General features: G+C 38.6%; 4 protein-coding genes, 3 long non-coding RNA genes and 1 pseudogene across 8 annotated transcripts in view; 2 read left to right on the top strand and 6 right to left on the bottom strand.

Annotated features, from left to right (window-relative positions):
• The window catches only part of LOC133735357 (uncharacterized), a 2,462-nt gene extending 886 nt beyond the window's left edge, over window positions 1-1,576 (top strand). Inside the window, exon 3 of the long non-coding RNA XR_009858965.1 lies at window positions 1-1,576. This exon is cut by the window's left edge and continues 77 nt beyond it. This is a non-coding gene — a long non-coding RNA (uncharacterized LOC133735357).
• A 459-nt stretch (window positions 1,577-2,035) lies between these two features.
• Window positions 2,036-3,477, bottom strand: LOC133735356 (uncharacterized). Its single transcript, XR_009858964.1, has 2 exons — window positions 3,265-3,477; window positions 2,036-2,399 (listed from the first exon to the last, which is right to left on the bottom strand). It is a non-coding gene; the product is annotated as an uncharacterized LOC133735356 (long non-coding RNA).
• Window positions 3,478-24,859: 21,382 nt separating this feature from the next.
• Window positions 24,860-26,047, bottom strand: LOC133736349 (uncharacterized). Its single transcript, XR_009859515.1, has 3 exons — window positions 25,899-26,047; window positions 25,492-25,815; window positions 24,860-24,938 (listed from the first exon to the last, which is right to left on the bottom strand). It is a non-coding gene; the product is annotated as an uncharacterized LOC133736349 (long non-coding RNA).
• Window positions 26,048-38,190: 12,143 nt separating this feature from the next.
• LOC133737682 (phytanoyl-CoA dioxygenase-like) lies at window positions 38,191-40,128 on the bottom strand (annotated as a pseudogene).
• A 1,269-nt stretch (window positions 40,129-41,397) lies between these two features.
• Window positions 41,398-45,774, top strand: LOC133741444 (uncharacterized). Its single transcript, XM_062169334.1, has 6 exons — window positions 41,398-41,768; window positions 41,931-42,091; window positions 42,304-42,334; window positions 44,619-44,718; window positions 45,200-45,460; window positions 45,647-45,774. The coding sequence occupies exons 1-5, from the start codon at window positions 41,463-41,465 to the stop codon at window positions 45,304-45,306; spliced, it is 705 nt and encodes a 234-aa protein (XP_062025318.1). The 5' UTR covers window positions 41,398-41,462; the 3' UTR covers window positions 45,307-45,460; window positions 45,647-45,774.
• A 581-nt stretch (window positions 45,775-46,355) lies between these two features.
• On the bottom strand, window positions 46,356-54,406 carry LOC133739987 (AUGMIN subunit 3). 2 transcript variants are annotated; one of them, XM_062167815.1, is made up of 18 exons: window positions 54,057-54,406; window positions 53,940-53,976; window positions 53,760-53,863; window positions 53,041-53,236; window positions 52,595-52,661; window positions 52,259-52,362; window positions 51,497-51,581; window positions 50,554-50,611; window positions 49,905-50,036; window positions 49,709-49,778; window positions 49,203-49,260; window positions 49,029-49,084; window positions 48,652-48,804; window positions 48,128-48,239; window positions 47,873-48,014; window positions 47,219-47,294; window positions 46,858-46,953; window positions 46,356-46,650 (listed from the first exon to the last, which is right to left on the bottom strand). In XM_062167815.1, the coding sequence occupies exons 1-18, from the start codon at window positions 54,230-54,232 to the stop codon at window positions 46,519-46,521; spliced, it is 1,854 nt and encodes a 617-aa protein (XP_062023799.1). In that variant the 5' UTR covers window positions 54,233-54,406; the 3' UTR covers window positions 46,356-46,518. The 2 variants fall into 2 exon arrangements, with proteins under 2 accessions (XP_062023799.1, XP_062023800.1); XM_062167816.1 differs by having other exon boundaries at window positions 50,554-50,608; window positions 54,057-54,403.
• Window positions 54,407-56,507: 2,101 nt separating this feature from the next.
• On the bottom strand, window positions 56,508-58,137 carry LOC133741035 (uncharacterized). The gene is made up of 2 exons (XM_062168968.1): window positions 57,839-58,137; window positions 56,508-56,946 (listed from the first exon to the last, which is right to left on the bottom strand). Exons 1-2 carry the CDS (start codon window positions 57,898-57,900, stop codon window positions 56,616-56,618), a joined length of 393 nt encoding a protein of 130 aa, XP_062024952.1. The 5' UTR covers window positions 57,901-58,137; the 3' UTR covers window positions 56,508-56,615.
• A 3,015-nt stretch (window positions 58,138-61,152) lies between these two features.
• Window positions 61,153-62,715, bottom strand: LOC133739376 (uncharacterized). The gene is made up of 4 exons (XM_062167158.1): window positions 62,333-62,715; window positions 62,020-62,241; window positions 61,614-61,781; window positions 61,153-61,458 (listed from the first exon to the last, which is right to left on the bottom strand). Exons 1-4 carry the CDS (start codon window positions 62,339-62,341, stop codon window positions 61,405-61,407), a joined length of 453 nt encoding a protein of 150 aa, XP_062023142.1. The 5' UTR covers window positions 62,342-62,715; the 3' UTR covers window positions 61,153-61,404.
• Between the last annotated feature and the right edge of the window lie 8,564 nt (window positions 62,716-71,279).

Raw genomic sequence — 71,279 nt, 5'->3', positions numbered from 1 at the left:
TTATAACTCTGCATTATCCCACATTTCACAATGTTTTTTTTTTTTTTTTTACCTACAAAATTATATTCTATAACCACACCTAACATCTTCTTGTATAATCTTCAATGGAATATAATGTTAAATTAAGTAGAAGCAATTTTAGTTCATTTGATTAGTCACCTGGTTGCTTATTAGCTCCTGCATTTCAATAGTATGTAATGGAAGGGAATAATCAAGTTACAAGTGATGCTGAAGTACACATTTCGATAGCTCAAATATATGTTTTTATACACGTGCATGTGGCATGTTTTTCTATATGTCAGAGATATTCTGGGTGTGAGGTTTGAGTGGCCACCTGGAGGAAACCCAAGAAATTCACTTTTTTTGGGGGTGGTGGGGAAGTTGGAGATTAGAAAGGATGGAGGGGAGGAACAGGGTATCAAGAGGGGGATGTTGACTCGTAGTTAATCAGTTTTTCCATGCTACCCAAAACTTATTAACTAAGAGTCAACATTCCCCTTAGTTAGGTTACTATCTTTCACTAATTCAAATATTTGACACTGGCTGATAGGACTGAAAGTGCAATCAGAAGTTTTCTCTGGGAAGACGGTAAGAAAGGGAAAAAAGATTTGTTGGTTAAGTGGGAGGGTTTTGAAAATTTTAATGTGAGAGATTTGGTATGCTGTCATTAATTGAAATTATGGGTTTGCAAGAGAAGGGTGGGATCGATTCTTGCATTTTGACAAGAGGTTCAAGTCGTTGTCCTTGGAAGGATATCTTTCAAGGCGTAAATATTTTTTTTATTCCCTTTGTCAATTCTGGGTGAGAGTGGGAAAAGAGCGAGTCTCCGTGTAGATCGTTGGGTGGGGAAAACAGAAGATTTTCCTCCATTATACAGACTCATTTTTAGAATGCTCCTATTGTAAGATTGTGTGCTAGTTCTGTTTCTCATCTTTTGTCTTGGGTTTTGAGTTTTGGAGGAATCTTAATGTTCAGGAGTTGGGGGAATAAACATATTTGTTGGCATGTTTAGAAATATTATTCTGCTTCTATCAAGATCGGATAGGAGAGTATGCAAGCTGGAGTCATCAGGATTCTTCTTAGATATGGACCTTTCTTGTCTTTTTCTGGACCTCGTTTAGGCTAAGGTACCCGGAAAGGTGCGAGCGCTATTCTGGAGTATTGCTGGTGGTAGATTGATTACTTGTGATATGGTTCAGAAGTTCTTGGTGTGTTTCACCTAATTTCTGTGAGATGTACAGAAATGATCCAGAAAGTTTGAATCATTTGCTGTCTCGCTGTCCCATAGCTTTGACTTTGCTTGGAAAGGTTTTTTTGGGAGGCTATTATGAGTGCGGATATTCACTATCATGTTATGCTCTATTGTCGTCTAAGCACTTTAAGTACTTTGGGGAAGAACGATGGGTAAGATGCATGGCATCTTGCTGCAGCTGTAGTTGTTAGCACCTGCAATAAGCTTCTCGAGTAGTTAATTATCAATGACTCAATGTATTAAGTCATGTATTTTATATTCAATCATTTGTAACCGAAAAAACTTTAGAAACAAAGAAGAAGAAAAAAATCATCTATAGCGCTGCATCGGGGATCTGCTCATTCCATAGTCCTAAATCATGGTTCTTTTGCCTCACATATTGGCATATTATTTGTAGATTCAAGAGAGAAGCAAGGGAATCTGTGGTCTCAGAATTAAGTGAGAACAATATAAAGTTGCATATAAGGTAGCTATGCAGCTACATAATGTGTTCATTTTTGTTCTTCATAATTAGTGTTTTCTTACATACGGAAGTGCAAAATCCTACCATTTTCAGTTACCATGGAACTATGGAAGGTAATTTAATTGATCATTCTTAAAGTTCCTTTGCAACATTGGCCAAACTAAAAGTGAATGGCCCCAAAATGAATTGCAAGCCCCTGAGAGAATGTCCCCAGAAATGGATCCGGCTTCCTTCCATATATATGTTCTAGTGTTACGGGCGTGATCATACCAACAATAAAGCACTGGATCCATCAAACTTCAAAGTAAGCTTACTAGATGGGTGAGGGTAACCTCTGGGAAGGTCCTTAATGAACACTGATTTAAAAAAGAGAAGAACAAACAGTGATAGGTTCCCTCAATCAAATCAAACTGGAGGGACCTGCTAAATTTATTATCCCGAGCAGAATGTGAGAATCAGTGAACAACATTGGACTAGGGGTGCAACAAATGCAGCTAACATGTGCTCTCTACGCTATTGCTTTCACGGGGCCAGAATGGATCCAAGATTTGAACATTTGAGTTGAAAATTACTCTCCCCGGCCAGATTCTCGGATTTGATCGAGGAGGAGAGTGACCGCAGCTCCAGAGAAGAAACTCAGATTTATTAAAGATGATTCGCTAAAACTAAACACGCAATTTAACCCTGCAAAATGTAGTTGTCAGTATAGAATAAGTATGGATCGTTCTAGTCGAGGATTGAGGGTACACTTGTAATTGCAAAAATAAATAAAGAATTAATAAAAGTACAAGGTATAATTCACAAAAATAAAACAAGAATATATACAAGTGAACGAAAAATGGGGTTTTAGGATTATTAAATCAAAAATCAAAATAAAGAAAATAAAGAAAATGTAAAAACACATATAAGGGTGGAACGCAAGGACCAAAGATCAAACCACAATCATATGAATGAAATCCAATTACAATTCCTATAGTTGATTTTCTATGTCATGAGAAAGAAGTTGACCATGTGAAACGTTAGTAAGCAAACGATTTCCCATTTTTTACTTTCCTTGAGTATTTAATCTAAGTGAAAGCACTTAAATTAAACATATTGAACATGCAATCATAGTCTAGAAAGCTAGCTACTCAAGAACACATTCAATGCATGAAGAACAAAGAAAGGATGTCAACCAAAGTGCACAACTTAGTATGAGAAAGCTCATCTACTTGCAATCATCCTTAATTGATTTCGACTTTTGTCCAAAGCCTTTACTACTTATGAAATAGGTTTACAAAACTATTAGGTGAATTGTTTACCTAAATCTAGCTCCAAGTACATGCATATATCCTAAGTTGGCCACCAAAGAACACATACATATAAAAGTTTTCTATAATCCAAAATCAATTAAGCAATCTCACATAGCAACATATAAATCAACATATAGAAATCACAAATTTATTTCAAAACATATAAACGGGCTTTAAACTTGGCCCTTAACTTCATGTTAACTAGAATTCATAACTCTACGAATCAAACAAAGGAAACAAAAGAAAGTATAAAATACACCGTGAAAGATGGATGACAAGCCTTGAGACGAAGAACTTGAAGATCCTTGAAAGCAAGCATTCTTCTAGGGACGACACAAGGGTGGATGGCGGCTAGGATCTTGATGTATTGCATGACTTCTTCTCCTCCTTGGTTGAGACGCAGAGCTTTTGAAGACTAGAGAATGGAGAGAATTTTTGGTGTGTAGAATTGTGGGAGAAGTGGTGTGTAAAACGTCTAGGAATAGGGGGTATATATAGGGGAACAGCCAAGCTTCATGAATCTTCTTTTAATTTCCCAAAGAATTATCTAGTCATGCCACACAGCTTCAACCAATCAATGAGCGCCATGTCAGCCCTGCTATGTCATCCAACCAATCAAAAAGCTCCAAAATAAAGTCCATAATCTTTTAAATATGATATTGCCAAATTTTCAAGGATTTAATATGATTTTTCTCTTAATTTTCAGCCAAATTGCTCTTGAGTGAAAATATGAATGAATCTGGACTTATTTTGGACATTTTCTCTCTTAAATCTCTCCATGGCGTCATTATCCTTGATCCTCTCTTGATTTTCACGGCAAAAATGCAGATTTTATTCCCAAAAATATCTCTTTTTACGTCCACAACCCTAAATCATTTGGGCCTCTTCCTTTTGCCGAATTTCACATTTAATCCATAAGGATCTTGGACTTTCTTGACTCTTCTTCAAGCCATGTGGTCTCCTAGTGCCTTCAGGACTCCTCACATTTCACCATTTTTCTTTATTTTCCCATAATGCTTCCTAGTTGACTCAGGAGTCTAGTTTTGACAAAGTTTCCTATTTTGAACATGATTTTCTGGTTGGACCAGGAAAACTTCATTTCTTCATTTCAGCTCATTCTTGCTGCCCTTGTGCCTTGTCTTAGTTATCTCCAACGTTTTCTGACTTCTCTTCCTTCTGTAGGCTCATTTCAGCTCCATTTGCTCCATTGGACCTAAAAATAGAAACTTTTATTAAACTTACTAAAAATATAAACTTTCTGAAAATTAGAAACTTTCCTAAAGAAAAAGGATTTATTTAAGGAAATAACTAGGTAAATATGAGGAAATAACATTTAAAACGTCGCATTAAAATGCTCATATCAAAAGAAGATGAAACAAGACAGAGACGATCGAGCTAGCTAGCTCATCTATCCAGAAATATTAAAAGCCTTGCATGATATGATGCTTCATTCCATATTTTTAAAATCATATACTACATCACCACTAGCTAATTGGTCGTGGCCAGCTTAATACGTGGCTCTCTGCTCGATCTGCTGAAGCTTTATAATCGAGCTAGCTAACGATGATACCGATCATCTATTAAGATGTCGCATATTAAACATGTCCTGATCAGTCCATGGATCAATTAATCAAGTATTTGCTCAGTGGGTCACCTTCTTAAGCTCCTTCAAAAGTTCAAATCAAAGCTGGTGTTTAAAGAACACAACCATAAACATTTTCTGCATATTTAATGCCATAATCAATTCATGCCTGACTAATATTGTACGTAGTCTGGTGTGTATATATTATTATAATGGTATGGTCCACTACATTACGTGCAATCAGTTTTTTTTTTTTTTTTTTTTTTATGATGCATGTATGTCATAAAAAAAAAAAAAAAAACTGACCTAAGTACGATATGATTCATTTGTACAAGGGAAAATAGTCCGTACGGTACCCGAACTTTTCCTCCTTATAACTTTTGGTACCTGAACTTAAAAAAATATCAATACGTTACCTGGGGTTCTCAGGCCGACCAAAGATTGGTACCTAGAGCCGTTAGCTCCGTCACGGCGTTTGCCAACTGGCAATTTTTTAGGGGCATTTTCGTCCTTTCATGCCTTAAACCTTTTTTTTTCCTAAGCATCTCTCTCTCTTCTTTGAAATCGATTCTAGTCCAGCAAGAAAAAGAATGTGTAGCCAAGCCAATCCTCTTTGCTTTCTCTAACAGATTTTTAGCTTCGAATCCTCTCTCTATCTTCTTTGAATTTGATTCTAGTCCATTACATACACTCTTTCTAGATACTTCTTCTCTCTCCCCCCCCCCCCCCCCTTTTGTAAATCATATATGAAGCCCAGAAGCATCAAGATTCTGTTTCCGGTGCCGGAGCCGGTGGCGTCGAATCTCATTCCAAGGCTGACAAGAACAATCAAGAATCCGGGTCGGGTCCTTCTTGACAGAGACACAGCACCAATTGGGTTGCAATTTCATAATCAATCCCAAAAAGAAATGAATCCCATAAATCTGAAGTTTCATCTTTGATCGATGATTTGAATCTTTTATGTTTGATCTCTGATCGTTAATCTGAAATTTCTTCCCAAATTGGGCACTTCCAGATCAAGGTCCGTTTGATGTTGTTTTGCACGAGTATGATATAGAGGAAGCTATTTTTCCTCTCTCTCCTTTCTTGTCTTCTTTTCCAGTCAATTTCTGATACAAGATCGCAAATTTAACTTGAAATGCCCAACACCAAGGGATCCCAGATTGATTGTGATGTTGATGGTGATAATGACGTCATCAAATTCCAAAAACTGGGGAATGTGGATTCATCTCAACACAAGGTCCACTTCCGAATACCTATGAGGATTTCTGGGAGATGGTTATCCAGTACCGGTGCTCTGTTATCATTGTGCTTTCTATATTGGATATGGGTATTGGGAGAACCGGAACATGTTGCACAATCCATGATACAATGAAGAGAAATCTTTAGATGAATTGGAAGACCTCACGGAGATCAGCATAATTGAGCGAATTCAACATAAGAAAATTGGAATGAGTGCACCTTAAAAGAGGTGGCTGCATCAATAGATATTAGAGCATCTCCAACAATAGAGTCATAAGCCAAAGCCATATGCAAAATTTGACTCCCCTAGTGTCATCACTATTCATTCAATTTTTCCATCTCCAACCATGTTTAGTCAAAAGCCAAAGTCATTTAATAAATTAATCATTTTAGAGAATTAATTAACTACAATATGAATTTATATATCATACATAATTATGTTATATAATATATCGTCATTAATTGATTAAGCAAAAAATATTTTCCTGATTTTTTAGAAAATTTTCTTTTATTTTTTCAATTTTTTTTGGGTTTAAAACACATTTACTTTATTATTGACCGTTGATTTTAATCCATACAATTTTTTGAACCGTCAGATTAGATATTCAGTATATATATATATTAACTTTTTATGTTTAGAAAGATTTAATCTGGGCCTTTCATTTTAAATAGAATTAATGAAGTTGAATCTGGGCCGTTAGATTTCTTACCGTTGGAGAGATTGTTGCCCGTTCTGCGCTGCTGGGCCCCATGTGTCGGCTGCTTCTCAGCGCGTGTCTCGCGCGTCAGCCATTGCGGAGCCATTTTTTTGTCGTCATGCGGGAGTGGCTTCTGTCTTCTCCCTCTGGCGCGTCGCACTCTTCAGCTGCGCATGCAGCACATGCAGGCGGGGCCCGCCTCTTCTCTTCCCTCCCCCATTTGGCTTTCGTTCTTCAATGTTGAGTCATTTTGACTCAGCTTATAGCTCAAAAGCCAAAATGGCTACACTTGCAGAATGGTTGGAGACGTCCCCCACAAAAGCCAAAGCCAAAATGGCTTATGACTCCAGCCGTTGGAGTTGCTCTTACATTGCTCATTGTGATAATTTCTTTCCTGCATCAGTAGAGGCTTCTAGCCATTGCTCTGCAAATCTGGAAATTAAAGAGAAAGCTCTCTCTCTCTCTCTCTCTCTCTCTCTCTCTCTCTCTCTCTCTCTCTCTCTCTCTCATCTTCTTATCTTCACTCTAGTAGACCCAGAAGAAATCCCATTTAAATAACCTTGAAATTTCACCTCCACTGCAATCAAAACCGGCCATTTTTGACTTCAATTGCACACACATTACAAACCCATCTTAAAAAACAGAGAAAAACCCCCCAATATCCTTCAGTTACATATCCAAAGAACCCATCTTTTTGTCTCTAAAACTTCATCACACCACATTTGCAGAAACCCATCTTTCTATTTTGGGGTTTGAGCTAAAAACCCCAAAAATTCAGAACCCAAAACCTTTTTGTAAAACCCAGTCCGATCTGAGTCTGTATTGTGAAATCATTGTCAAAATTCCTCTTTTGCATTCACGGTCAAAAAATATAAAAAAATTGTTTTTTTTTTTTTTTTTTATATTTTAATATGAAGAAGAACTAAAGAAAAGAAGGGAAAAAAAAAAGAACAAAGGGTAAATAAGTCATTTTAAGTTCAAAATTGCCAGCTGGCAACTTCCGTAACGGACCTAACGGCTCTAGGCAGTGGCGGACGCAGAAGTATTTTGCTATGGGGGCGGAAAAAAATAAACTACCACAAAATAAAATTCTGACGAATACAAAAAAAATTCGGTGAGTATATGTATAGCAAGATCGTGGCAGCAGTTTCCAATAACCTAGAACCAACTAATCCGAGGAAATATAAAGTCTAAACTTCCTCTTAATTTTGGAATTGATTTTATCTTTTTGTAGATTTTTCAAGGAGCATTTTGTAGAATCGTTGAAAGAGTTGGAAGAGGATGAACAATTAACGAAGGGAAAAAATGGGTCAAACCCTGGTGGTAAGAATTAGCAACTAAAGCTTTTTTTTCCCCTCAAAATAATACATCAAATGTGAACCTGGTCTGCAGGATTCATGTCTCATGAAACAGCTTTTCCTCAGTGTAACTAGCAAAGGGAAATAGTGAAAAGAACAACATTTTTTTTTGGGTTAACTACAAAGCACTACCAGACAACAAGATTTTTGACACCAAAGTCCACAACCTTTTCCCTTATACAATTAAGGACACATACTATTCTCCTTTTAAACCTTTTAACCTTTTACTCTTTACACAGTATTAGTTTTTTCACAGTATCAATTCATCCTTTACTTTTCCAGACTAAACACAATATCATCCTAAGGACTAGCCTTCAACATGCCACAATTTCACCTAACGACTTCCTGTCTAAGCGGCTACTAACAGGGCGGAATCACTGCTGCCTTAGTAGGATAAAGGGTCTGGTCTTTAGAGTAAAACATGAGGATTGCTACTGCTTATTTACTGCTACTGCTTCTAAGAACAAAAGTAGTAATAACAAGATATTTTTGTGATAGGGTACTGGGCACAAACTGAATTTATTTATTCAAACATAAACTTCAGATAAGGAATCCAGAGCCTCACTCTTAGGTAAACAGCTAAAAAGCTGTTTAGCTATCCATAAGAGTGATTACAGATACTTACTTGTAATGAAAGCACACTACTTCACACTAATCAGGAAGAGAAGAGCACACTGCTACTATGGCTTTCTTGGTTGAGAGACTATGAGTCTTTCTCAATTTTCGAATGCCTTACAAATGAAACTAAAGCTCTTTATATAGAGAGCGGAACTCAAACTAGAATTCAAAACATAAAATGAATAGAACAACTCCGTGATTTTTCTGCTTTCCATAGTGCTCCTGCTGGTGGAGGTCGGACGGGAAAAGCAGATTCCTTTAGGTGAAATGTTTTTCACCTTCTTCTTTTTTTGAAAAGCAAAGCGACCTTTGGGAAAAGTCCAAAAGTGCTTTCGGTGTTCTCTACACCTGCTGCTTCACATGTTCTCGTCTGTTTCTGAATTATGACCAAAGACAAAGGAGTTGTTGTCTGTCTGGGCCATTCTGGCTGTTGTTGCATTATCCTCGACGTCTGTATCAACATACATTTTGTAGTGATTGTCCCATAGTCGAGTCTATCTCTTTTCTGGTGAGAGATAGGAACATGTCACTGCTGACTACGTCAGGATGATCGTAAGCAGTGATAATTGTTTTTTCTCCTGCTGCCAGGAAGGTATTGCTGACATCTTCAGAGATGATCTTCTTGATGTATTCTAGGGCCATGGCTTTCATCCAAGGGATGCTTGAGTTTGGTTGGCCATTATACCCAACACAGGCAGGCTGAAGGTATTGTCTTTGAATAATTCTCACATAATGATACGGAGAAATATATTCAACCTCACCATTTGCCTTCTTGATCCATTCTGGAGGGGTGGATCTGAACTTCAGACGAAGCGTACAGTCATTTTTTCTTATATTCTTGACTGTGTTGACAAGGATTGGAGGCAAGCCTTTGAGATCATCATTAGATTTAGTCCACAGATTATGGACAAAACCATTTTCAACAAGCCAAAGCTTGTGTTCTTGCGGATGTTCACTCTGGACATTTACCAGGTATCTTCCAACAAAAGGTCCTACAATGATGAAGAGGGTTGGAGGAATACGATCTTCAAAATTATGACTTCCTATCAGACAATGGAATTCATGCCAGTCTGATTCTTTTAGTGCTATGATAGGGATTCTAGCACTTTCAGGATCTTCTAGGAAGTGAATTTTTTCTTTCTTGACAGCACTCTGCTGTATTTCTTCGAACTGTGGTCTTGCATTCTCATAAAGTTCTTCAGCTAATGCAAAGAGAGTTGGAAACATTAGACCACTGCTTCTTTCCTGAAAGGCAAATAACAGATTATCCAGAATTGCCTTCTGGTGGTAAGCTAATCTCCGGCCAGTTCTGAACACCGGAGTATCGAAAGTTCAAAGTTCATAATTAAAAACATTTATTACTCCAGTTGGAGTATGTTTGCTTTTTGGCAAAGCAACAGCCGTCAACGGTCTTGATGAGCCTTTACCGTCTGCCGTTTGAGACGGGCTAGTCAATCCTTTACCCTGGGATTGATCAGTTGTGGCTAAGCCTCTTGGACTTAGCAGAAATCTCTTGAGGATTTTTTCTTTGGGATCCTCATTGGTTTCATGTTCTTTCCCAGCTCTTCTGCTTCTGGGATTTCGACCTTCGTCGTTGTCTTCATCTTTTCTACTGAACATGGCTAATTCTCTTGTTAAGGCGTCTGGAAGATAGTTCTTGTTTCCTGCAATTAATTTAACAGCATAATCATATTGGTTAAGAAATAATTGCCAGTTTGCTAGTCTTCCTCTATCAACAGCTTTATCAAGTTTGAAATTTTTGAAATTCTTTACTCTGGCACAATCGGTGCGGACAGTAAAGGGTTTTCCAAGGAAAGATGGAGAATTTAAAATTGTTTTCTTAACAGCCAAAATTTCTTTTTCCCCTGTGGGATAATTCAGTTCTGCAGGGCTGAACTTGCCACTACAAAATTTACAGATCTTTTCAATGTTAGTTCCAGGCGCTCTCGCCAGAACCACACCAGACCAATAATTATCACTCGCATCTATTTGGAGGATAATTTCATCATTCTCTTCTGGTTGTTGAAAAGGAGGGAGTTTTTTGCAGAGATTTTTTATCTGCTTCATAATTTTTTCATCGTCTTCAGTGAAGTTCCATTTTCTTTTGGAACTTGTCTTAGGAGATAACATTGCTGTTAACCCTGATATTTTTGGGATAAAATCTCTCCCATAATTTATGACACCAAGGAATCTCTCTAGACTCTTAGCATCAGGAATTCTATCTGGGAATTTCCAGATCTTCTCAAGGATATGAGGTTGGAGTTTTATTACTCCATTTTTGATATTTATTCCTAGGAAATCAACTTCATCAAGGATAAAGAAGATTTTCTTTTCACCTAGGATGATTCCATGCTGAACTATCAGCATTACAACCTCGTGGAGGTGTTTCATGTGTTCTTCTCTATTTTTGGAGAAGACCAGAATGTCATCTATGTAGACGACGCAAAACTCCGCAACATGCTTGAAGATATTATCCATTTTTCTCTGGAAGATTGAGGGAGCTTGCTTTAGACCAAAAGGCATTACTAACCATTCGTAATGTCCTTGTGGTGTTCCAAATGCAGTGAGAGGAATACTCTCAGGATGCATCTTGACCTGCCAAAAACCCGACTTTGCATCGAATTTTGAAAAGACTTTAGCTCCTCTGAGCTGGTTAATCAGTACTCTTACTTGAGCAATTTGATAACCGTCTTTGACAGTCTTCTTGTTGACATCTCTATAGTCAATCACCATTCTAGCTTTTCCTCTTAGATTTTCTGCATGATTTCTCACGTAGAATGCTGGAGCATGATGAGGGCTAGTGGACGGTTGAATTAATCTCTTGTTCAGGAGATCTTCAATATCTTTTCTGAATTCTTTTTGGTCCTCCTCTTTGTACTGAGGAATGGCCTTGACATGACAGATAGCATTCATGTCATGTAATCTCAATTCACAGACCACTGGGTCTTTTTCCCAAAACTTCTGAGGATCTACATCGATGTTCTGCTCGAGTAGTTTCTTGATTTTTTCAAGAGTGGGAATTTTCTGAGACTCAAGCTTATTCTTAAAGTGCTTGAGGTTATGCTCATGAATGAAACTAGCTTCTTCTTCTTCTTCTTCTTCTTCAGAAGATTCTTCAACAAGTAATTCTTCTTGTTGTTTGATTTGGAGTATGGGTTCAAACTTGGGTTTGTAGGGGATAAGATCACCACTATTCTGTTGCGATCTCTGATATTGGGTAGTAAAGTTTGGACCTACAATACTTTTGGCTTGAGTAAGCCTATCTGCCCAGAACACCCGTTCTCATTTTCTGAAGCCTATTGCTTCTTCATCCTGAATAAATCTCTGTTGGAGAATAAAATCATTTCCCAACAAGAAATCTGCGCCTTGACCTTCAGATTGCCAGACGTTGTGGATGATAAATGTTCCTCCACCAATGGTGATGTGAACATTTTTTGCTACTTTATTCATGGTGAGATGGCTTCCATCAAAAGTAACACCAGTAGCTGTTTTCTTTTCTTCTTTCCAGAGTTTTTCTGGAATTGCAAATCTTTTTGCAACTGTAAATCCTGATCCATTATCTACAAAGGCATGTAGATGATATTTTTTATGGTCAGGGAATTTTAGTCCAATCTCTATGTAGTTGCTGTATCTACTCGTAGAGACGACTTTTGATTGTTGAAGCTCATTTTCTTGAGCTTGTTCCTTGGGAATGAATGGTTTACATTCTTCTGGAACAATTTCTGGTGGTTCGACCAGTTCAAAATTTAAGTTTTCATCGGTTTTTTCTTCATCGATGATTTCTTCCTTCTTTTTTGAGGAAGATGGTTCCATGATTTTTTGGAACAAAGTTTCTACTTCTTTCTCTTTTTGTTCAGAGAAATATTCTTCATATTCTTGTTCAACCAATTGGTTGACAACACCATTCTTGGTTTTTCTTCTTGCTTCAGCTATGAAGCATTCTTTGTGATAAGTCTTCTTTGACTCTTCACAAAACATAGGGAGACCATTCTTTTCATGAAATAAACAGAAGTTACAAACGAATGTACCAGGGTTCACCTGATAAGAAGACATTAAAGATTCTGTCTTGCTTTCTTCCCAATTTTTGATTTTCAAAATATTCATTTGTCTGGATTCGAAGTACTCTACATCAGAATCTGTCTCAGACTAGGAGGAATCTTCTTCTTCAGATCAGGCAGAGTAAATTGACCTCTCGTCTTCTTCATAATCAGAATAGGCTATTTCGTAGCCTTTCATATTTGCAGATTCTACTATATGCTCATATTCTTCAAAGAGAGCTTTAGTAGAAGATCTTTTACCCTTTTCCGGGCATTCATTGGCATAGTGCCCTTCAGCTTTACATAACCAACATCTGCAAGCTTTCTTACTTGGTTGTTTATGTTGATGAGTATTTTTCTTTTTCTTGAAGAGTTTCTTTTTTGGATCTTCATCCTGTTGTTTCTTGGAACTTTTCTTGAATTTCCAATCTTTTCTTTGATTACTCTTCTTGAATTTTTTAGAGTAATATTTTCCTTTCTTTCTGTGGAACTTGGATTCATGACATCCCCAGTTGGTTGGCATGTCTAGTATTCCATAGCAGAAATTTTCAACTCTTTTGAGTTGTTTCTTAGCCATCTTTGCTCTAAGATTGGCTTTGCATTGTTCCTTCAGTAATTGCCGGATTCTATCGGCAATTCCTCCAACTGAAAATCTTTCAATTGGTCTTTCTGATATGCTTTCTCGCACAGCTGTTCTCCATGGTTCAGGGAGTTTCCTGTGCAACAGGTTGACTAGATCAGTGTTTTCTAGTTCGCCAATTGTACAGTAATATTCTTGAAATTCATTCAAGTATTCTTCAAAAGATCTCATGTCACAAATTTTGAGAGCATAGATATTTGATTTGGCCGTTTCTCTGGCTTTTTCACTCATATTTGCAGAATCTCCACAGAACTGATCGTACAGGGGTACTGCAAAATCATACGGAGATTTTGAAGCTTTGATATCTTCCAGCCATTCTTTTCCTCTGGCTGTTTCTTTGAATGAGAAATAATATTTCTTAGCTACTCCTGTGAGAGTAGTTTCGAAGTACATCTGAAGATCAGGGGCTTCGAATTTTCCAAAGGTGAGAGCAGATGCCATCATCAGGCTGTCTACCCATTGGTCAAGAGTTTTTCTCTTGTCTAGAGTTTTATCTAAATCTAACCAGATACCAAAATTGGTAATTGGTACTCTGGGTATCTTGTCCTCCAGGACAAATCTTTGAGAATTTCTTTCTCCATTTCTGCCAGTAGGGGCTTTTTGTATATGGAGTTTTACTTTTCCCTTTTCTCTTGTAATGAAAGTTTTGGAGCTTTCTCCTTCTTCCATTTCAGCATCTTGGTAGGGAAGGAGTTTTCTTTCCTTTCCTGGATTGAAGTTTTTCATTTCCTCGATTAGTTTCTCTAATCGTTCAGGGTTCTCGCAAAATTCTGCTTCTTCATAGAGATCATAGAGCTTTTGTGCTCTAAGCATATTAACTGGTCTGTTTAGATCAGCTTCTAATTCTTCTTCAGTGATGGATTCTGATGGTTCTTCAGAGTTCTTTTTACCACTAACACTAGCTTCTCTAGTGCTGTAGCTTCTTCTAAGAAGATTCTTGTTTATCCTGATATTCTCAGGATAGACATCACTTTTTCTGTGATTTTCAAAATTTAGACTGATTTCTCCAGTCTTTCTACTTTCATAAACTTTAGCTTTTGCACTTTCTGCTGGTAGCTTCGGACCAGATAATTTCCATTCAATAGGAAAAGTTACTTCATTCCAAGTAACCTTGTGGATCTGCTGTGAATGGTTCTTCTGACTGGTGAGGAATCCAGTGTAAGACCAGGGATGTTAGATATCCTTGTCTTTGGCTCTACTGTAGTACTCATCAGTTTATAGTATATCCTGTATACTATTGCCAATTCTTGCATATCATTTTTCATAGATATGCCATCCGTCTTGACTCTCAGTCTTAGACAGTGAGCTGCATCTTTCAAGCTGGTTGAGAAGTTGGGGAAGCAGTTGAAATATGTCACTTGGTTGCATAAAGATGTGTACATACCTCCAACAATATGGAGTATTTGCTATCTCATCAAGCATAATTAACACCCTCTTTGGGACACCCACAAGCCATGGTGGGGCCCAACCGCTACTTGCATCTTGTAGCCCTATGTTCAAGCTACGCTACGGTATCCGGAAGTAGCAAATCCGCCGCCGGGAAGCCACCTTTCCGGCCTTGCCGAGTTGCCTCCATAATAAGCATTTCTAGACTAGAATAGTGATTTTAGTCATCCCACATCTAAGAAAATGTAAAGGAGAAGCATTCCTTCACCTATAAAAGGAATGTCTCCTCCCACAACTCAAGAGAGATCCCATTACATCCTTTGTAATCCCTCTTGGGCCGCAAGGCTCAACACACTAGTATAAGGTTTCAAGTGGACGTAGTCTCCCGCTAAGGCGGAGACGAATCACTATACATCTCGTGTCAATCTCTCTCTCTCTCTCTCTCACTTAAGCTAACTAGAGACCCCTCGGTCACTAACGTTAACATTGGCGCCGTCTGTGGGAAGCCGACACACAAAGGCTTCGTCACTTACCATTGAGTTAAGTCATATTAACCGAGCTCAAAATAATTTCTTTCTTTGAGTTATATAATTAAAATTCTTAGCGGTAGCTTGTGCCATCGGGGCCGGTCAACGCCCAACATGGCTGGTCAACACGTGGTCAACGCCCAAGGAGTGGTCAAAACTTGCAGAAACTTATCAAAACACCAACATATGGGCCAATCCACGCCCAGCGGGGTCGGTCAACCCCTGGCGGAGTCGGTCAACGCCCAGCGGGGTCGGTCAACGCCCATCAGGGCTTGGTCAACGATGAACCTCCCAAAAAAAAAAAAAAATTGAAAAATTGGCGGCAAACTTCTCTGGACACCGAGAGATTTGCTCTGGGCACCCAGCCACTTCCGCCAGAACTCCTCCTCCGCTGGGAACCATCTCCGCCAGGTGTTTCCGCTGCAAGCACGCTCGCTGCAGAGCTCTACTGCAGCTACCTCCGCTACACTCCTCCGCCGGACTCTTCGGTCTCCGCCGGACTCGTCAGTCTCCGCCGGACTCTGGACACCATTCCATCTTCAACCATCACCTCCGCTCTGAGCTTCTGCGCTTGCTCCTCCGCTGAGAAAAACCTCCGCTTAGTAGCACCGCCGCTGACCCAAACCTCCGCCAAGCACACCATGAGGCACCGTCAAATTCCAGACTTGCTTCTTGTGGCACCGCCAACAAGAACCACCTCCATGTCCTTCGATCAAAGCTCCGCTGAACCAAGCCTCCGCTCGGAATCTCCGCCGGGCAAGCACTGGTGGGCCAAACTTGCACCAAACTTCTGTTAGCGGTACCACCGAGATGGGTCGGCGGCAGCGTAAAACTCCAGTCAGCGGCAGGCCCGGCTCCAGCCGCTAGCTCCCACCGCTAACTCTAGCAGCGACCACCACTCACCAACCTCAGCGGCTGCGCTAAGCACCATCAGCGCACTCAATCATCCTCCGCTGGCCAAGAGAGCCGCTGACCAAGCTCCGTCGCTGACTCAATCAGCCTCCGCTAGGCACCGCCAGCAAGGCCTCACCGCCGACCACAACCAGCGGCTAAACCTCCGCTAGCCAAATTAAGCTTCACCAAAGCTCCACACCGCCAAGCACAACCGCTAAGCAAAAGCTCAGCTCCGCCTAGCTTCTCCGCTGACTCGCTGAGCATTATCACTGAGCTTCACCGCCTAACTTCCTCCGCTAGGAACCAAGCGGAACCACCGCCCAACTCACCGGCCAAAGCATCCCCCGCTGACCACAGTTTCCTCCGCCGGCCAAAACCCATCTCTGCCAAAGTTCCGCTGGCCAGAGCACTGCTGCACTGTTGATCTGATCAAGCACCGCTGACCAAAACTTCACGGACAAGCTCCGCTGACCAAAAGCAGCTCCGCCAAACCATTAACAACCACCGCTAGCCACCGCTTCAATCCTCTTGGCCGAGCTGTAAGGAGGCGGAGCTCTAATCCCCGGCGGAGATTCAATTTTCTGGGCAGAGTATCTTATCTGCACACCTAGACATCTGATCTGGACACCCATGATCAGCTTATGCATTACTCAGACCCAACCATCTCGGATGTTGAGTTCACTTCACCTCTGGGTGTTGAGACGCTGATCCAAATCCAACCACCATTACTGGTCTTCAACTATGGCTTCAAGCTCTTACAGCGGTCAAATACGCGAATTCACGAGCTAAGTCTGACTTCTTACTCTTTATTTAATTCAAGTATCACGTGGCCTTGGTTTGCACCACATAATCAGCAAGTTTGTCAAGCCAAGGCTTGATTAAATTATGAGGGCCACTTGAATATGAAGTGGAGACGCAGCACATGCTATCTACTGACCATTTGAGAATCTAAGCACATGCGACCATATTTTAATTAAGTGTTCAAATTGCTAGATGATACCATCTGACCACAACACATGCCATGTCTGTACTAAGTGTCAGAATTGCTATATTCATATGCAAACACACATAAACATATATGTATCGCATGCTTTCATTGGATGCATGTCCATCTGTTTGGGAATGGGGCAAGGGCTTATCACTTATTAAAAGCATAATACACCTTGACGGCTTGATGCTTGGTCCATCTATGCTAGGGCCACATATATCCATGCTTTATACATGTCCGCCATGCATAATTTGCTAGCGGTACTCATAACTTGTCCCATATACAACTGCAACCCATAATTGGCTGCATGCCATACAAATAAACAATTATATGTACAAGCTTTTTCATTTTGTCAAGCATGACAGATAAATGCTCAAATGGGATGGACCATCATCGTCAGCAAGCATGTCTATTGCTTATATATGCCCTTAATTGGTACATGATTATCCTGACACGGGCATGTACATTTATTGAACGTAGCCACTATGCCATGCATACATACTGTGCTACGCACACAACCACTATATCAGCTACAACATCAGTACATTTGCCTGTACACTTTGCTTACAATTATATCAAAGTACATATGCAAAATATATATGCAAATTATTGGTATTGATTTTACAAATCCACATATTAATCATCTATTTTGTTCCAAGGAAATTCAACTATTTCTATCGAGCATTCAAGCGCAACTACGAGTTGACGGACATTATCGGAATACTTTATCCGCCAGGCAATGGACCGTCATGCTCGGCCAACTCCGCTAGCCTCCAAATCGGCATAAGATAAGTCACTATCTTATCTTTTACGCTCGTGCAATTAGAGCTATTGCTACGCCTTCACATGCTTTTACTACTTCTAAGCATGCCTACAATATATCACACTTAATATGCTTTTACATGCTTCCATAAACTTTTAAGCATGCCTACAACATTTCGTAGATTTGGCCACACTTTCTAGATCTCACATACTAGATATGCCATGCTTCGTATACCGATCTCAAACGATCTCTAAGCAAGTTTACAATAATGCAAAAATGATATTAGCATCCACATTACAAGTACATGCTAGACACATATGCCATGCTCCTATTTAATTACAACTCAATTAAATAAACATGGGACACTCAAACAAAATATTATTACTTGCTCTATGTGTGTATCATTTTTCATTCAGACCAACCGCCAAGCGGTAATGCAACGCCTCATAATGACAATGACCGCTACGCCGCATTGCAGTCAAGTTTCTCCTCTGAGAAATAGTAAAGGGACTAGTTAACACAGCCTACGGCAGCCATTGATCCGGCAGTTAACCCCGACGCTTGGGTACCAAAGATTGGGCTCGCTACCCAACACCCTCTGCTCTGCGCAGCTCCCCTCATCAAACAATTTTCCGACCATCCGGAGGTTTATAGCCAGGAGTGGGGGACTCCTCGCAGGGCCTAGCAGGGGCCCACCCGAAAGGGCAAAAGCGTTCGCTCCAACCAATTCTAGATGGACGACGCACTCGCACTAATTATGCTTGATATACGGCACAAAGCTACGCTTTGGTATCAACCCGCAAGAACACCCTCCTTGACTGGGGACTTCGGGGACTTGTACATACAGCCCAGCATAATTAGTAACGGTCACGCTCATGCCTTAAGGCATCACCTCGAGCTACCCGTTAATGCCTCGGCGGCACCGCCTAGCTTTTCGCCCTCGTGCCTCAGCGGCATCGCCGACCTTTTCGTGCTCGTGCCTCAGCGGCACCGCCTAGCTTTTCGCGCTCGTACCTCAGCGGCACCGCCGACCTTTTCGCGATCGTGCCTCAGTGGCACCGCCTAGCTTTCGCGCTCTCGCCTCAACGGCACTGCCGAACTTTTCGCCCTCGTGCCTCAGCGGCACCGCCGAACTTTTCCGCTCATGCCTTCACGGCACCCCCGAGCTTCCGCTCACGAGCTTCCCGCTCATGCCTTCCCGGCACCCTTGAGCTTCGGCTCATGCCTTCGCGCCACCCTTGAGCTTCCGCTCACGAGCTTCCCGCTCATGCCTTCCCGACAACCCTTGAGCTTCCGCTCACGAGCATACCGCTCATGCCTTCGCGGCACCCCCGAGCTTCCCGCTCATGCCTTCCCGGCAACCCTTGAGCTTCCGCTCACTAGCTCACCGCTCACGCCTTCCCGGCACCACGAGCTTCCCGCTCATGCCTTCGCGGCACCACGAGCTTCCCGCTCATGCCTTCGCGGCACCCCGAGCTTCCGCTCATGCCTTCCCGGCAACCCTTGATCTTCCGCTCACGAGCTTCCCTCTCATGCCTTCCCGGCACCCCAAGCTTCCGCTCATGCCTTCCCGGCACCCACGAGCTTCCCGCTCATGCCTTCCTGGCAACCCTTGAGCTTCCGCTCACGAGCTTCCCGCTCATGCCTTCCCGGCACCCCGAGCTTCCCGCTCATGCCTCCCCGGCAACCCACGAGCTCCCGCTCATGCCTTCCCGGCAACCCACGAGCTCCCGCTCATGCCTCCCCGGCAACCCTTGAGCTTCCCGCTCATGCCTTCCCGGCAACCCCGAGCTTTCCGCTCATGCCTTCCCGGCAATCCTCGAGCTTTACGCTCATGTCTACTCGACACACCACACGTTAATGGAACATTGAATTTTTCTACCATTTGTCGTTTACCGACCGCGACAAATCAAATTCTTTTCGCGTTCCATCAATACGAGCGAAAACCAAACAGACACAACCGTACGCGCGGTCATCGTTCATGAGTTACAAACGCTTACCTTCGCACCGCTCATGCAACTTACATTTATCATATGCAATCCATACACTCACACGACCATACGCGTTCTCGAGTTTGTACGTCATAATCGATCGTACTCGGCACCATTCGCGTATATGCATCAACATGTATCACGCACCCCATACGTTTATATATGCCAACGCATATCCATACAACTCACATTTGTTGCCCAATGCAACGAGCATTCTACGTATGCCTGTTTTTTTTGTCTTTGTTGTACAGGTTAATGAGTCTCTTCTTGCTTACGGAGTTCGGGGACTTGTAGGGGCTCCGTACCGCCCGGTTACTTATGCTTGGTGACATTATGTGTATAACTCCCCAACCAAGAAGCTCCTCTTACTTGGGGACTTCGGGGACTTGTACATACCTCCAACAATATGGAGTATTTGCTATCTCACCAAGCATAATTAACACCCTCTTTGGGACACCCACAAGCCATGGTGGGGCCCAACCGCTACTTGCATCTTGTAGCCCTATGTTCAAGCTACGCTGCGGTATCCGGATGTCGCAAATCCGCCGCCGGGAAGCCACCTTTCCGACCTTGCCGAGTTGCCTCCATAATAGGCATTTCTAGACTAGAATAGTGATTTTAGTCATCCCACATCTAAGAAAATGTAAAGGAGAAGCATTCCTTCACCTATAAAAGGAATGTCTCCTCCCACAACTCAAGAGAGATCCCATTACATCCTTTGTAATCCCTCTTGGGCCGCAAGGCTCAACACACTAGTATAAGCTTTCAAGTGGACGTAGTCTCCCGCTAAGGCGGAGACGAACCACTATACATCTCGTGTCAATCTCTCTCTCTCACTTAAGCTAACTAGAGACCCCTCGGTCACTAACGTTAACAAGATGCTTCAAGGGTTCCCAAAAGACTAGCTTGAAAATCTGTTAGTCTATTGTCTTGTAAGACACATAGAACTGAACAGTTTATGCCTTCCCGAGCAAGAAGTTTTATGCCTACTTGGACTGCTCCAATATGCATAAATTGATAATTTTTTGCTTTTGCTCTGGCAACTTCAACAGGAGTGATCAGTAAAAGATCGGTTTCTCCTGTTGTAGAGGGGGTTGTAAATTCTAGTAATTTGAAATGATGGCTATCCATCAGGTCAAATGTTCCCCTTTTGTATATTTGTTTGAAATCTAGCTTTGGAATTGAGGCGTTTTTTACATCATGCTCGATTTCATTATATTCAAATTCTTCAGCATTTAGGAGTTGTACTCCTTTCTTTTTCCCGAAGATGCTCATCATGTTAACATCTCGAGTTTCTTTCGGATTTTCATACCAAATACTAGTAGAACTAGTTGATGGATCTAGAAAAATCGGAACAGGATTCTTTTCAGGTTTTTCTAATGGTTTGAATCCATTAACCTTTTTTTGTTTTACTATAGTCACTTTCTTGTCCTTTAGTATATTTTTCATAGAATCCAGCGTTTTTTGCTGTTCAATGATTTTTCTACTAACACTTGTTAGCTTTTCTTCTTCCGTTTTTGGAAGATCTTTGATATAATCCAGTTTGTTTTCCAATTTTTCTAATTGGTGGATTATAACAGGAATTTTTTCTAGATGTTCTTGATATCTAGATATTTCCTTCTGCAGGATCTGATATTTTTCATCAGAAGATTTTAATAGAGAATTCAGTCTCTCTATTATTAAATCAGACATTGTCCCCATCGGGGATTCCCCTGCTGAGCTATTTTACAAGCTCTGATATCAGTGATTTGCGGATCTAACTAATGCTCATATAGTCAAGAGGTTTTTGTTCCTCTTTGAGTATATATAAGAGATTTTCGATATCTTCTTCTATTTTATAGATTCTTGTTTGAAGTCTAAAAATAATATCCCAGTAATCGGGAGTTTCTCTTTTAAGATTTTCTCTGAAATTTTTCAATTTTTTCAACTTTTTTTTTTCTTTTTTTTTTTCAATTCCTTGCTAGTATTTTTGCATATAACATTTAACTCAAGTCTGTCGACGATCGAAATTATGAATAGTAAAGTAACTGTTTACCTTTGAGTATAGAGGATGGATTTATACCTGCAATATGTTTAAACAAGCAAATTCAAAAGTATGGGCCCACTACTCTCCGTCAATTTTAAGTTTTACTGAAGGAAAGATTAATAACAAAGAAGAGGAAATGACAAAATGTCCTTAAGTGTCTAAAAACAAATGTAGTGGAGTTTTTTGTGTTTTTGAGTTTGGTCAAGGAGGTAGGTGTAGTTTCCTCTTTTTTTTTTGGTTGTTTGCTTAAATTTAGAAACAGCAGCCTCCAATATATATATATATATATATATATATATATATATATATATAGTACAAGAAAAGTAGGATCTTCGTGACTCCAGCTGAAGCCACAACGTGCATGTGAGCTTCAATTATTGTTCAATAAGTACAGTTTGAGATTGTGGCTTCTTTCTTGGGGAAACTCAATGAATGCTCCAATGTTGGAGAGAGGGTGATAATGTGGCTCTAAATTTCTATTGAAGACTTGAAGTGACATCTGTTTTCCCACTATGGGCAACTCCAACCATGGAGTGCTATACTAGTATAGTCTTATAAATGGAAAAACCCATCTCCAACAGGTAAAAAAGAGGGTTCCAGTTCTGGTATTATAGAACTGGGTTCTAAACCAAGTCTCATATTTGAGGCTTTTTCAGAACCAGGACCTCCACTGTTCACGCGGGACCACAGCAGAGGAGAAGAAAGCTGACGACGCGCCAGAGAAGAAGGAAGAGATGACGCGCTGGGCTGGAGGGAAGGGAAACTTCGCACGCGCGCGTGGTGCGCTGGAGGAAGGATTATCTGCAAAGCAGCTGACGCATGTGGACGGCTGAGATCCGTCCATTTCGAATATGGACGGGTCTGATGGCTTTATATATATATATATTTTTTTTTTTAATTTTATATAACGGTAATATAAAACGATCTGAGGGCTGAGATTTGATATGGTAAAATTATCAACGGCTCTTGGTAAATCAGATGTTATTAATTCTATTTTCAACCAAAAAAAAAAAGAAAAAAATTACCAGAAAATGGGGAAAAAATTCTATTAATTCTCGCATTTAAGTATATCATATTCATAATGAAAATAAAAATTCTCGCATTTAAATAATAAGAATAATTATTAAATATTATGATAAAATGTTAAATTATTTTTTCTTACCATATTTGATTAAATTAACATATTTTTAATATAATATTCATCCAAATTATACTCATATTATATTTTAGTCAAGAATAGTGAAAATAGCACCCCAAATAGAACCCATGGTTGGAGATGAGAATTGATGGATACATGAATAGTGCAACTAGGGGGTGCTAAAATGAGAACAGCACCCCCAAATAGAACCCATGGTTGGAGTTGCCCTAAGTTTGCATCGGAGGAAGCATCCTCTGCTTGGTCTGAGTTTGCTCTCAATAAAATATGAAGCCAGTTCCCAGAAAAATGAAAAGCCACTGGGGGCAGGTGAGTTTGCTCTCAATAAAATATGAAGCCAGTTCCCAAAAAATGAAAAGCCACTGGGGGCAGGTGCCCCCACTCGTCCCTATGTGCGTTTGGCTCTAGGTACCAATTTTTGGTCGGGCTGAGAAGCTCAGGTACCGTATTGATATTTTTTTAAATTCATATACCAAAAATTATAAGGAGGAAAAATTCGGGTACCGTACGAACCATTTTCCCTTTGTACAATTAAGCTTGATGATAATTTTTGACCTCGTATTCTTTCCGCAGCCAGACCTAAGTACGTAATAGCGTATTGTCTTTGAAGTACATTACAAGTACTGTTTGAACCCAAAATAACATTTTTTCCCGACGAGGGGGACTCGAAGAAATCCGGGCCAATATCGGTGTCACGCCCCGAATTTTGAATAATCAATTCAAATCCGAAACATGAATAATAACAAATTACAACTAACATCCTGAATTTTTTTCTCACAAACAACCACACTTCACAACTCTCAAATTTACAATAACCCAATTCCTCAAGTTATTTATTACAGCACACTCCCACCAAATCAAATTGTAAGGCTCAAATGAGCTTAACTCGCCTCACTATTACAATTGCTGTAAAACTATAATCATTGCTCTAACCGCACTATCACCGTCCTGGTTCTCCTGTCCTGTAAGATTACCCGCTACACAATTTGAATAGTGTACCGGGAGTTGCAACAACACAAAACCCGGTAAGCTTTTTACAGCCAGTATGAGTAAACAAGAAAGAACTGTTGATTTATTAAATTACAATTCAAGTAAAATTCAACAGTATTACGTCTGCAAAGAGACATCAAACCACTCATGGAAAACCACAAGGAATACATTTTCACAATCCTCAAATCACAATACACCACACTGGTCCTGCAAACACCCAACCCACATAACACCACTCTGGTCCATCCCAATAACACGTTAGAGCTCTAACTGCCTCGTTACCTCTGACACCTTGGCCTAGGGTCAAGCAACGGCAAAAATACTTCGGTTAACACTATAACCGTCGCGCTTTGGACATCCCCATCCTCAGCACCATATACTTCGGTTAATAATAAACCGTCGCGCTTTGGACATCCCCGTCCTCAGCACACAACTTCGGTTAATAATAAACCGTCGCACCTTGGACATCCCCGTCCTCAGCACACAAACACTCCGGTTATCCTTAACCGTCGAACTTCGGACACCTCATCCTCAGAACCTTACATTCTCTAACTCTATACATCCTCCAATGTAAATCATGAATATTAACAAGAACTCATCAATCATGTTCATCACATATAAATATGGTAAGTCACATGTCAATTCATAATAATTTAATCATCCCAATTTCCACACTCTTCAATGTCACACCATTCACATATAATCACGTAAATATATATATACGTAATTATCCGCTCAGGGATAATCACTAATACCAACTATAGTTCACATGCAATAAAACCGAGAAATTCATTTGTATCGTAAAAATCATTTTACTTACCCATGGACCGTAGTTGATCAAGTCCATATGATTTTAAAACAAATATTTATTCCATAAATATTTTCACGCAATTACGACAAACTAAGGTAATTAAATTTATTCGGTTCGTAATATGAACCACGTGAGGTTTACTCACCTCTAAATTCCCGCTGCGTCTTCTTAACAGCTCAAAATACAATTTCACGAATCGTCCGCCAAATCAAACTGTCGATCACCTAATCAAACATGACCTTAACTTAGCCAATAACTCAAAAACATAATCAAACGACAATCCAACGGTCGGATTGAAATTAAATGATGATCCAACGGTCGAATCCTCACGGATCGCCTTCCTAATCACTGTTTTGCATTTATACGAAGATCCAACGGTCGGATCTTCGCCCATGACCACACAAAGCCACTGGGACAGTCATAAGATCATCATATCAAAACTACAAGTCCATCTGACGGTCCTAACTTCACAGATCACAAATCTAACGATCGAAATCGATCTAAACTTAAAAATTCATAACTTAATCATACGATATCCAAAAATTGCGTATAATATATCGAAATGATCGTATTGAAATATAGAATCTGAAAATGTACAGAAACCATATTTTTGATCCCCGGAGGTGGCCGGAAAGGGCCGCCGGAGTTAGTGGCAGAGCCGCCGCCGACCACCACCAATGGTGTCGGGGCCGGGCTGCTCTTCTTCCTCTCATCATGCTTAACAACTTTCATAACTAACACGAAGTCTGAAAATGACCAGAAGGGGTCGAAAATTACCTTGAACAGTATGAAGGTGGCCGGAATGTTCCAGAAACCGGCGAGAAACTGCAGAAAACGGCGAGTTCCAGTTCGACGTAAAAACGTCAATTTAAGGCTTCGATTCTTTCTGAAGAGTTGTTAAGAAACTCAAGAAGAACTCACTGGTTCAAGAATCACAGAAAAATATGGTCTGTAGCTCGAGATATACCGATCGAAAGCTTCGGTGGTCGGAAAAATTCCAGAATTTTGCAGAATCCGGCAAGGCTCGATTTCGACGTCAAAGCTTCAATTTCAGGCCTCGATGCCTTCTAGAGAGTTGTTAATAACATCAAGGGGAACCCACTGGAAAAAGAATCAATCAAAACGATGCACTACAGCTCGAGATATACCGATCGAAAGATTTTCGTTTCAGATTGAAAACTTACCGAGCTCCGACGAACGTGAAACCGGTCACTCCAGGTGCGATCCTTCTAGTATGATGATCAGCAGGTTGAGGCGAGTTCATAGAGCTAAGGATCGAAAGTTTTGGTGGCCGGAGCTAGGAGAAAACCGGCGTTGACTAAAATCGAACTCAAATCGGACAGGGCTTTCCGCCGCCGCTACAGGCCGCGCCACCGTGCAAGGCTGCCACAGACAGGTGCGCAAGGACCATACGAAGCCAATGGAAGAAGTTTGGTGAGGATCGGTGGCCGGAGGAGGAAGAAATAGCCGGAAGAAAATCGAAGGCGATTTCCGGTCGGGGGAGGGGCTGCAGCTCAATTTCCATTTTTGGAAGTTTCTGAAATTATTTTCGGAAATTTCCGAAAATGGAAGATTTATACTAAATTGGAAACTTTTTCAAAAAATCATAACTAATTCATACGAACTCCGATTTTTATGTTCTACATATGCACGCGATCGTATCGACGAGCTCTACAACTTTCATGAAGGGAGTTTTCCCAAATTCCATACATATAAAAAGTCGATTTTCGCGTGCCCCTAAATAACGTACGTTTTCGAAAATTAATCGTTCGAACTAATTCCACAACTTCTCCGAGCCTCGTACTCGCTCCCACTATTGTGAAATCATTTCTAAAAATCCACGGAAATTAATTTGGAAGGATTTTTTTCGGGGTATTACAATCGGTGGCCCAAGCCATATATTTGCGATGAGCTCGGAATATATTATTTAGAGGCCAAATAAGGCCTACTTGGAGATCAAGTAATCTTAAGTCAAATCGTGATCTTATCGGTTTACTATTAATAATCAAGATATTTGATAATTAATAGTGGTTTACTTGCCTACGAAGATGGAAAGATCTTTGCATTAAAGATGGCATCGTGGTTGTATTTGGCTAGGATTCTAATGGACATATTTGGCAAAAGATCAAGAAGATCATGGCTTTAATCAATTAAGGAAAGAGGAGGACGTGATGCATGCATGGCACAAGAATCAAGGCTACACATACATATATATTGCAATTAAGGCATAACCATGCTTGATGGCAATCAACAGAAGATTTGTATACAGGTTAATTATGCAAGCTGCATGCATGAGTACGTGGGCTATATATGTATATATATATATATATATATATATATACATATTGCATGGGTGGTTGGATGTACGACATATAGAAGGATGTAGTCGCCCTTGATTACAAATAAACAAGCCTTTATAATTGCATGCCGCGACCTACGGGATCCCCGCGACGAGTGCTCGCGAAGACATATATCTTACGTGCATATCCTACTGCTCGCATCCAGAGATCACGTCCAGAACTCTAAAAGGTAATTGATCTTGCCTACATTCTAGCGGTGACAGAGGCAGGTAATTATTAATTATCGCCTACGATAGCTATCAAAACTATTAAGAGTTTTGATTTGATTCAAGGCCAATAACTGTGGCCTAAAATATAGTATTTCATTCCTATTAGGAATGAGAAGCTGCAGAGCCTATATATAGAGGCTAAAGACGATACGGAAAAGGACGTCTCTCAAATCAATCAATCCCAGCGATTACAAAGCCTCCCCGGAGCAAACCTTCAACCTCGTTGAAACCCGGTGACCGTGCGCCAGTCCCAGTCTCTCCAAGAGCCGACTGTCAGCATCACCAAACCAACCCGGCGACCGTACTTCCAGTCCCAGTCTCCCCAGGAGCCAACTGCAAGCGCAACCGCCACCGTTACTACCAGCGAAGCAACGGTAACGCCCTCGCAACCCAGCGAAGCTAAAGTCACGCTTTAGCAAAAAACCGTGCTTCTCCCAACTTCCCAGTGATTGCTCTGCTTAGTCTACAACACTAAGTATCGATTCGGTGAACGCAAAGAGACCACAACCAAAGCCCTTTCCAGTAAGGCAAAAAGTCCTTTTCCGAAAGGCATAGAGAAGAACCCTGTGACGAGGTTGGTGCTCTCCTCGTCCACAGCGCTTGAAGAAGAAGTCAGGTCAAGGGACTACCCCAACGACTGCACCCCGCGGTGCTGGCACGCCTACGCAATCAATCGCTCAAAAGAGACAGTTTGCAAGCCAACTGGTTTTGGAGCCAAACAAGTACATGCAACATACATATATAGTACGTACATTTCTTATATATTTAGAACTCAAGTACTCCCCTTCCTGTGTATGACTTGAAAATTCATCATAAATCGGGTGAGGGAAATTATGTGTGGGAATGTATTATCGTACACAGAAAAATTGTGATATTGTATAAATTTTATAAAGATGTGTGGCTCTTCAACTATTATCAATAGAATGGTAGAGCATGAATATAACTAATTCAGAGTACTTTGAATTACATTTTGATAATAATGAAAGTCGGTAAAAGCATCTGCGACAATGTTACCTTACTGAATTGAGATCCAAATTTGCTTTCGTCCCATTTTTACGATGATTTGTAAACGTACAGAAGGAGAAACCGGATCGGTGAAAAACAGGGTGAGGATAGGACAAAGATGGTCGGGCTGCTACCTGCTATTATTGCCAAACATTCATGGCGGTGATGTCATCCGATCGTCAAGCATACAGTGTCCAATAATGATCTGAAAAGTAATCAAGTAATTTAACTAAGAGAGGAACAGCATCTGACATAGTTGCTGGCCAGTAGCCGAGAGATATAAATGATAATAAATTGGAGAAACTAATTAGGAAAGAACAATCACTGCCAAAAAAAAAAAAAAAAAAATTAGGAAAGAACAATAATGTATAGAGCTATGGACAGCCAAGTTATGGCAATGTCTAATCTGGCGTACGTCGACTGCGTCTTCATAATATTTATGATGAATATTGATGATTGATACAAGTTGATGCAGACACCCCATGCACGTGGAAATATCTGGAATTTTAGGCGGAGGTCCACCAAACTTTTTACAAATTCATGGATAAGGGTTTTAATATCTCACGTGGGATCTATATGTTCAAAACGTTCTCACAAGCACGTGCGATGAGTTTTTAAACCATATACGTGGACAATAATTATTGACTAACATGGAGCTTGTGTGACTGCAAGATAAGTACACATGGGATAATCCACTCTGATACCATGATAAAGTGCGATGAGTTGATACCACTCTGCACTTCACATCTAAAATTAATTGACAATTGATAAAGTTGATCAAAATCCTTATAAATCTATAGGTAAGATTATTATTTTCTCGTGTGAGATCTACTCTCACAAAAAAATATATATGCGTGCGCACACTTTCAAGTCTATTAAGCACAAAAGAAAAAGATTAATAATATTAAAATATATAAAATCTTGAAATTTAATTTTTATCTATTACAATGGTATTTGTCATCGACAAGATTTCATATTTTGAAATCGTTTCATGATAGTCTCATCATCTATACTAGTAGAAAGTCTTTCTCAAAAAATGAAATCAAACAATCATTCATAAACTCGTTACTGATTCGCAAGAGAGGAATAATGAAAACCCAAAAAACAATTGCGGCAATACTCTACGCAAAAGAATTGATTGAGAATCGTCACTTGATTAACATATACTAAGTAAGAATGAATAGAAAGCATTGATTCATTGATTGAATAATTGATGTCAAATAGATTTAGAATTTAGTGTAATAACATATCATTAAACGGGTACCACTAATATCTATTCTAATTAATATAACCTACATATTACATAATTTTTTTTCTTCAAAATATTCAGCTAGAGGCTTCCACCTGGCTCTAACCTCGCTCCGCCTATGTTAATGTGTGTGCAAAACGTAATAATAACAAGTAATAACTGATCAACTACCCGCTGCTTTCAAGGAAAATTCCGCCCATCGTAGTTTGTAGGGTGACTCGAGCTAGCAAGAGCTATGACAAAACAAGATGATCCTGTATAAATATAGACCATGGTCCATGTAGATCGCTATAGCTCCAGTACTACTACTGCACCCTAAACCATAAGATGGTCTATTTTGCCTTTTTGCATGCGTGATGAGATTTCATTTTGTATCATTTTGCTTTGCAGACCTTTTCTTTTCTATTTACTTTGTGGAGATTGGGGAGTCTATTGCGGCACATCCTGAAGGACATAATTATTTCAATCAGAGACCTCAACCTTTATTTCTAGACATAAGGGTAAGAAGAAATTAAAGAGAAAACCCCCAACTTATTGCTTGCTCTGAAGTAATTGTTATGTGGCCTTTAAAGGAATACACAATGTTTTATTGATTATGTTGAATTTAACATACAACGTTGTGGCTGTAGTTTAGTGGTAAGAATTCCATGTTGTGGCCGTGGAGACAGGATAATGTTTTTTGGTTTTTTTGAAACATATCATATCCTTTTTATTTTGTTTTTTGAAACAACTATCAGACATGAAGATAACAGAATATATTTTTTTTGGTAAGAAGGTATAAACAGAAGATAAAGCAAGATTATAATAAGCTTATTCTTTAAGGTTCTTTTTTATTAGTAATCTTAGAATTTTGTTGATGAGGAAATTAATATGCAACATAGAATAAAACAAGAATCTCGAATGAAGGTCAAAACCATATTTTCCATAGACCTAAATCTAGTTCGATTAAAACTTTATTCTTGAAATGTTACTTGAGAAATTTTTTCTATATTTAGACCGTAATGAAGCTCATAGTATGAATAAGAACAATTTTTTTTTAAAACTAAAGCAAACATGATCAAGTAAAATCATGATCGAATTTTGTTCAAAAATAAAAATTAGCCTAATATTTGAACTGATCGAAGTGGATAAGAGCAAAGGTGGTGGATTTATTTTGTGGAGACAGGGTTTTGTTGAAAAGTAGATGCATATTTGTGAGACCTGGGCGCCGGTGAGAATTAAGTGATGGGTTTTGAACAAGGATTGTCATCTCTATTCATTTGAAGAGTTCTTGGATACTCTTGAGTAAGTGGGACAAATTTTGTGGGCGATTTTCTGTTCACCACTGTGGCTCAGAAGCTCTGAAGCTCACAGACAGAAGTAGAAGCGCAGAAGACGACCGTTAATAGTTGAAAAAGACTCCGTTACACGTCGACGTCGTTGCCGTTGTCGTCCTAGCTAGCTCAGCCAATTGCCGTTGCCGGAGAAGAGACAGAGAAGAAGAGCCGCTGCCTCCAAAGCCCAAAACCATCAGGGGCCAACATTTTTCCCGCCAAATTTAGAGGAATAGTTTGCTTCTCTGTTTTGCCGGAGCGACAGTTGAACTTTTATGCTCATGCTCAGAGTAGATGTTGACAACGACGTCGTATCCAGGATAGCGAAACGAAAGAGCGACGCATGTCCCGCAATCCCAGTTAAAATAGAGATCTCAGTTAACTTTCATTGTCGTTTAGTGCATTGAAAATTTAGAGTATTGCCTCTGCCGTTAGCAACCGTCCTTGGGGCCATTTACTATCTCTGTCTCCGCTATTCCTGCATGTTTACATATGACTATATATATACACACACACACACACACATACTTGACTCTCTCCATCCCCTTACCATCTTTGCTGATGATTCAAAACATTCCCCTGTCTAGTTAGCCATCATAGTTTGAATAAGTACTGTACTATCAGCGATGATGGGTAGCAGCGGTGGTTGTAGAGACCCTAATAATAGGGCTCTGCCTGAGTACTCGATCAAAGCTGCATATCCTCAGCCTGCAGTACTACTCACTCCAAAGCTTCGCTGTACTTCCCTTTGTTACCATTCAACCACCGGATGATGTACACACACACAATCATCACACAATCATATATAGATGATTACATTACACACACACACACACACACACACACACACACATATATATATATATATATATATATATATATATATATATATATATATATATATATATGTTATACTTTGATGGTCTGATTATTCTGTGGGTAGGTGATAATATGATTTCATGTGTATGCAGTGGTTCCAGTGACGTCGGATGAGCAAGGCAGAAATAGCAGTGATTGTTTTTATACTGACAAACAACCGGCAGCTGCAGCTCCTCCTCGAAGTTCCCGATGGACTCCAACCCCGGAGCAGATAATGCATCTGGAAGAGCTGTATCGATCTGGGATCAAGACACCGACGGCCCAACAAATCCGACAGGTGACTGCACGGCTTCAAAACTATGGGAGGGTTGAAGGCAAGAATGTATTCTACTGGTTTCAGAACCGCCGAGCCAGGGAGAGGCAGAAGACACGCCGTGAACTCATGTCCATGTACCAGTCTGACTCTAAACAACAACAACAACAACAAACTTTGACTAACAACACAATTAGCAGTCTCAGGGATAAAGAATCTGCAGGAGGTAACCATTTAATTAGCATCGTTTTATTATTAACATGCAGTTAATCTATGTGTTGGACACATGCCTGGCTCCCCAGGTAATAGGGGGATTAGGGCTCAACACTTGGTGAGGCCACCTCCTTTAGGTCACCTAAGGCTCAATAACCGTATACCATATTGAATATCTATGCTATGAGGAGGGGAGAGTGAGAGACTTAATGCTTATGTTAATAATAATTAAGACAATGGTACAAATAATATACCCGTGCTTTACGCTCACCAGGCAAGTCAGCAAACCCTAGCCAAGAGCTGGAGAACCTAATTAATTGAACAGGCACTCGAGTACAAGGACTTGTAAATTTATTGGTTCTATATAGTTGAACGGATGCAAAAATTAATTAACAGATTATTACAAGTTATGGAAATTGTTTGCTTGCAGTTGACTTTGTTCGTCGTTTTGAAGTTGAGCAGCAGAATCGGCAGACACTACCAAGCTTCACTTTTCTTACCGATCAGGTAAGCGTATCCCCATAAATCGAACCAAAATCTCAAGAAACATTATTGGCCTTAATGAGGCCTATGATTTGTGGCTTCAATCTCAGTTGTCATGTCATGTCACCTACACACATCATCTATTTGCTAACTTATGTCATGTAATACTTGAAGAAAAAGACCATCTTATCATTCTAAAATCTAATGGCTCTAAATTATTTGCTTACTTTTCAACAACAAAAAAAAAGGGTTTTTTTTTGTTTCTTTTTTCCTTTTCATTACACTCATGCTTAGATTTAAACAATAATTTTTTTTCTTCAATCAAGAATAGAAAGTATTTCATGTAATTCGATCAATAGATTTGCATAACACATGTATATGAATTTGGAGTTTGTTGGGTTCCTGCAAATGTTCGTATGAATATATATATTTCATCCAAAAAATACACACACATAGATATAATGAAATATATTTATTTAAAAAATAAATAACAAATTTTGTTTAATCTCAACCAGTAGTTTTTATATGATTTAATGGTCTAGAATGAGAGTATAATATTAACTACAATTTAGGTGGTTATTGATCTACCCCCTAGTTGGGGTGTTGTGGTGTAAAAAGTTGTTTGTATAAATTTTAAAAAATTAATAAAAAGTAACTAATCATCCTTACACTAATAAGTTAATTAAGAAAGTAAAAAATTAAATTGGATTCCGTATCAAAAAAAAAATATTCAATCCACACAAATGGAAAGAGAATATATTGGTATTGTAATTTTAATCCATAAAATTTGTATTTGCTTACATGGCATGACACTTAGGATTAAGGCTACAAATCTTAGGTCTTGTTGAGGCCCTTTACTATTTTACACTACATATGCGCATGAGTTTCATTTGTTACTGTACGTCCTTAGGAATCATCTTCAGTACTGCAAGAGAGGATGATGAGCATGGTCAAAAGCAATTCCTCCAGGCTACTTGTGGAACATACCGATTCACCTAGACTGACCTCAAACACAAACGCGTCAGCTACATTAATTTACAGAAAGCTCTTGAATTTTCATCACTGTTATGATTACGATTATGGTATGGTATTGACTACACCAAATATTTACAAAGAAGAAGAAGAAGAAAGAAGAGAAACTCAAACTCTGAAGCTCTTTCCACTTGAGAGCGACAATCTTAAGGGTGCTAAGGATACCAAATTACCTATGAGAAGAACCACAAGCACAGACACTACTTCAGATTTCATGGCAGACCGATATTATTAGTTTCTTTGAACATTCAAGGGAGCATATAGCTAGGAATCTATATATTCATGTAATAATAGTATGCATGTGTGTCTTCTCTTTCATGGAATAATGCGGCACATCTTTATGATCAGATGATTAGGCCGGTTCTGTATTTGCTTATTCTTCCCACTTTTGTTTCTTCTATTTGTTCAAACACAGAGGAAGAGTAAGGTTGGTGTCCCTCTTCTTTACTTAATTAGGTTTCTTTAGTTTGCAAGTGTACCTTTTCTGTTTCTATAAATAAAACTCCATCGTATTGTATTGTCAAAGTCCATAGAAAATGAAAGCTCAATACATATGCATAACTAGCAAGCTCTCATATGTCAAGATCAGTTTTAGATTTGCCTGGTCCTGCATTTTCTGTTTGTATAGGGTAGAACAGTTGGGTAATGCTGCAGAAGATTGCGTCACACTGATTATAAACAGAACTATTGTATATGTATCTGGATATGTGTGCGTATCATAAAATGCCGTTCTATTAGTAGGATGTAGTGATGTACGTCCTGCTCTCAGACTATTCACTGTAAAACATTATGAGGACCATTATTAAATCATTAAATGTTCGTCAGTAAAGTAAAAACCAAAAACTAAATAGGTCGTCGGTAAATTCAATAGTTGGTTAGTGGTGTATTCATGCCGCTATCTATAGTACGATTGGGTCATTACAATACTTGCCGACCTTTTCTCTTGATAGTCGTACTGTACCATCTGTTTAATTTCTGCTTTTGGAGAAGAAGAGGACATGAGCACTGTTCCTTCATGTACAGGCATACCAATATACCATAATAGGGAGCAGGTGCTTTTCTTCTAGTATATATTCTGGGCGTAATTTGCACCATAATTAATAGTTGGGGAATCTTAATTAGTGAACTAAAGTACTCCAATAGACTGATAATATTGATAACACCAAAAGTAGCTAGAAACATAAATGATTACATCAATTATAATCATAAGATACATGGTCTGAAACATTACGATTATAGATGTACGTGGTCTGAGATATTTATAATCGTAAGATATATGAACAATTATAGGTTGTAAACATGTAATAATCGTGACTCCATCTTAAAGGTAGTTTTTTTTTTTGAATGAAGGGCTGGTGGAGCTGCCCTCAAGCCTTGATTAATGAAACTGTCGAATACAAGGGGGGGACATTGAGCCTAAACCCCTGGTTACCATAAGCATCTAGAAAATTTTCCGAAATAATATCAGAAATCTCTACAGGAGACTTGTATTCTAACAAGCACCAACTAGCAAAGAGTGCAATAGCTACTCCATTTGCTTTAACATAGCAGTGACATAGCGGAAAGATAACACTATATGTACCCCGCGTACAACCTAGCATAAATATCTGCTTTAGCACAGCTTCCCTACTATGTTGCCGCCAGATGATAAATCTGACGACACTTAGCTTCATCCTCCCACTAGGCGGTAACGATCATTTGACGAGGCCAAAAACTCGCTGCCAACCTAGAGTAGATAAGGCACATTGAGTGCATACACTGGCACAAGGCCCTACTAGTTCTACACAACAAGTGTAGACTCTTATTTCACGCCAAAGACGCGACCTAGAAACATAACAGCAATAAAATAAAACAGAAATAAAATAACTAGCTAAGCCCAAGCCCAAAAAGAGGGCCCAAGCCCTAGCAACAATCCAAGAAATGAGAACCCCACAATCTGCCGGCCGGGCCAGGCCCAAATCCCCTACAGCCACCGCCGCCGAACCCTGCAGAGGGCCGCCCCGCCGCCTTCGCCAAACCGCCATCAGCGATCTGCCATCCCAGATCGAAACCAGAACCTGCAGAGAAACAAGCTTCGTCGCACCATGGAGAAGACCCAGATCGGGACCAGAGGATCCTGACCAGATCGGACCGCTCCGAGTAGCCTCCGGCCACGCCGCGCCGAACGTCTCGCCGCCTGATCGCCTCCAAATCTGAGATAAATAATTCAGAATCAAATCTTAAAGGTAGTTTTAAACAAAGAAATAAATGAAAGTTCCAATTTTAGTTTGATAAATAAAATTTTGTTCTATCTTTTGTTTTTATCAATGGCTCAATGCTAAATACGCAATTTACAACCGGCTAGCTAACCCATGCCATTTTATATGTATAGTATTTAATTTCCTTCAATATCTTGCGCATGACCCTTTATTCTTAGCCGGGATCTTATATAGTCTTAATCCTAACATAGGTCTCCACTATTTCCTCATCACTTTGGCTAACCCAAGGCCATGCATGTCCCTCAACCCTTGGTACTTTCCTGTATATATTCAAGTGAAACAAATCCTGTACAGTTGAATCTTGAAGAGGGTTGATCCAAATAATTGAGCAATAAATACTGAATCATCAATGACTGGCAAACTAGAGAGATCGAGAAGAAAAATTCATGGAGGAGCTAGTAGATGCATTTGCATATGCGTACCAAACCCAATTGCTGAAGATGGTCGATGACTGCGAAACATTTTCTTATCTCATTCAACGTACACTGCATGCATCGTAAAAGCTAGGGGCCGATGGTGACGTGTTGTCCGGCTAGTGGCAGCTGGCCGGCTTTGAGATAAGGTGAGAATTTACACCTAGCTGCGCTCTCGTAACTTATGAATACAATGACAGGGACAGAAAAAACCACAACCAGAGCAAAAGTCTGCATTGATCGACTATTTAATAAGTGTGGTAAGCAATACCTAATTCTTACCCATGCATGCCAGGGAAATTTATACGACTCATCCCCACTGTTTTGCTCATTCTAATTCTAATTCTATTGCAAGACGCAAATCTGTCTCGCACAAGACACTCACTCAATTCTGTGGCAATTACTAGTGATATAATTGATGACGCGAGGTGAGCATAGCACTGTCTCTCTATTTAGCTTGACCTGTACGTGCGGGTTCCACAGACTTGTAAATAAAGCCGACAAACCCTAGAAAGTAGAAACTGTATACCAACAGCAATTGAAAATTATCCCGACCATGAATTTGGAACTGTATACCAACAGCAATTGAAAATTATCCCGACCATGAATTTGGAATTTTGGATGATTGTTTGTGACTTACCGATCACCAACATCACAAGCTACGTTGATAGGGTGATTAGCCTAGCTATGGCCGACCTCGACGCCCAGTTCGACAAAATTCCATAAGGGAGCTGAGAGCCTCGACTAGGCATAATCGAAACAAGCAAGGGCATCATGTATTTCCGCTTAAAATTAAGGAGCATTGTTTAGCATTTCAAAACTGCAGAGAGAGAGTATGTGAATTGATTTTATTGTCTCCTCCCTTTATTAGTTTGTCTCGCAAACATAATGTGAATCTAATTTATGTTGACGACGTTTAGGTGATAAACCAATATTTTGGTCACCCATAATAGTTATTACAAACACACATGAGTTGCATGTTCTATATTTTTATCTTTAAAAGAGTTTTCCCTTGTAGTATAAATAGTCCAATAACTTCTTTTAATATTTCGGTGTTTTGCGAGTTCAAACACATTTTGCGAATTCATGCTCTATGAATGGGTAAGCTTAGGCATGCATAGAGATTTTTTTTTCTTTTCCAAAAAGATTATTAGCACATTTGAAGGTTCCATGACTTACCAAAACATTTTACGTGTCACAAGCTCACCATCCGTAGTAAATGATTCCACCGGCATCTCGAATCAATTTTTTCTCTATGCATTTTCTTCAAACTTTGGGAAATAGTAAAGAAAAAATCGGGTTAAGAGTTTCGAGTTCCACCGGTTGGAGAATTGCTTAAAAATCATGATTGAGAAAGAGGAGACTTGATTGAGAAAGTAAGAACATGCGATTTGTATCCACAGTTTTTAGTGAAAAATCATGATCGTGGAAATCCTTTTTATTTTGGGGAGTAAGTTTTGGGTCCGCTCCCATTAGTTTGGTAATTTGGAATATATTTCCGTGAGAGAGCCGCACGGCTGAATCCTCATAGTCCATAGGCCTTAGCCTCCATCGCTTGTGTTTTGAACTAATGTTGGGCTTGTTTCTGCCTAATAGTGAGGTTTCTCCTCATAGGATATTTTTTTTTTTTTCAAAGTTTTCACACTCAGGTGTACGAGTCCATAAAGAACTAATCCCGACAGTTTCTCCCAGCTGAAAATATACAAGACATGGGAAAAAATTTGTAGTAGCAGAGGTCACATAAGTAAAATTAAGTTTGCATTTAACTTCTGCAATTTAAACATGTTGCAAGAACATCCACAATGGTACTTAACAAATTTGTTTATTGTAGGAGATAATGTGACCACATTTCTAGTAATCTGCATTATTTGAACCTAAATCCGGAAAAGGCAATATAGATTACAGTGAGACCATAAGTTTTGTAAAGAAGACAGATGTGTCACCTTGAGTTGCAGAACCACAAAACCGAGCTAGACATCAACTTTCAGGTCATGTTAAGATACATAGATGGGCTCTGGTGCCACCTTCCGCCGAATCCTGGTTCAAGATAAAACCATAGGCTTTAGGATAAATCAGTTAACAGCTACAAGAAAACATACAAATTTGAGCTAGGGCCTCTAAGTCGGACAAAAGTCAATAGAGCTCAATGTCATAAATCCCTACAATAAAAAGAGCACAGACAGCCAACAAAACATAAAAGTGAAAAATAAACCATCTTCTGTACTACATAATTTTGTCCTGCACAGGTAGCATTTTTCTCTCTTAGTTGGAACGTTTTTCCATACTTATATGATAGTTTCTGAAAGGTTAGAGGGTGGGTCGACCGACACCACAAATTCAAACACATGAACTTCAAACATCCAAGAGAAGATAATTACAAACAGATAAAAATGCTTCCTCACAATAACTACCCTTCACTCATTCTTAACACATTCGATACTGGTACACTCGGCAATTTCTCTGATTCACAAAAGTTCATAGTTTGGATTCATACTTCAAAGCTAGAGAAAACAGAAAATATATACTGTACAAGTCACTCCTGAAACAAGATGTAAAGCTTAGAAATCATCGATGTAAAATTTACCAATTATCTGGAGCCCATTTGCAGCCATCTGTATCCACCACATGCAAGCTATACGCAGGCCTTGACTTCAAAGACTGGTTCTCAAAACTGTAGTCCAAGGATTTGACAGGAAAAAGGCAAACAGAGTCCTTTCAGACCATCCAGCAAAGGAGACAAATCACATGTATTTCTCAAAGGATCAACAGAAACAATGTAACTGACCTTTGATGAATAAGATCACCACAAATAACAATTAAAGACCCAGCTTTGACTCCAATAGGCACAAAATCTTTTGGATCATATGCAGGGGAAGGCCGATCAAAGGTCACACCGTCTTCACCTCTAATAAACCATCTAACAAGGCCATCTGCATTCCAGACAAAGACAGATCAGAGGAAAACTTGATTACATCAAACACATCAAGCAGAAATGTCAAAATAGACAAAGATGTCGTTAGGGAAGGAAATATAGAAGGAAGCAGAGGTGCGGAAGGAGAACGCTACTCTTTTGAGATCCAGGAATAGCCCATTAGGGAGCCATTTACTACTGTTGCGTCTTCCAAGGCCAGCCACAGACCTGTGCAAGTTTGTGGTTCGGTATAAAGAAATGAGTTATCCTGATGTGGCACTACCTCGCCTCCAATATACCCGGTTGCTGCCAAAGAAGGTAACTCTAATACCCTCCCAAACCCTAATGAAGACAGTATTCAATTCCAGATCTCTGAATTGACAACCAAGAGACTTTACCAAACCATGAAAACTTGATATATCAAGGAAATCTTATACTACAGAAAGCAGAGTCACTGTTTTGTATACCAAGCAATGCATCATGATGCGAGGGAAAAGGTACCAAAAGCCAGTCTTTAACAACTTTAACAAGGAATGGTACAGCACAATTTGGTTTATAAGAAAGTTCTCAATGAAATCATCTTAATAACTTTATCTTGTCATGGAAACTTCCTAAAGGAGAACCAACTTAAGGAAAAGCACAAGTGAAAAATCATTTCTCACATTCAAGGTTGCAAGTCAAAATTTTGCATTTACTCTGACTAGGAGATCCAGGTTAAAATTATTGGGTTTAAATTCTTCCCATTACCAAATGATGCACATCATGTGTACAAGAAAACACAGTAACTGTCGCACCTCATTGCTGCACTCTGGCCCATTAAAAGACACCTTACCCATTGCTGGTGTTACCAGGTACCATACCTGGTGATTAAAGGAATCAGCATCCAATAAATAGTAGTTTCCGTCTCTCCTTTTAGAAGTTCAAGAATTACTTACCAAATCAGACCCTTCATATGGTTTAAGTAACTTATCAAAATTGGAAGACGAAGAATCATTTAGCCATGGAATCTATTGATACTTGTCACCCAAAATAACTGGCATCCTGTCTATAGTGGAAAAAATAAAATAAAAAAAATTAATAAACATGTTAAGAGTATAAGGTGAGAATGGATGGAAGGATCGCATTTCACACTCGTAACAAGGACGTACTAAACATATAACAAGTCAAACAACTGAAACTAGAAAATGTACTGGTAGTAACACCTGCCAGTAACCTTACACATAAAATAAAAATTGAGCAAGCAATGCATAAGCTATAGCTAATGCATACTGTAATAGAACACAGAGAAACATAAATGAAAAAGAACAAGCAGGACTCACCATGGAGCCACCCCAAAGCTGAAGACGAGGAAGTTGTAATGATAGTGAAGGTGTAAAGTTTCTCACCTGCAGGCTTGTGTTCAGTATACATACAAATTAGTACCTAGATGAGAACAATATCATACCAGATATTCACTGGCTAACTTAATTCAATGATATACAGACATAAAGCAAAAAAAAACTAACAGCAGTTGTGGTTTTGGGAAGAGGGTTTAATAACAGAATGTGTGTACATTAACTACCTTCAGAGTTCTCCCACGAATCATAAAGAGCAGCAAACAGAAGAGGCCGACCATCCTTAAAAAAATGGACATAGTAAGGCTGGTTCTTAGAACCATCTTTTTTTTCCATTCATAAAATCTGGAAATGCAAATTTGACACCGATTCACTTTGAGATATTCATAAGTAATAAGACTCAAAGGGAAAGACTTGCGTCGTTGAATATAATAGAAACCAAAAAATGTCATGAACTATACATACCTTGTCATATATCACAAAAAAGATTAAAGAGCAGAAACACTAGACCGAAAGAACCAATCATGCATATAGCAGAGACAGCATACGTACCCTTCAACAGCAACTAAGCAGCGGTTTTTACTTTTTAGGAACCAGACGACGAAGAGAAGCATTGAACGTACAAAGCATAACCATCCAAACCAAAAAGTTGCTCAATTTAAATTTGAAGCCGACCGATTTACTCCCCATTTCAAAAAGAAGGTTCATCTTATAACCGTCCGATTTCGACTTTCGAGTTCCTCCCTGAATCGTAAGCGCCCGGATTTCGACACGTGTGTGTCTTCCAAAACTCTTGCTGCTAAATTTACCAAGTGCTCTCTCAGTTGCTTCCCAAAATGCTCTCCCTCGCGAAAAGACTGAAGGCGTTCCCTTGGAGCGTGGAGGCCGCCGGCAACCAACTCCGGCGATTACGAACGGAGGCCCGGTCTCCGAGGCGGCGGTCGAGGTCTCCGGCGCTGGCGATGAGGAAGGCGGAGGAGAAGTCGGAGTGGTGGATAGTCGACGGCGAAATGCACGAAATCGGCGACCACGTGCCGCCGCGTGAGCGGTTCGTGATTCCGAGAGATAACATCCCCAACAAGCGTCGGAAGCAGCTCAGGGAACAGTTCATGCGCCGCACTCGCCTCGTTCTCAAAGAAACGGTAGGTAACTTTTCACCAAGGGTTTCGGTTTCATTTACTTAGGGTTACAGTAATTCATGAGATTTGTGGGTTTAGGGTTTAAGATAGTGTTTTGGTAAATTGGAGGTTTGCATTGATTGTTTGGGGTTTGTAGTGGTATGAGTTTAGTAAATGTGTTGATAGGAGCATGAGCCTTGGTGCAAAAAGTATATGGAGCTGTACCAGGAGCTTAGAGAGAATTGGGAAAGGCTGTACTGGGACGAAGGCTACTCCAAAAAGCTTGCCCAGGATCATGCGAATTACGAGTCAGCTGAAGATGATGATCAGGATTTCAATCCGTACCGGTATGTTTTCTGAAATAACTTTTGGATGTTAATATGTAAGGTTATGTTTATAGTTCGATAAAAGAAGAAGGAAGTTTGAGTAAAATTCACAATTTGTGTACTTGTACAAATTTGTGTAGAACTTGCCTTCTGTGGTGATGTGAAATGTCACTGTCCGTTGTATTGCATAATGGCATCCAGACCCTTATTTCACTCTGTTTCTTCTGTTTCAGGAGCAGGCAATCCCATTCCGAGCAATTTAAGGTTCGATCTGTTACACTGATATAGTTTAATTCATAACCTGATGAAATTTATAGCTTTGCATTGTCCCACATTTCTCTTAAGTTTTTTTTTACTACCTACAAAGTTATATTCTATAATCACACCTAACATTTTCTTCTATAATCTTCAAGAGCTGCTCCTCTTGGTTAAATGGAACTATTCCTAGTGAACTTTATATAGCAGTGTATATAATTTAAACTGTCACATATATCATGTATGATATTGTTGCCCCAATGATCAAACTCTCATTTACAATTTGTTCAAGCCTGGGCCTAAGTTCCTAGTTTAGACTGAGGGGAATCTGCTTTCCTTTTTCCTTTTCCGTTTTGGAATTTGTTGTTAAATTTAGTGGAAGCAAGTTTAGTTCATTTGATTAGTAACCTGGTTGCTTATGAGCTTCTGCATTTCATTAGTATGTAATGGAAGGGGATAATCAAGTTACAAGTGATGCCAAATGTGAAGTAGAAATTTCGATAGGCCACATATATGTTTCTATACACATATGCACATGGCATGTTCTTCTATATGTCAAGGATATTCTGAGTGTGAGGTTAGAGTCTAAGGCTGCCAAGGTGGCTTGGGACGTGGTCTGCCTCCCGATAGAGGAAGGAGGGCTTGAGGCCACTTGGAGGAAACCCAAGAAATTCACTTTTTGGGAGTGGTGGGAAAGGTGGAGATTAGAAAGGATGGAGGGGAGGAAAGGGGTATCAAGAGGGGGGTGTTGACTCTTAGTTAATCAGTTCTTCCATGCTACCCAAGACTGATTAACTAAGAGTCGTCATTCCCCTTAGCCAGGTTACTATCTTTTACTGATTCAAATATTTGACACTGGCTGATACGACTGAATGTGTAATCAAGAAAGGGAAAAAAGATCTGTTGGTTTAGTGGGAGGGTTTTGAAAATTTTAATGTGAGAGATTTGGTATGCTCTCATTAATTGAAATTATGGGTTTGCAAGAGAACGAATTGGGATTCTTGCATTTTGACAAGAGGTTCAAGTCGTTGTCCTTGGAAGGATATCTCTCAAGGCCTTAATATTTTTTCTATTCCCTTTATCCATTCTGGGTGAGAATGGGAAGAGAGTGAGTCTCTGTGTAGATCGTTGGGTGGGGTCCTCCATTACGCAGACTCATTTCCAGAATGCTCCTACTGTAAGATTGTGTGATAGTTCTGTTTCTCATCTTTTGTCTTGGGTTTTGGGTTTTGGAGGAATCTTAATGTTCAGGAGTTGGGGGAATTAACAGATTTGTTGGCGTGTTTAGAGATATTTTTCTCCTTCTATCAAGGTCGGATAGGAGAGTATGCAAGCTGGAGTCATCAGGATTCTTCTTGTGTATGGACCTTTCTTGTCTTTTTTTGGTCCTCTCTTAGGCTAAGGTCCCCGGAAAGCTGCAAGCGTTAGTCTGGAGTATTGCTGGTGGTAGATTGATTACTTGGGATGTGGTTCAGAAGTTCTTGGTGTGTTTCACCTAATTTCTGTGAGATGTACAGAAATGATCCAGAAAGTTTGAATAATTTGCTGCCTCGCCGTCCCATAGCTTTGTCTTTGTTTGGAAAGGTTTTTTTGGGAGGCTATTGTGAGCGGGGATATTCACTATCATGTTATATTCTACTGTGTAATATGGGTAAGATGCTGTGAACATCTCTGCTGTTATGGCAGCATTTTGGTGGGAAATTAAGGAGGGTTAGGGAGGCAGGATTGAGGAGGCAGGTATTTTGTGGGAAAGGGTTGAATCTTGGGCATCTCTATCTGCATAGGTTGCTTCAGATTCACTAATAGTTCATTGAAGGCTATTCTTTATGATGGGGATGCTTCTGTGTCTTGGTTTGTTGATTGTTACTGTTTTGGTAAATGTTGCTTTTTATGTGGACTTTCTTATCCTCTATGGTCGTTATTCTATGAATACAAGTATGTTTCTTACAGGGAGATTAGCATAGAACAAAAAAAGTGCAGTATCACGATTTTGGAGAAGCTGTTTGTAGCAGGACTGAAAAATTTAGCTTAACATTAATAAGATTTGGCCACAATCTATGCTATGGCAGTCTGTCTCAGATTTCTCAGTCTGTACAAGGAGATTTATCTCAGGCTCCTTGGTATGCTGTTCATTAATAATATGAAGCCGTAATTTTTGTGTTGCAAGACATGATACTGTGAATTAATGGTATAAATAGGGGTGCATTGTGCTACTTGGATTTATCTGTCTATATTGGTGCTATGATTATTTATGTGCCATCATTGTCATGCAACTGACTTGGTTTTGTTGCAGGACCATGGATTTGGGAGTAGGCAAGGTGATACATGGGAAAAGGTTAACCAAATTAGGGATAAATTTGAGTATGACAGAGAAAGGAGGATGAAAGAAAAAGGTCAGTTCCACATGATTTGACAAAATTTTGTGCTATGAACTTATGTTTTTTTATTTTTTATTTTTTTGTGATTTCGTAAATTGAGTTGGTTCCCTGTTGATATTCCCTTGATCAAAAAATGTTCATTTGCTGAGACTTTTCTAGTATGGGTGGTACTTGGTAGTGGCTTGCTTTCTTTGATTGTTAGCTATTTACTGTTGTTTGATGACTGCATATGCTAAAGGTTCGAGATAGAGGATTGATCCAAAGCTTTGTGTTGTAGAACTAGAATTTGTATTCATTAAGACAAATTGATGCCGTAATGACTGTTCTTTCAATTTCGAAAAGGATCTGAATTCACTACAGTCAAAGTGCTGCTGAAATGACTCTTTTTCCTTCGTCAATTGCAAAAATTTTACAATTTTTTTCAGTGACAGTATATTCTCAATTGAGAATTGTTAAATTGTGCAGTTCTCATTAGTTTTCTGTGTTTGAACTGCAGCATTTGCACCTATGCGTGGAGAAGTTTCTTCTAACGTCCATGATATGAACTCCAGAAGACAGCCATTTGACAGCCAGAGATACTTTTCCGACAGTGAAAGAAAGTGAAGAATCGGTGCTAATCATCTATTGGGTATCACTAAAAAGCAGAACTTGTTTTCTATCTTTGAAAAAAGTATTGAGTAGAATTACCAAGGTAAACTGATCCTTGTAGAATTTAAGATGGATTTTCAAAGTTTCACAAAGCTATAGTTCTCTCTAGGTCTCCCTTTTTTTTTTTTTTTTTTTTTTTTTTTTTTTTTTTTTTTTTTATTTTTTATTTTTTTTTTTTTTTTTTTTTTTTTTTTTTTTTTTTTTTTTTTTTTATTTTTTTATTTTTTTTTTTATTTTTTTTTTTTTATTTTTTATTTTTTTTTTTTTTTTTTTTTTTTTTTTTATTTTTCTCTAGGTCTCCCTTCATATGCTAGAATTCTCCACACATGTAAATATGTAGTGCATGTGGTGATGGAAGTTGGTGAGAGAAGGTGTTTACATGAACATGAGGAGGTCTGATATTAATTATTATTATTATTATTATTTTCTTTTTTAGAAAGACGGATATTCTTTTTATCTAATATTATAGCATGACTGAGCACTATATCTAATATTACACGCGCGCACGACAGGAAACCGAGGTTTGACAACCACCGATTGTCGTGGTGTTGGTCGCCGAGGACTTGGTATTTATGCCAACCGCATGACTGAGCACACGGGAGGCCATCATCCGTCCCATCCAACTCCCGAGGGGGTTGGGGGGGGGGGGGGCCAACGACGTGTGACGCCCAGGCAGACGTGCCCTCGGCCTAATGGCTTCGGGCGCAACTTGCGTTCAAAGACTCGATGGTTCACGGGATTATGCAATTCACACCAACCATGGTGGAGCAAAATAAGTTCTCTAAAGCAAATGCTCCACCCATGTAATGCCCAAGAAGCACAAGTGTAGCGTATGCAAAACTAGGAACCAAAAAACAAAAAAAAACAATAGTTGAACACCTTTTTATAACAAAACTTAACTACGGCAGAGGTACAAAACTAAAAAAAGTATTGGGACATTTTTAGTGACCACAGAGGACGAAATTTACCTTTAAAAAAAATATTTTGTTTATTCTACAAGATGGTAAAGAAAATTAAGACTCGACTAAATACACAATCACATATACATTGAACTTATAAGTTCGAGTCATCAGACCATAGATTGCTTGATAAATACAAAGATTCAGCTCTCACTCTCTATATCCAGCTCTCACTCACTATATCTCTCTCAGACAGTAGATGCACGAATTATGAAACCTGCAAAGCTCTGACTCGTGCAGTTAGCTCCCGAACTTGACTCCTCAAACGCTCAGGATTGCAGAAGAAATCAACAAACACACCCCGTTGAAGCCCAACTTCTTGGGAGTGGTGTTTAACTATCTGCATGCCATATACACAAGAAAAAATACATTAGGAATACCATTACTAAGGTTCTGAAAGTCCTCAAAATAAACAAATCTGCAACATATGTTTAGAACTATACTCGATTTCTTAATAAATTAACTACTCACAACGCCTAGTTGTGCTTCACAGGGCAGATCCTACTCCAATGAGGAGAAAGATGGTGAAACAAACAAAAAACTTTACCTCATTTTTCTTACGATGCTCTAGTGTCACCTCTTCAACTGCAGCTGAGAGTTTTGCATTTATTTTCTCCATTTCATCAAGCTCTTTCATCAATGGCTGGAAGGAACAAAACATCAATTGGCACAGGACCAAAGACAACAGAAAAACAGAAGAATTACCATAAATAGCTTGTCATGACCCATTCACATGGATCAGAAAAAGTAAGAAAAGAAAGTAGCATGCCTGCTATAACATGACTTTGATGCAATTAGAATAAGTTTGATGGTGTTCATGCAGAGTTACCACATGCTTGTATTCTCTCTTTCCACTACGTTTTGCATTCAACAGAAATGTTACATGAGTTTAATAGTGAGGTTCATACCCGAGATGTCAGTATTGGTTGCGCAGTTGTTGAAGATGCAAACAGCAATTTCTGCAAACTCTGAATTAGAGTGCACCTAATACACATAAACAAATGAGATAAGAAGCTTCCCCAAGAAAAAATAATTCAGCATACTTTTGCACAGAAGAGATCAGACTCAGTGTCATGGAGAAGAGACGTAAGGAGTCCATAGATATATAGCTATATGTCCTACCCAAATCTGACTGTACCCCCCCCTCATCCACTGTATAACCTGACAATACTCCAAGAACATAAGGAGTCCATTAGAAATACCCCTCCCAGGGTTTCAGAGCTCTTTCCACTAGATTGGCATCTGACCCATTCTCCTTAGTCCCTTGTTTTCTTCTTATCACAATGGCTTTCCAAAGGGAACCTCCACAGCCACTTGCCGAGCAAAGCCAAATTTTTTTTCTTCGCTGGGTTACCAATCCCCAGGCCACCCCCCCACACACCCTTTGTGACACTGTCCCAATCTTAAATGATCTGTGCTACCTTTCCCAGCCAATAGTGTATTAAAACAATCTCCACACAATGATAGGTATAATCAATTCATTTTAACAAGATATTTCTAGTCTGAGTCAATGATTGTTTGATTAGTATTCATATTATTTAAGAAAAAGTGGGGTAACTCACAGCTCGTTGACACATCTGCTTCTGTCCTCTGGAAGAGAGGTCTCAAGATCTGACTCAAGGGTCATCAAATCTGAATGAAGACTAGATATTTGCTGCACAATACCCGGAGCTGATACATATGTTGACAACCCAGCTTGAGCATCTACAGAAAGAGTATAGATAAACAACAAAAACTGAGTATTATCAATCAACAGAAAATCTAACACTCATTATATGCATAAATAAGCTTATCCAAAAAGATTGTACTGTCATTACTTGAATGGATACTCAAAAGATCTCTAACGCCATGCAAAAAGTGATCTTGATCATCCACTCCTCCTTGTTCTTGTACATCAGATGCAGCTTGGATTAGGGCTAGGCAACGACCCTAGAAAGATAACAAAGCAACGTCAGCTATATAGAAAAGAAAAAGAACAAATAGATAAAGGATAGAGATAATTCACTATAAGTAGGTTTCTATAAAAATTTGAAGCATAATCCCTTCCAAGTTCTGAGAAAATTCATAACCACAGCATTACATTAACGTGCTATCATGGAAGTTTTAGGTACATACAATATTTCATCAAACAGTAAGCCGCATAACCCTATAAAAAGTCAACTATTTTTTTCCCTTCCACTATTGATTAAAAAGGAATATAGAAGACTTAGTAAAGAAATAACTGAGATCTAAGAGACAAGAGACAGCATTTAATAGAGGTGGGAGATGTCTAAAAGAAGCATGTGAAACTAAGATTATTGTAGCAACGGGAGCGAGGGAGGGAGATGGATATATATTATACCACACGGCCTTCAGTTGCTGACAGGTAGGCTTGCACCTCTGATTCAATAACTTTCAGCAACGAATATGCTCCAAGCATGTGTTTCTTTTCCAACTGGCAAGCTAACTTTAACAGTTGGTGCCTCGCAAGTTGATTGACAAGATGATTTATAAACTGCCAAAAAGAATTTAGAAAACAAATGTTAGAAGATCAGAATGCTTAGTGGTATTAACTGACACTTCTCCTTCCATTGATGCTACAAAAAGAATAACTTTTAGTTGAAATTCATTCTCATGCTTTGCATATACTGCAAGAAATTATTTGCAGGGTTTAGAACAGAAAAGCATCTAGAAGATCACATAAGACAGAAATAATGGGAATTTTGTAGGTCACCATACCGCTTTCTGCCGGTTGATATAGTACTCTTGTCGCATGACCTTTAAGTCATAATCACCTACAAATTCATGAAGCAAGGTTAGTTAACCAGATAAAAAGAACTTTCTGACGCATAAAAGGAGAGTAATTGGATTTTCATTCATCTTAGATTTCTGCAATGGTATAGCTACCAATACCTTGCAATATGTATGTGTCTTGGAGTTGAGCCAGCTCCCAACAAAGATCCGGAATAGTCTTAAGAGAGATTAAATAAATAAAGGGACACAGTTAATATTAAAAAATAAAGTCAAACTAAATGAATGAAATAAAAACTCATTTTCTTTTATGAGTAAAAAGAACCACAAATAACAGAAGAAACTTGTAGGAGTATCAGAGTATGCACCCATTCCCAACCAAAAAGACGTACAGAGAAAAGGCCCAGAAAGTGAGACAGGACAGAACAATGCAAGGAAAATCTATTGCTTTAACTGAAGAATCCATAAGCCACCAGAGAAATATTTGAAGATTAACTAAACACAACATGACTAGTAGGTTGCATTTCTGTGATCCTTTTCTCAACACATACGTAATCCTCCAAAAATCTTTGGTCAAAACTATGACTACTATTGGTATCAATATTTTGTCAGAAGATTTGTATATAGCCAGTACAGTGCAGGAAACTTGGACCAGGACACATACAGACCTCAGATAACAATTTCTCTTCCTTGTTATAAGAATTTGATAGTTCTCCGACAAGTTCCGAATGTTTCCTCCTGTTCATGTATATCAAATCTGGTGTCAAACATATACTTTATAAAGTAGTTGATAGATAACATTAAAAGAAACCAATTCACAAACAGTAATCGCGTGAAAATTTCAAATGCATAATATGGTTATACCTAAGGGAATGAAGATCAAGATGAATGTGCGCTTCATCTGATGAAACTTGAGATTTAAGTGACATTAGAATAGCTTGTTGCTTAGCATTCTCAACTTGAGCTTCCACCCATTGTCTTTCACTTGTCCCAAAACTGCACAAATTAGACAGTTGCGCAACATCCTCAGGAATTGTAAAATTATAAACAATTCCAGCATGAACTACACAAGAAAAGAAAAAGAAAATGTACGTGATACACATGTGCATGAACAGAGACACAGCGATAGATGCAAAACAAAGCTAAAATACAATCGAAATCTCTAAGTTGTACCTCTCAAGCGTCAGAAAAATAAAAACAAATAAAATAATAATAAAGTATTCAGCTATTAGGATAATCCTCTAACTGCCACCATAGTTCAAAATTAACTATCAATTTCTTGTGAATTCTTTGTAACTTCTCAAGGCATTGAAGTAAGTAGAATATAACCACAGTTCTAGTTTGTTCAATGGCAAACCCAACTATTGCCCAGTAGTTATGCCCCTACTTAAATAATCCTGAGTCTGCCACTCATAGGGGATGTACATCAGAAACCTGTCCCCAGAATAAGTAAGCTTATCTCTACCAATTAGCATAAGCATAAAACTTTGTGAAAAGAAAAGGCATTACATACATAGAACGCAGTCGTTGCAATTCTGAGACACGTTGATGCTGGGATTTTTCTAAATCTGCTGCAACCAAAAGACCAGGAAAAGAGAGTCAATATCTGCTACTCTTTGTAAGTAAAGAAACATAAAACATCTTAATACGAAGAGAATCTAACCAGAAAATTTCATTTATTCATAACCATCAACATTGTTACATCAAAGACATAGTGATACAAGCATGTATTAAACACAAAAAGAGGGAGGAAAAAGAAGAAGTTAAAACTGAAGAATATTGCCTTTATTTTCCTTTTGAAAGTCTGGCAGTCGATAGGAGGGAAAATACTTTTATGGCATACAAAATGATTGCATTACACTATCAACTCCAAAGCAATGTGTATATATCACTCCTTTCATTGGTTCATTAAATTCATGACTTTTAATAGAACATTTTCAAATGGAAAATAGCTTATGGTACCGTCTGAGACATCAAACAGAATCCCTATACTATCCCAACAACCAAACTTGATATGCAACACTAAGAAATTGGAAAAGCAATGTGTATATATCACTCCAAAGCAATGTGTATATATCACTTCTTTCATTGGTTCATTAAATTCATGACTTTTAATAGAACATTTTCAAATGGAATACAAAATACTTTTATGGCATACAAAATGATTGCATTACACTATCAACTCCAAAGCAATGTGTATATATCACTCCTTTCATTGGTTCATTAAATTCATGACTTTTAATAGAACATTTTCAAATGGAAAATAGCTTATGGTACCGTCTGAGACATCAAACAGAATCCCTATACTATCCCAACAACCAAACTTGATATGCAACACTAAGAAATTGGAAAAGCAAAAAACTGGAAATTGAATATTGAAAAGTTTAATGAGAAAAGAAGGCAAAAAACCACAAGAATGAAAAGTGAGAACACAAGCTGTAGCCAGAAATGATTACCTCTCACAATGATATTTGAGATGTCTTCAAGACTCACCCACGAACACTTGGACTTTCCATCTTCAGCAACTAAACGAAAGGGGCCCTGTTCATATCCTTTAATAAGACCTTTTTTCCTTTTTAATAACTAAAGAAATAATAGATTACATGATACATGAGGAGTGGATGAAGTCCAGAGAATCACTGGAGAAGTGGAGAGGCAAAGAAAGTATAGCCGAAGAAATAGGAAGTCAAGAAATCTATAGGAGATGAGAAGGAACATAGTTTAATCAGAAGAATATAGTGCTAACAAAAGACCATATCACTCCCCTACGACTATCAAAACTTACAGGATAAAGTTACATTTAAAAAAAGGCAGGATAAAGTTTCATTAGGGGAGCAATGTGAAAACATATACTTGAAATCTGTATTTTATCATTTTTCTTCTATTAAGTAAAGATTTTTAAATTACCCACAACCGAATGAGCTCATAAATTTACCCAACAAAACATTGAAACTCGCAGAGAATTAAAATCTACTTTTCATTAGACACGATTCTAGAAATAAAATCCAGCATACAATTTGTTGAAAACTCAAAAAGGAAGGTTGCAGAAGGCTTCCTAAGGTTATGTCCTAAGACTCCTAACTGAAAGCAACACTATGCACAATCCGAAATTAGACTAGCAGAGTGGCAGGACTTTAAAGGGCTTTAAAAAGGCACACTCATATATCAACAAACATTAGATTAGAAATTCCTTCAAGGGGAAGAAATTATCCGCATACCGTGTCCAACTGCTTAGCAAACCACTGATTGAGCTCCTTTATACAGGATGAATCTCCAAGCAAGTACGGATGAAAGTCTGAATATGCTAAATAGATTCCATCCCCTGCAATTTCAGTAGTGCTAAAAAATCAGCAAAAGAACAAAACAGAGAAGGAATGAAACACTAACTAGAAAGATAATGGTCTTAATTACTTCTCCAGTTGTGCAGAGATTCCACAATCATTTTCGTACTAAACTATGAAGCAATATAAAATAACTAGGTAGGCAGTGGCAGAGAATTTCCAAGTATATTCAGATGGCCAACAGAAGTACTATAAGGAAGAAGATATTAATACCATCCCCAGAGTGATAATGAGCCAATTCCTGTGCTGTAGACGCAATCCTTCCAAGAACTGCATTCATCTAAATCACAGCAACACATTTATAAAACTTCAGGAATGTTTAAGTGAAAACAAATAGATATAAGTATTTGTGTCTCAAGAAAATAAAAATTAAAACTGTGCATGCTATAAACTAATACTTTTATCAATTCGTCTTGATCTTTATGCCACCTACTAATAATGCATTGATGTCTGTGTATTGAAAACCAAACCTAAGGAAACCAAATTACTAACATATGAAGAAATTACATGCCATCAGACTTTTCAGTAGCAGATTTTCCACAATGCGCGACAACACCAATGTGCAAATTAGTCAGATCCATTTCAAGATTGGTCGCATGTGACAGAATATATTGGAACAAATCTAGCTATTCTAGTTAAGGAGCCTTCTCTAAATATACCTGCAAATTTTTTGCGGAAAGGGTGTCATCTATGGTAGTAAGGTGTCCGTTAATAGTAGATGTTGTAGCAACTCGAGCCCGTCTACCTTGGATCAAAGCAGAAGCTTGACCAGTAAGCATGTCAAATTGAGAATCCAGATGTCTAAGCTGCTTCTGCAACTGTAAAGCTTCAGATCTATATGCCAGAGTTGCATCCCTAAGGAATAAAACAAGTCCATAAGTACTGGGAGCAGGATAACACAAATGCATCAGTAGACGAAAAATTTACAGCTTCAAATGGAAACCAAGAAGATGGCAGCAGGTGGTTCTGAATCTCAAGACGAATACTAAGGAACTAATCACTGGTACATCTGAGAGAATATATCATCTTTGCAGACCTAAAACCAGGTTCTCGAGATGTAATGAAGAAAGAACCAAACCAAAAAAAACTCTAGGTGATGCAAACTTACAACGTATGATACATTCCGAGGTTAATTTCATGCAAACAAGTAACTGAACCCCCGTTACGTTCTATCTTAGTTGTAATGGTCATTCATATGTTACACTAGAAACAAGAAATGTAATGAAATCCTTGCTCAAGCTGATTCCATCAAGTACAGACAACCACATTTGCATAAACCTAAACCCCACCGCATCAAAAATATCTTCTACATCCTCATAATAAATACATAAGTCAACAGAATACTGCTAAGGAGCAGAATCAAGAATCGAGAAATTACCGAATATCTTTGAGTCCCTCTTCAGCTGCGAAAACCGCCTCCTGGTTGTCTCGGCTGGAAGAAAAGGCAGAAATGCTATCATAAGCAAAGTCCAAATCTTCCCCCTGCAAATTCAACAAACATCAAGCAATGTGCACACTTTAAAGCTCAAACCAGACGAAAGAAAAGTGCCAATTTTACCTCTAACAGCTTTCCCTCCTGCAAAAACTGCTCGTACCTGCACAAAATTCAATCACAAATTCTTGAAATTCAAGCAGATGATTAGAATAGACGCTCAGAGAGGGAGAGAGCGGTTACCGAGAGAGCTCGGTGAGGGATAGAACGTTAGAGGGGCGGAGGCTGGAGCAGACCCAATCGAGAATAGGTCGAGCGTCGTCGTATTGAAAAGGCCATTCGAAACTGTCGGGGTCCAATGCATCGGCGCCTTCGTACCCCAAATCGCCCAACAGCGCGCACAGTGTGGCTCCGCTCATTCCCGATCGGAATCTCCTCTTCTTCAGATCTCGTCGGTTTTTCCTTTTTCGAATTTCAAATTGCTGCCGGCACCACACTCACTGATAGAGGATAGAGAATAGAGACAGAGAGGAAGAAAGGTTTGCACACTTTTGGCGCTAGAGTGGAATTTTACTTTACCTTCACCGGTTTATCTTACCGGTAACACATCTTTTTTTACAGTATTATAATGTTCAAGGCGTTCCGTTCTTTTTTTTTCGTTTGGTAGAAAGTATGAAACTTCATTCGTGTAAATCAAGGAGAATGATAATCTAAACTTGTAATCATATTCGTAATATATATATATATATATATATAGAGAATTAATCATTACAGATACAATGATTTAGAGCGGCTTCAAAGTTTGTTATTAGCAGTATTATTTGGGATTCTTCTCTTTGCACGGAGTATAAATCTAGGCCAATTAAGTTGATGTTCTTCACTTCTTCAATAAAGTGGAAGGTGATTCTAAGTTATTGATCGACGTTTTTATATGCATCTATATCTACTGCTCGATGCATTCGTGCCTTGGTCCATGGTATCCATCTCTAGTAGATTCTTTCAGCCAGGGGAGAGACCCTGGAGTGGGGCTAGTGATGCGGATGCACAGGGACTTCGGCCTTTGAAGGCCTTCAATGTTGTAACACCTATATATGAAATGTTATGAAATACATACCAGAGTGTTAATCTAATTCAATTGGTGAAACAATTGCAATGTTTCACTAGACTTGTATCGTTTATTTTTAATTTGCCATTTTTTTTTCCACCATGCTTTTCTTCTTGATCTTTTTTTTTCCTACTTTTCCACTATTGTTTTTCTTACTTTCTTCTCAGTTTTATTGTTTTTAACCAATAAAACTTTTTAGTTCTTTCAATTAGTAATGCCTCATTCAAATTTTCATATTAGGCCTTCGAAATCTCAAAACCAACTCTGATTCAGTATATAATTTTCCAATGTCTCCTTACATACGGGGATTTTTGGGGCCAATAATTTGGCTCACCGCCATGAGTCCAAGTTTTTTTTTTTTTTTTTAGGTAGGGGATCCGGAGGGGGGTTTGAGGAGCTCATGAGTCCAGTTCGATCTTCTCACTATTACTTGCATTCTTTACACTAATTGACTGCAGGTTCTGTTTTTCAATTTGATCAACTAGGAGAATACTCGATAGAGGATTCAGTTCGTGACCGTCACTATATTACATCTACCAACGTTTATCGTCCTATGGACATATAGACATGTTTCTTATTTTACTTCACTGGTTTATGACTTTATGTTTAGTGTGCACTTCGTGATAGAGTTCAGAAGATTGAACATTGTCTTGAGAATCTGAGGAAACGGGTTGAGTAATTGACTGTGCGGGTAAGAGCTTCTCATCTTGCAGAGAGACAAAGAGAGATAGCTTAACCCTTTTTTTTTTTTTTGAAAATATGAAAGAAAAATTACAAATAAGATTGGGATCTTATACAAGGCTTTATAAAAAAAGTAACAAAAATAAAATTTAAGGAGAGAAATTATTACACCAAACACAATTTTGGGAATAAGATTGGCCTAGTTTAGCAAAGTGATCTGACTTCAGCTTAGCTTCTCTATAAACATGATGAAAAGAGATGGTTGTAAAACTTAAAGTACACAATTAATATCTTTGCAAGAGTGTGAACAGTCTCCAAGAAATCTTGAATTGACGAACCATCTTGATAAGCAACACTGAAACTCCTTATACCTCCATGCCAGGTCGGTGAGAAAGGGCTAAACTGCATGTCGTATATATCAAGTCAAAAACTTGAACAGTTGAACCACTAATTTTCTCCTCTATATGATCATATCTATTCTCTTAAATCGATCAATGACATTTACTTCTAGTGACTCTGATGAACATACTGTTCTAGGCGCGCGGCTACTAACAAAGCTGGCAGTAGTGATCTGTTTGGCTTTTTATTAGTGGCTCTCTAAAACCATTAGGTCCCCAAATTTGAAGATTGAAGGAATACGACGGCTCTCTCTTACTATGTATAATCCAATTATGGTCAAGTTCATTTGCATGAAGCATCAAAGTCACCATATCAATCGATTGATATGGTGACTTTGATGCTTCATGCAAAAGCCATCATTTCAGTGGGAAATTAAGAACGGTGGAATTTCACATGATTGTACGTAGTTGCATAGCTACTTTGACACAGTTCGTACGTTGCCTACATTAGCTGTCTGCGCTTGTCTTGATGAACCCTTTGGAGCTATAAGGAGCAAAAAGCCAAAAACAAAATAAAATTTTGAGACGATTGAAATTTTGAAAATCGTTTGTGTGACTATTGTCACTTACAACTATATATGGAAGAGAGTCAAGTCTAGGGACCAAAAAGAACCTCACTTAATTAACTTGCTCAGCCATCGTTAAAGGTAGGCTGTCATGGCAAGCTCTAGTAGATGCATCCCTACCAAATCTGGATAGCCTAGGCTGTTTACCATCCAGATCAAGAACATTCTTGGCATTAATGTTTGACTTATTATGTGATTCTACGCTGACTCGATGGAGGTGACACCTAAATGAACCTTCGTGTTGAGTTGGAGCGCATATGCAAGTCTTCTTCTGATTTGAAGCAGGTTTATTTGCTGTTAAATTCTTCCTTACAATCTTCTTCTGTACTGCCTTGGCTAATTCATCTTCTTGATGAGACAGAGCCTTCATTTTGTCAAGCCAGCTGGTAGTCATATATATATAAATCAGGTAAGCAGTACCCCATCAAAAAAGAAGTAGGTTATTGTTAATTAGACCGGTAGTAGTGTGTCGTAAAACCATGGTACATTTTCGAATTATTAATCGATCACCTAATACACTAATTAAGCACTTGTTACGTTAGGTAAGAAAATACTTGATATACACTTTGTTTTGTTCGTTCAAATGATGAAATGTACGATGCTATGTGAATTTGTACATATGCCATAGGGTGATCTTCTGATTTTGGTAACCAAGGTCGAGATTTTGGTCAGTGTCATGGTCATACTGCTCATGTTTGGGGTAATCACTCATAGCATTGATATTGATCTGTTACCAATAAGTTTGACCAGCACCTTTACCAAAAACTTGATCTTGGTTACTGAAAGATAATTAACCGCAAAGACATGCATATATATGGCATACGAACCCGCATGAAAGTAGAAGCAAAGGTTAGCCAATGTGATGTGATATGAACAACATCTTTTAATTAAAATTAGCCATCATGCCTTGTCAATTACGACTGAGATATATATAAGCAAAAACAAATTAATCAAGCATAGAACAACTAATAAGGGTGCCGGAAATTAAAGGCTGAATAAAATTAGTGTCTGATCAGTTAGTGTTTTTCTTACGGACTTTCCACTAAAAATTTAAGGAGGATATATATATCATACTTCTCGATGAGTTAATTTTAGGAGGATTGACACAAGCTAGGCAGACCATGCTCTTTAATTATAGGGACACTTAAAGGAAAACCCTTTCAAATTTTTATCAAAATCCAATCCAATTCAGATGATAGAGCAAAATCATATAAGATACCAACCCATCAAGATTACACAATTAAACAAATCATAAGAGATAAAAAGAAAACATACCAAAGAGTAGTACTGATGGGTTTGGAGTCATGATCAGGCAGGTGGTTTACCTCAGTTGGCATTGTTACTGCATATATCGACTTGATGAATTGGACGTGGGAGAGACCAAGATTTTTCTGCAAAATCCAAGAACGATCGTTCTAGAAAAACAGGTCCTTTCACAGACAGATCTGCAAATGATATCTTTGTAGAATTCGGCACCTCTCTCTCTGTATATATCTATAAGGAACACAGAAGCTTCTACGTAGAGATGGGATTTATTTAATCGATATGTCTGACAGTCTGAGGATAAGTGCAGCATCAATAATATCCGAATAGAGACGAGAGAAATTGTGCAGAGAGAGACTGAGAAGAAGGTGATGAGCCAATGACGGAGCAACACGTTCATGCATGCAACGCACAGAGACGTAACACGTAACACTTGTGTGAGTGTGTCTCTAATATACAACTCCAGCTTTTTTTTTTCTTTTTTTTTGAGAATAATGTACAACTCCACCTGGAACTTAGGGATATGGGGAAAGTCACAGTGATGACAAGTCTTGCGATGACATGGTCCAATAACCACTAGTATATAACAGACACCCGGCATGTTACAATGGGATGGTAGATAATTAATTATTAACTTGAAGATTTTGAAGGCTGCTCTTGGTATTTTTGGGTGAAATGCAAAAGTATTTATGGCAGACAGTTTTAGTTGATTGTTTATGTGGCAGATCGTGATTAAGCAGTCTATCACTCATTCACTCCTAACAGGGAGTGCTACTCACCCTCAGGCCTCAGATAGTTTTAGTTGATTGTTTATGTGGCAGATCGTGATTGAGCGGTCTATCACTCCTAAACTCTAAAGGGAATTGCTAGGCACAGTCAGGGGCGGAGCCAGAAATTTTTTTCAAGTAAGGCAAGACAATGGCAAGAGGGGAAGAGAGGAAAATTAGAGGGAAACTATAGATTTTGGAGGCAATTATGAAGATTTTGCCCTGGTTTTGCCATGTTTTTGCCCAATTTATGTCATTTTCTTCCCCAATTCACCTTGTTTTGCCTTGATTTTGCCCAATTTCTGCCATTTTCACATATTTTGCCTACACCAAATCAGTGTAAACTCAAAAACCCAGTCTAGGCAAGTGCCTAATCTGGGCTCTATGTGAATCCGCCCCTGGGCACAGTGAGCAAGTCACACTCAGACTCTGAGACAAGTGTTAATTTCTCATGGTTAATTTTTAATTACTAAATTACACAATAACAATTAAAGCTGCTTTAATTTTTTTTTTTTCATCTCTACTCCTTAACTATTAGTTTCCCGTGTCCCACTAACCATATTTCTCCCTCCATTTTCTACGTACTTTTCCTTCACTATCCATTTCTAGATAGAACGACTGAATAAACTCAGTGAGGTTGGTCTAGTGGAAGCATGCTAGGTGGGGCGGACGCTGTAGGGCTTCTCCTAGTAATATGAGGTCTCTGGTTCGATCCTCAGCTAGTAAAAAATATCCCTTGAGGAGGGGCTATAACCAAATTGCTCCCAGCCCCGGAGTGGTAGCTCACTCAGCCACCATTTTCTTATCCAAAAAGATAGAACGACTTAATAGATAAATCTCATTTAATCAAAACCCATGTGATTGTGAATATGCTTATAACAAAAAATGGGTACCACTTAATAGCCTATTACGAGCATAATCAAAACTCATTTTAATCAATCAAACTAGCCTCTCCATTCTTGACTTATTCAGCTACAGTGGTGCTACATTCAGTTTTTCTTTTTCTTTTTGGCCAAGTGGTGCTGCATTCATTAGTAATAGCAGCTAGGTAGCTTATTACTTTTCAATGAATAACATTTAGCAAACTTTGTTGGTAACATATTGCAAAATAATTAGCAAAAAGAAAGAAAAAAAATAAGATCCTTCTTTCTTCAACCAATAAGATCATTCTTTCCATTAATATTTTGCAAAATTACATCAGCAAAAAATCTATAGTTCTTTATTAAAAAAAAAAAAAAAATCTATAGTTCAACCAATTTACCTTGAGGTAATTAAGCCTTCTGGTGCGGGAAAATTGAAGAGTTTTTAACTCAAAGCACCAAAATTGAACAAATTACCCCAGCAACAGATTTTTATTCCCAACTACCCAAAATTTGACTGGTTTCCAGCCGTTATTGTGTAATTTAATAGTAGAAAGTCATGAGAAGTTGACACTTGTTTGAGTGTGGCTTACACACACTCAAGTGAGTGTGAACCTAGCACTCCCCAACTCTAAATCCTATTATAGTTGTTTAGTAACTTTCCGAAAATAAATGCAAGAAAATTTTTGTTCAATTCAATTCAATAATAAAAAGAATAAAAATGAGTTAATTCTACCACACTTTAAAATATGCAATGTCTTAATATTTTTTTTTGAAAAATCGCTGAAGATTAAAATTTTCATATTTGATATGAGAAAAACTAGACCATATGAATGAAAAATTCAAAATATCATATATTGAGAATAATGAAAGCCTTCATACTTTTCCTTCACTGACTTGAGGTTGTTATGGTTGTTAACTAACAAATAATCCTGTAAATGAATTTGTTATCACTACTAAAAAAAGTAAAAAATACCTCTCTTTATCATTTGCAAAGCTTTTTTTAATATATTTTTTTTGACCTTTTTCTTTTTAAGAGTAGTCAAAGTCACTTTTAACCACTCACTTGACTGACTCAGTAATTTAGGGTTAGCGATCTCATATGTCACATTACTTGATCCTCTATGTGATACTTCCTATTCTATGCTAGTATTTGTTCAAGTGCTGTCAAGTCCTACCAAATTCAATGGTTTTTTCTTTATTGGCTATGAAAGGAAACATAAATTTTTCTCTGCTTTTCCTTTCCTTTCACAAATTCAGATATATGCGGATGTGCTTTTAGAATTTGAACACACTTGACAATAATTTCTTTCACTTCCTATCTCTAACCCCACATGCATTCTACTTTAGAGAGAAAGAAAATGAAGGATTGTAAAGCAACCATAATGACAAAAACCATGTCCATCAATTCATCAAAAAAAGAATCTCACCATCAAATTATGTTAGGTCATGTTCAATTTCCCACATAAAAAGCAACCAACTACTTATCTAGGTATTTCTATAGTGCCCTCGATCTTTTTCCCTCCTTCCTTTATTTTCTTTTCCTTTTATCATGAGAAGGAAACATCCACAAACCCCACATTTTTGATATCTCTTTTCTTTTCAAGACATTCATGAAATTGAATATTCAAATTATATCCCACATACAAGTTCCCTTTATCCTTTTACAAAACCTAGCAAGCTAGTATCTCCTTTCCAATCGCATTGAAAAATATAAAGATCCATAGATATATAAAGTTATACATTTCCAATCCAGCCAAAGGAGAAGCTAATAAGCCTAATAATATGAACTACTCTCTCCTCATAACCCACATGAAGGTATATAGGGATTTTGGGACCAAAATATATTACATATGCTCACAATCTCAAAGTGGAACACATAGTAAGTCTACTTTTTCCTCATATTGAGTCATATATTCACTAAATGTCTCACATAAACTTGCTCATTGATTCAGCCAACACATGTTGGCAGCAAGCAGCTTGAAAAGAAACCCAATCCTCTCTTCTGCAAAGTTGGAAGAAGAAAACAGATCAAAAGTAGAAACTTTACTTTTTATGTAGGACAAAGGTAAAAAATAGCATGTAGCAGTAAACAAAAGGGTAAAAAGCAATTTGATTATTGGAGGTACTGTAACTTATCACATCACATGATCACATTACCTTTTTGGCTTTAGCATAGAGGAGTTCAGGTGAGATTTTGTACAAATCTTCATCCACAGGCTTGGGATTGGGCCTGGACCTTGGAGGTGGGCTTGGTGGCTCCTTCACCTCACCCATGACCCAACCCTCCTCTTTTGCTTCTTTCACTTGCGGGTGACGCATCTTGTTCTGCATTAGTCACCAAAATCACTCATCAACACTAATTTCATCCCACAAATTTCTTAATCCATGGTTAATTTCCAAAAATAACCCAAATTTGGACCTAAAAAGTAAACCTGAGAGGTTATATTTCTAAAATCGTAAAAAGAGAACCAACATTTTTAGAATCTCCAAAATTTTGGGCTATTTTTGCAAATTTTCCTAGTCCCAGCAAGTTTCTCATAAAAAAGAATTCAAATTTGGTTACCCTTCGGCGAGGAACAACGATCATCGCGGGAGTGACGACATCGTTCTGGTACAAATCCCCGGTGACATACAAATCGCGATCCTGATCATGTTCATCAGTGTAAGTAGTGTAGCGCAGAAACCCAGCTTGCCTTGCAGACTCAAAGCACTGAGTGAAGGGAAGGTCTTGGTTCCAATCCCAGCTCCCAAAAGCAGGAACTTGATGACTCCTCCTATAGTAGTCCTATATTCACACCACCCACAAGTTAAAAACCACATCCCATAAACATCTGAGATAAACCCATCAAAGTGTTTGTGTGAAAGAATAAACTTACTTGATCCATTGAGCTTGAACTTGCAGAGACTTGACCTCAAAACCTCAAAGGGTGCTTCAAAATGTCTTCTTTTTCCTTTGCTTTCTTTCTTTCTTTCTTTCTTTGTTCACTCTTTTCTTTTTCAGTTGGTGAATGTGAGCGTGGGTTTATATAGCCTATTTAAAGACGAATTGGGTGGAGAGAGAGAGAGAGAGAGAGAGAGAGAAGGAGTGTGGGATAGTAAAAGCAATGGAGGGGTATGGGGATCCAAAGCAACGCAATTAAAATTAGGTGTAGTATTGGTGAAAAGAAAGAAAAGTGCGCCCTATAGATAACGAAGTCTCAGAGGAGCAGACAGAGAGACAAAGAGGTAAGGCAGCAAGGGAATTGCTATAGGAGGAGTAACTTTAGTTACCCTTCTGATTTCTTTTTGAAATTCTGGCTCTTTAGCTTTTTTCAGGGCCTTAAATTTTGCTTTGCCTAGCTTGTCTCCTCTACGAGTCTACGACCTAACATCAGATATTGTATATTCCAAAGCCTGGAAAAGGGTCGGTTTCTTTAAATTTTCATACTAGGGCGAGTGTGTGTGGTTGTGTTCAATATCTCAAAGCAGAGCATGTGAGCTTGGGCCGTTGGCACATTTGCATTTTGCTTTCTTTTTCAACCCCACACGCGTACCCAGAGCGAGAGGCTTGGTGCTCTGTGCAAAGTTAAAAGCATGAGTAAATAAATCAAAATTAAATAGTTGATTTAAGACAAGTCATAGTAGGTTGTCAGTTATTTTTCTATGAGGTCAAACACATTAGGCAGTGAGCATCAGCATGTTGAAATTGCAGTTGGGTTAAAGTTTCAAACTTGCAGAAGACAGGGCTCCTCAGGTCTCAGGATAATGAATTTTATTTGCATTAGAATAAGAGAAAATGAATCACACAGCATTGAAAATAGGTTGGATTAGAGGGTGTGGCCTATAATAGGCTTTTAAGCTCTGGTCTCTAGAAAATTTGGACTTTCATGGTTTTGGTTGTATTTGATTTTGACTGTTCTAATCAGTTTTTGCTCTTGATTTGGCGAATGCGTTATGTTCATTATTCATACTTTCACAGAGTGAAGGAACCAGCTAACTCCACTTTCTTCATCCGTGGAGATTCTGGCCAACCTGTTAACTTACCCTACAAGAATCACCAGAGAATACAGAGTAGAGCAAAAGGAGATATGCAGAGAGGGCCCTCCTCTTAGATACCTGAATCCTCTATCTTAAAGAAAGTAGTTTTGGCAGTACTGGTTTAAGAAATTAAAGTTTCTTGCTCCTTTTACTATTCTGTGTTTTCAATTTCTATTTAAACCATCAGCTACTAGAACCCAGATGCATTTATATTTTCAAATTCTGTATGATCTTCATCATTGAATGCATTAGATGGAGTTTGGTACCCCATTGAATATCTGCATAGCCATTTTCAGTTTTTGACCAATTCAACCTGGCTCAGAATTTGGTTTAGATGACTACAAATATAGTCTCTGTATGTACTGGAATTGAGGAAGAGAACCATCTTTGCTTGTCCATTGGGTCAACTGATTCTTTTATACCTTCTTAAGTTTGTTGTATGTATAATGAAATTTTGTTTTTGCATGAACAGACAAAGAAATATGAGGTCCTACACAAATGGTCATATATCTTCGCACCCAAAACTTTGTTTACCTAGCCACTCAAACGCACCCCAGCATATTCTTTGAACATCCTCAAGTAAGAATAAGAAAATGGTATACTTGACTTTGTCTGATGTATGGGACAGGAAGTGAAACCTAGAATCCCATGGGATGGCCTCAGTTCAAGTTTTCTTCGAAATTTTGAGATTTTGATATTATAAAAAAACCACAGAGTTCTACGAGAAGAACAAAAATATTGTATAATATTGTCTTGTCGAGAAATTTTTAGGATTTTTGTATAATATTGTCTTGTCGAGAAATTTTTAGATAGAGACTGGCGGTAGGGCAGTCCAATCAAAATTAAGAAACAACTTTGTATATCCTGAAATTAGCTTTCTTTTAATAAAGCAATATACCCAAAACACCCTCATGCAATGTCCTGATTGGACAACTCTACCGCCACGCGGTACGGCTGCCCTACCTAAAAATCTCTTATTGGGAGATCACAAAGGCATATGATCATCTAGGACCTACCTTTCATTTGAAATAAAGAGTAATAATCAATCATCATCAAAAGCATATTACTCCAAAGAGCCAGCTTAATTGTATTTATAATGCTAAGATTGTAGTATAAAGTGTTTGATACAGAAATGCAACTATTTGCATCACTTTATCCTCCTCTCTTCCATGCCCTGTTGGCATCATTTTCTCTCATATATTAGTTGAAAACACTAGATGGAACAGTTATGAGGGATTGATCAACAGATACAATTCTAAAATAACAAACACGTACACACAATATGACACAAGAGTTTGCTAACGCACTGTAAATCTCACCACTGAGGAAACTTCACTGCGAGGCTTGTAATGTAGCCCACACAAGAATCAAATCCAATATGAATCACAAAGATAACAGTTTACAAGTAGTGGTATTCAACACAATCACATTGACTAGCAACAATGCTAACTTGTTTACAACTGAATGACCTATACTACACAAGTCTTGAATTGATCTTTGTTGCTAGTAGAAACTGAATGATCTTTCTGATACAACCTTGTCTTGTAGCCTCACTGATCTCGAACACTATGCAAGTGATAAATGCAGTGAGCAAACAATGCTTTTAATGAACAACCAAAGAGAGTTTTGTAAAACAGTTTATGAAGACTAAGCAACACAAATAAATTTCTCGATCGAAAACTCTAACTTTGGAAATGCAGTTTCAAAACCTTTTATGGAAGAAAGAGACTCTTCCTCAATCCGATCACATTGATCACAAATTGAGATAAACATAGAAATATTTTTTGGGAGAATTTTTCGAATAGTACCTGAAGTAAAGGTCACTGTGAATTAACGTACCTCACTTTACACTAACTACACTTTGGTACCTGGACTATAAAACCCGACTACATTTAAATACACGCCGTTAATAACACCGTTAACATTTTGTTATTATTCAATTTTTAGAGGGTAGTTTGGTATTTTCACTCTCTCTCTATGTGTGAAGTTTCAAGTTAAACGACCAATGGTGGCGCCATTAATCTAGTGCCAATATCAAAATGGAAGCCTCGGATCTCTTCCTTCACATTCATCAGAACCCCAACCAAGTCCAACTCCAGCACAGCCATATTTCCAAGCATTAACATCACAAAACCATATGATTCATGCTCCATTACCAGAACAAAATGCCACAACCACGCTTTTGCTATAAACACTACTCTAACCCGCCGCTGCAGAAAAGCTTGAAAAGCTGCAGCTATTGAAGATGTTTCCGGCGCTATAACGGATCCGAGACTGGTCGTCCTCACCTGGAAAATTGTCGTAGGAGCTATAAGTATCAATTAGTTCACTAATTATCACCCAATTTTAGATATAATTTGTTATAGATTTTCACTCTCTCTCTCTGCAACCAGCAACCAGGAAAACAAATCTCCATAAAACACTACCAATTCAATCTATATTTCTCACCAACCAATCACATAATACACTACCAATTCTAAAACACCATAACACCCAACGTAGAAAGTGAAGAGAGAGAGAGACCCCAAAGCTCAGATCATTTTTAAAGCTCAGATCAAACCCATGGACCATGAGAGAGAGAGAGAGAGAGAGAGAGAGAGAGAGAGAGAGAGAGAGAGAGAGAGAGAGCCCAAAAATCCAAGATGGGTTCTTTTATGAAGTCACCAACCTACTGTTCGGAAAGATCAAGGCTTTGGAGCCTAAAAATGCCATCAAAATCATGGGATATCTTTTGATACCAGATCTTGGTGAGAACGATTTGATGCAATTGGCTAGCTTATGGCCCAAATACCCTTTCGCACTATCTGATTCTCAGGGCCAAAATCCAAATGGGACTTTCCTCCAACACTTCCTCTTCTGCATCTTCCACCCCCTATTCTCCTTCCCCTCTAAACCCCATAGCCAGACCCACCAGCGCCAGCAATCCATTCTCACATTCCTCCCTTAGATCCCAAATGGTGCTTTTGACTTCGGCAAAAACCCATCTTCTCCTTCCTCCAATTCCTGGTCGCTTTCTGCCTTTCCCTACAACTCTATTAGCCCCAAGTCTAGTCCTTTGCTTTCTTACGACAATATCTGGGCCAGCGCCGAAGCCGGATCTGTTCCACTTCCCTTGCATTCCAAACACGTCGACAAATCCGGTTCGATTCGTGCGGTGGAACAACCCCAAGAAATCTTATTTTCTTTTTTATTTAAAAAAAAAAATTCCAAGGTGGATCTACAGTCATGATCGCACCACCTCTTTTTTTTTTTTATCATTTTTATTAAAAAAGATTGACTTTTTAAAGGTGGATAGTTAAAAAAATAAGGTGAATAGTCAAGAGACAATTTTACCCTTGAAAATATGCCAGGTGGCATGCGGACTAATGGTGTTATTAACGGAGTGTATTTAAATGTAGTCGGGTTTTATAGTCCAGGTACCAAAGTGTAGTTAGTGTAAAGTGAGGCACGTTAATTCACAGTGACCTTTAATTCAGGTACTGTTCGAAAAATTCTCCCATATTTTTTTAAACAAATCGTGAGACTCAATCAATCCTAATTAATAGCATGTAATTGTTATCTCTAAGGATAGTTATCTAATATGCATTCAACACAGTTTTAAAAGCAGATAAGATTTTCTAAAACTTTTTCCAAAAATACTGATAAGATTGCTTAACAGTTTAGATTCACAATTTAAGCAACAATCACATGCAATATGATGTGATATGCATACTACCTTAAATTGAGATCAGTGAGTTGTTTAGACCCTTGATTGATGCTGCATGTCTTGAATCCACCAGTCTTCAAGTCAGCTATAGCTATAGCTTTGCTTGATCTTCAATCTCCTAGAGCAACTGGGAAAGTTGGAGAAAAATTCTCCTAATTCTCCTCATGCTCTTAGGAGAATTCATGTTGAATGGGAACTTGACAATATACTTACATTAGTTTTGTTCTTATATTCCTCAGGGATGGAGTAATGTTGTAGCTCATACCAAGTATTGGATTTGACTCGAGTGTGCAACTTACAAAAGACAAAAGAAGTTGATTTGTTCATCGAACTGCTCAACATGAAGAAGGTATTCTCGAGGACGAAGATCAAAATTTGGTCAATTATGAAAAGCAAGGAATACCCGTTGGATTCTATCAACATGATTATGGGTGGTAAAGCAGATTTTGTAAGACCTCTAGCAAGCCATAGTTGAGAAGTAACAAGAATCTAACAAGTCAGAGAATGAATATCAGTTGCAATATGTATATGTGATGCTCAAATGGAGTTCAGTTCCTAAATATTCGAGCAGTTTAATAAATGTTCCACAAATTACAAATATTAACTGTGTCCCAAATTTCATGTAAAACCAAGTGATGATCATTGTCCAACAAAAACTGATGACGAAGTCTGATTCAATCATTCAAGGGCGACCAATGTCCCATCTTTTTTGGGAGAGGATCCTCTCCTAAGCTATTTCCCCTCCTAACCTGCCTAACCTTTTCATTGGATTTTGACACGTGGCTATGATAGCTAAATTTATAAGCTATTGATTTTCCTTATTCACACTTAAGATTGTCAATTGTAGCAAGGGTAAACAAGGGTCTTTCCCGCAGAGGACTAAGGTCATAACTACTCAAAACAATGTCACAAAAGTGACCACTGTCCCTAGCGAACAGCAGTCGAAAACCTAATTAAAAACCTAATCTAAACTACTCAGAAAATTACGAAAATTTACAGAGACGTACTAGACACACAGGGCGTCTTGCATACCAAATTTGGTATTATTCGGATATCGTTTACTATATAAAATAATTACAAAAATATAGAGGACAGAAAGTAACGAAAACAGATTTTAAGATGGTTTGAAAACAATATGATAAAGATAGTTAGGGAAGATGCATCCACCCCGGACAATCACACACAAGACAATTTGTTCAATCCTAATTCAATTAATCTAGATGAAGATACTCAGATTGGCTCGGTACGCTTGAACACAACCTATTACCCTTTCTTACTTCGTACGCTAGGCAGGAAGTGCTCTACACCTAGACTATTCCCAAGCAATGCAACCTAAAGGTACGCTTATTAGATTAAACATACAGAGATCATTAAGGTCTAAAAGAGTTTGAGACATCACTAGGCATCGCAATAAACTTAGCGCCTTGCTAAACCTAGGACTTAGTTTACTTGATAGTGAAAACTAACAATTGCTTCTCTAGAAGGTTTGAGGAATCCAACTATTGATCCAGGCATCAAACAATCAAAGCATTAGAATCCAACATGCATACTAATCGTGCACTCAAAGCATACAAGCAAGAATTCATCAATGGAAAAGCAGTAAACAAAAGTCTCATCTTGGATTAAAAGAAAATAACATCAAAAGTCAAATCATCTTGTAGTTCATGTCTAGGGGCTTCAAGCAGCCCCCTAACTAATAAAAACTAGTTAAACATAGAAGAAACAAAACAAACTAAAGAAGGGGAGGAAGAGAGAGAGAGAGAGAGCTGCTGCAGATTGATCTCCTTTTATATCCTTAGAGGTTAGGAAATCCAAAACCTAAAAGAATTAGGGTTCACGTGCTTAGGTGGAGTTTTCCTATTGGCTCTTGAACTTGATGACTCATTCCAACCATTCACATTATGCCATTTGTCTATATTAAGCTGAAATATGAAGCACAAACTCGTCCTCGGGCTTCTTGGTGTGATTTGGGCCTCGAAACATAAATTCCCGTCCAACCTCAGATTCACGCGCAGCCTGACCTTCTTGTACTAAATCGGCCATAACTTCTTCTAAAAAAATGATATTGATGAGCCGTAAAAAGATTCGGAAACTAGACATCCGAGGCTATCCATCAATATAAAGATCATCCTCTGGATCGTTCTGAGCTGGTCTCAGTGCTCTGTCGAAGTTAACTGATCTGCACAGGCAGATTTCCCGATTTTGCTTTTCAATCCCTCTTTTACTTCTTTTCTCCTTCTTTGCTCCAAAATACCTATAAAACAAATAAACAACGTAAATAACGAGAAAATACACTAAACTAACAAAGAAAGTAAAGAGATTAACGCTATTAATATCGCATAATTATGCTCCTACCAGGCTATAGTGAATCTAATGGTCTACAACAATTTTTTTTTTCTTTATTTTTTTTTATGTCCGTCCTATTCTTCTCTTCCTTTAGGCCATCTCCAATAAGGAGGGCTACATGTGACCTTAAGCCATTTTTGCTAAAAAATGGACTCCAACAGGGGAAGGTCCAAAGGGCTAGAGGTGGAGAGGTGGGTGGAGAGAGCTAAATTTAGCCCCATGGCTAGCCCTTTAGCCCTTGGTGGGACCCACAGAAAATCAGCCCAATCTTGCTATTTGTGATGCAATACATTAATCCAATGGCTCATAATCATGTAAACAATTGAATCCAATGGCTCATAATTAAAGAGTATAATTATACACATAAATGTTTGCTTCCGATGTGGCACGTGGCACTTAAAAAACTTATCAGAAAATGTTATCAACAATACCACATAAATACTTTATCCAAATATACACCTTAAAAATTAATTTTTTCCTCATAAATTAATTTTAGTCTAAATTAAAATATTATTAAAATAAAATAAAATCATAAAAATTAAAAAACATAATGTAAAATCATAAAATACTTGATAGGGCTAAAATTTAGCCCTCCCTTACTGGAGATGATTCACTTGTTCATGAATAAAAAATAATATTTCTGGGAGCTAAATTATAGCTCTGACCCCAATATAGCGCTCCTTTACTGGAGATGGCCTTACGCCTGAAGTCTCTCTCTCTCTCTCTCTCTCTCTCTCTCTCTCTCTCTCCAGTTATTCTTCTTCTACCCAAATTTTGCAAAATCCCATGAATTATATTCAAATATAGCAATACCCATATCCTTAATTGTCTTTCATTGAAAATTAGAGGTGGGAACAGTCATAATCCTATCTCAATTTAAGATCAGTTTGAGACAAAGAACACGGCAGGCTCCTTCATACTATGCCGAAGAGAAATTTGAGGGCGAGATGAATTGAGGCATGAGGGAGGAAGAAGAGTATCAAGCAAAGGAAGAGCGACATTTAGCAGGCATGATCTTATTATATAAACCCAGATTCAGCTCAAACCCAGATTCCTCCTTTTCTTCTCCTCTTAATCAATCAACATGAACCCATCATGGAAACAAAGAATGACGGAATTGAAGAATTTCTGTTTTGAGAATAGATGGAATTGAAGATTTGAAGCATAAAAAATTGCATTCATGAGGGAGACACAAGATCTGGAAAATTGGCAAAGAAGAAACAAAAAAGGGGAAGGGAAGAGAGAGCTCGAGAGACAGGGTGTCTGATTTGTTTTTTGCCTCAGCAGGGATTAAAATAATAATAATTTATTTAATGAAAATCAATATATGCCGTTGGATGTTGTTATACACACATGTCGCTTTGTTATCAAAAGGTTAGGCAAGTTAGGCCTCTCCTATCTTTTTTTAAGTAAAAGTACTCTTGTGTAGGACAACCATTGAGCAAAATTTAAGTGATATTGTATTGGAATTTTGGAGTTGCTCGAGCCAAACTAATTCGATATGTTAAATTTTTGTATGGCAAAATTCTGACGTCAGTTATCCGTTTTGGAGAGAGACTTCCGTCGGGCACCCGTACCACATGGATATAGGGCTGACCAATCAACCCCCAGCAGGAGGGTCTTTTGGGTATTGCACTTTTAAAAAGCAGGGGCAGTTTCGGAACAAGGAAAAAAAAAATTGATGTATGATTGGCTTGCCCTATATCCACGTGGTGGGGAAACCCCTACCTAAGAATTTCTCTCTGTTTTGAGGC

The sequence above is a fragment of the Rosa rugosa genome, chromosome 3 (assembly GCF_958449725.1).
Source record: "Rosa rugosa chromosome 3, drRosRugo1.1, whole genome shotgun sequence".
NCBI classification, from domain to species: Eukaryota; Viridiplantae; Streptophyta; class Magnoliopsida; order Rosales; family Rosaceae; genus Rosa; species Rosa rugosa.
Note: the sequence above shows the minus strand (reverse complement) of the source record. Positions and strands in the feature narration are given on the sequence as shown.

Coding starts and splice junctions, on each gene's coding strand:
- LOC133739987 (XM_062167815.1), bottom strand. CDS start 54,232: ATGAGCGGAGCCACACTGTGCGCGCTGTTGGGCGATTTGGGGTACGAA. Junction 53,864..53,939: donor AGGAGGGAAAGCTGTTAGAG/GTAAAATTGGCA, acceptor TTGAATTTGCAG/GGGGAAGATTTGGACTTTGC. Junction 48,805..49,028: donor ATATCAACCGGCAGAAAGCG/GTATGGTGACCT, acceptor TCTTTTTGGCAG/TTTATAAATCATCTTGTCAA.
- LOC133741035 (XM_062168968.1), bottom strand. CDS start 57,900: ATGCCAACTGAGGTAAACCACCTGCCTGATCATGACTCCAAACCCATC. Junction 56,947..57,838: donor CCCATCAGTACTACTCTTTG/GTATGTTTTCTT, acceptor TATGACTACCAG/CTGGCTTGACAAAATGAAGG.
- LOC133741444 (XM_062169334.1), top strand. CDS start 41,463: ATGCTCTCCCTCGCGAAAAGACTGAAGGCGTTCCCTTGGAGCGTGGAG. Junction 42,335..44,618: donor CCCATTCCGAGCAATTTAAG/GTTCGATCTGTT, acceptor GTTTTGTTGCAG/GACCATGGATTTGGGAGTAG. Junction 44,719..45,199: donor AAGGAGGATGAAAGAAAAAG/GTCAGTTCCACA, acceptor TTTGAACTGCAG/CATTTGCACCTATGCGTGGA.
- LOC133739376 (XM_062167158.1), bottom strand. Junction 61,782..62,019: donor TCGTTGTTCCTCGCCGAAGG/GTAACCAAATTT, acceptor TGACTAATGCAG/AACAAGATGCGTCACCCGCA. Junction 61,459..61,613: donor TCTATGCTAAAGCCAAAAAG/GTAATGTGATCA, acceptor CCAACTTTGCAG/AAGAGAGGATTGGGTTTCTT.